The sequence below is a fragment of the Crocuta crocuta genome, unplaced genomic scaffold (assembly GCF_008692635.1).
Source record: "Crocuta crocuta isolate KB4526 unplaced genomic scaffold, BGI_CrCroc_1.0 scaffold21, whole genome shotgun sequence".
Classification (NCBI taxonomy): Eukaryota; Metazoa; Chordata; class Mammalia; order Carnivora; family Hyaenidae; genus Crocuta; species Crocuta crocuta.
The window spans coordinates 3,834,420-3,906,508 of record NW_027527938.1 but is presented as its reverse complement, the minus strand read 5'-3'; the positions used below and the strand labels follow the sequence as shown (position 1 = coordinate 3,906,508).

Here is a 72,089-nt window from a genome sequence, read left to right as displayed (position 1 = left end):
ACAAGAGATATTTATATTGCTTCATCAGTAGTGATGAAGTCCCTGGGTCAAAATTGAGATGTAGGGAAGTGACTATCTAAGATGGTGCCATAGGTCATTCCTGACTTTGTTCCCCGTCACAAGAAAAACAACCATTCAAGGAAAAGACATCACTGAGAATCCCAGCGTGCAAAGATGACCACAGAGACCAAGATTGTCCACATTAGAAGGGTAAGAGAAGCAGCCACACGTTGAATGCATTGCCCCTCCCCCAGGCAGCACTGTAGAGAGGTCTCCCCTAAACCTCTGGTTCCTCCAGTGGGAAAAGAGAACCCAGCGGGGGAAACCAGCACCTCCCCTAATGCATTTTAGTTTCTTTTTGGGAGCACCAACTCTGATCTTGAATGACGAGGGCTGTAGGGGAAATCTGTGTGGCTCAACCATTGGAATCTGGCTGTGATGGTGAAAGAGGGGAGGGGCTTGCAACAGCCAGAATGTGGATCTTGGTCAACCAGGTCCATACCTGCAGAATCCAAGTAATAATTCCCAACCAGCAGTTTTGCTCGTCTGCAGAACCAAGTTGGGGGAGCAGTATGAGCAGGGAACACAGTGGGTTCTGGGTTGTCCTTTGGTGTTTTGTTTTTTTCTCCTTAGGACATATCAGTCTCTAACATATTACCTATTATGTTAACTTATTTCATTGTCTAAATGACTAAAATAGAAACTCCAAAGGGTGCAGTAGCTATTGTGTCTTTTTTTTCTAACTGTATCCAGAGCACCTAAAACAGTTTCTAGAAAGAACTCAATATGCCTTGGGGGAATAAACAGGTAATTGAGTATTATGAAGATCTCTCTAGAAGTAGAACATATTGAAATTGCTTATCATATCATAAAGCCAAAGGCATTAAAAAGATTTTATAAGTCTCCTGAATATGAAACTTGTTTGCTTGCTGTTATTTTATAGAAATTTGAATGCGTAGAGGGTGTTAATTTGCAAATTCTATAGCTCTTTGTTTCTCTAAGTCACATTTCTGTCCTGAGCTTCTATCTGGCCAAAATGGTAGAAAATCCAATATCATTCATCACTGGGCCTCCTTCTTTGCCAGAGTTGTGTAATGTCCTGGAAATCTAATGAAATCCAGAAAATTTGGCAAGGGCCATTTGGTTCTTTCCCCTGGGATGATCACTGATAGACTTGTCTTTTGCTTTGGAGGCAGTCTGCTTGGCGGCACCTCTGCCAAGGTTTGACAGCAGAGTTTAGTTTAGAGCCTTGGTGTCTTGGATCTAGGCTCCCCCAGTCCTCCGGCACATGCCTTCTGTAGTTTTGCTAGCATCCATTGTTGCTGCAAGAGAGATGAGCCATGAGCTTCTAATTCTCACAAAACCTCCAAATATCTTCCCCCTTGAAATCCAGGGGACTAATTTCTCCCAAAGGCTGCTACCACCTTTCTCTCTCTTAAGAGTCCTATGTGATCTCTATTTAAAAGCCCTTACAGGGGCACGTGGGTGGCTAAGTCAGTTAAGCGTTCAACTTAGGCTCAGGTCATGATCTTGTGGTTCATGGGTTTGAGCCCTGCATTGGGCTCTGTGCTGACAGCTCAGAGCCTGAAGCCTGTTTCAGGTTCTGTGTCTCCCTCTCTCTCTGCCTCTTCCCCACTCATGCTCTGTTTCTCTCTGTCTCAATTAAAAAAATAATAAAAAATAAAAGCCCTTACAGAGGTAATGTTGGTCTCTCTCATGCAGGGTGGGAAAAAGAGATGCTGAGATATTTCTTTTTATTTTATTTTAACAATATTTTATATATTACNAGATTTTATATTAAATATATTTTTCTTTTATAGTAAAAATTTATATTAAAATATTTTGTGATAAATGACTTTATATTAAACAATATTTTCTATTATTAATTTGGAGTAGTTGCCCCGATTAAGGAGTCTGTGCCAGACTGGCACTTACTGTTTCCAACCTTAGTAGTCTCTTGCCTCAAGGGGGAACAAGTCAGCTGAATGAAGCAGCAAGCTAAGTAGTAAAACTTATGAATTACATAAAAACATATGTGTTAGATTCAGGATTATTCCATTCATTATATGATAATAAGTCAGCCAATCACAAGCAACATGGTGGCAGGTGGTTAGTGAGGGGGCAAGTTTGTCAAGATGCTTGGGTTATGGAACAAACTTTCAATGTTTCTACACTATAAGAAATCAGTTTCCTTTCAAGTTTTGAAAGATCTTTAATAAGATGCCGGCACCTTTCTTTGTCTTACAACTGAGTTGGTTTTAATGAAAACGAATAGTTTTAAAGATATTTAAGTTTTCTGTGCAGAGAAGGAATGCAACACATTTTCCAATGGAAGATGAGATCAAAGGCCAAACTGGACATTAGAGGCTTAGGGGAGTAGCGTTTCTATAGACTGTGATGGCATGTCTCATAACTGAACAGTTTGTTATGAAGTAGGTGATGATCTTGATGAAGCAATCAACGAAACGACATTTCCATAGGTTATTTTTAAAAGTGGAAAGTGAGAAATGGGGCATGTTTGTTTCAGGATATGGATATACAGCTATTATGTAAGCGATTACTATTATTCTATTCACCTTGGCTTTTTTTTTTCTGTCTTACATGGTTCCTGTCTATTTAATTTCTAAAAAGATTAGATAGTATAATTTTTAAAATGTGTCGTTTAGTATTTTTCTTTGCTAAAAGCAGTCCTCCTCTGGCATTCTTTTTTTTTTTTTTTGTAATTCCAACTTTTTCAATTCTGCCATATGCACCTAGATGATCCTTGATGTTGATAATGGTGGTGATGCCGATGATTATAGATGATTGTAATTTAAAAATCTGAACTCTGTGCCTCTTTTGTGCTCTTTCTGGAATACGAGATTGTACATTCAAGTGCACCATTTGACTATTGCTAAAAGTGACAAATTTTAGTCTTTTGAGATATTTTGGTATAATACTATAAAAACTTTTAAAATGGGAATTAGAAGAGATTCTACCAAAAACTCCAGTTAGGTTGCAAATTATTGCCCGAATGACCACTTTTTGTTTTTCTTATTCGCCAGCCCAAGGCCTGCAGTTAAAAAAAAAAAAAAAGTATGATTCATTTACTCATTTAATAAATCCTTATGAATCTATGAAGGTTTACACAGCCAACATCTGTGATTCACTAATCCTCACCCTCTTGAAAAAAGGAGCAGTTACTCTATTCTAATGATTAGTGCAGGTAAATGGTGCCAGATCCTAGCTTAATCGCCTGTATTAGAGCAGAAACTGATATTTAGAGGTATTGAAACAAGCCATAATTCTAACTCTGTGTTCCATCCTGTAGATTAGAGAAGAAAGTCAATCTCTTACATTTCGTCTTAGGTCAAACCTTGTCTCCCACCTTCCTCTAGTCACCTGCCTCCCTAATGTGAAATGCATCTCTCCAGATACTGCACTTTTTTAGGTTTAAAGGACTTCTGTTGAGTCTCCAGTAGGGAATGGCAGTATCCAAGCTTCAGAAATAGACAGATGAGGAGGATGAATGTCAGACTGAGGCTCCAGGTGAAAGTAATCTTGCCTTCTAGGCAGCATGTGACTTGTTTCCTACTAGACCCGTTGTGAAGCTCACTGGGACTGCTGAAAACACATTGTGGGCTCCTCCTGGAGGCTGTGGATAACTGGGACATGGTTGAATCATACTGAAAGCCGTAAGACGGAGGTGGTATAGCAAGCTCATTGGTTTGGCAGTCACTAAGCCTGGGATTGAGCCAGTAACACTTAGTAGCTGGAGATCCCCAGGAAGTCACTCTAACTGCTCTGAATTTTAATTTTTTTAATGTTTATTTATTTTTGAGAGAGACGGAGTGCAAGCAGGGAAAGGGGCAGAGAGAGGGAGACACAGAATCTGAAGCAGGCCCCCGGCTTCCAAGCTGTCAGCACAGAGCCTGACGCGCAGCTCAAATTCACGAACTGTGAGAGCATAACCTGAGCCAAAGTTGGACACTTAACCAACTAAGCCACCCAGGTGCTCTGTAACTTCTCTGAATTTTAGTTTCCTCAACCATATCATGGGAATAATGTTACTTCATACACAAGTTAGGAAGCTCACCTACAGTAATATGAGAAATGTTTTACTTAGTGTATACAAATATATTGCTTCCTAATAATAAGTATTCTACCTTCTACTCATGGGTTTATTTTACAATTTATTCCTAAGGCTGCTGCTTCAATCAGTACCTCTCAATGAGAAATGGCCTTTTTTGAACTTTGTATAATTTTTTTTAGGTTTTTCTTAACATTTAAAAAATCTTTTTGAGTCTCTTTTTTGGTTCCCCAGGGAAAATCATTTCAAATTTAATTTAAATGCTCTCCAATGCATCTGCCTTTCTTATGCTCAGGAATCTGCTTTTGCTGTGAGCTAGTCACTTGTGCATGCTATGCCAGGCTGCCCCAGTTTAGGCTTTACTCAGGCCTCTGCCTATGGCCTTGATCCTTACATGACCTCTGGTACCCCTTTGGGAATCTGCTCTCTCCTCCATCTTTCCACCTTGTCTTTGGATCATTTACCACCTTCAGTTGGTTAGAAAATACTATACTTTTCACTTTCTTCAGTCAATGAAGATGAGTAAGGTCTCCTAATAGAGGAGTATAGGTCTGGAGAGTTGTCAGAGACTTGCCCCACAGTCCCACCTCCCAGCTACCCCGGTCTCACTCCCGGACTGCTGCGGTTTTCCCTCGCGCCGATCGCACTGCGGAAGCTGGTCTGCCATGCCAGGCTCTTTCCTCACTTTCAGGATTATTCCTTCAGGGGCTCCACTGGGACCATCTTCAGTCCAGCTCTCTTGCCTCTAGTACAAACCAGATGCAGGTTGTCTTCTGTGAGCCTCTTGGGTGTTATGCAAATCAGACGTTGTGCTAGATACTGATGGGTATACCAATAAATTCCTTCCGTCCAGGTACCAGAACCTCACTTAAGATCCCCATTCACTATAAATAATTTCAGTGAAAATAACAGAATTGTTTGGGAAATAAACATTACATATAACTAGGTAGGCAGTATCAGAACATGTAGCTCCTCAAAAAAAAAAAAAAACCTTTAATATTACTACGAGTCCTGATGGATTGACCCTGTTATCATTATAAAATGTCATATTTTGTCCCTAACAACTTTTGTCCTGACATCTGTTTTTTCCCTTATATTAGCATTGTCACATCAGCCCTTTTTTGGTTACTGCTTTCATTTTACATCTTTTTCTATGCTTTTATTTTCTACCTTTTTGTGTCTTTGCATCTAAGGTATGTCTCATATAGACACAGAGCTGGGTCCTTTTTATTTTTTAATTTTTTAATTTTTAATTTTTTTAACATTTATTCATTTTTGAGAGACAGACAGATCATGAGTGGGGGAGGGGTAGCGACAGAGAGAGAGAGAGAGAGAGAGAGAGACAGACAGACAGACAGAGACAGAGAGGGAGACACAGAATCTGAAGCAGCCTCCAGGCGCTGAGCTGCCAGCACAGAGCCTGACGCAGGCTTTAACTCGTGGACCATAAGATGGTGACCTGAGCCAAAGTCGGACGCTTAACCGACTAAGCCGCCCGGGTGCCCCGAGTTGGATCCTTTTTAAAAAAGTTATCTGCCTTTTGACTAGAGTGTTTAATTCATTTATAATTAATGTATTTACTGATAAGATAGAATAGTAATATGTGTCCAATCAACATCTACTGTTCACTTAATTGAAAAAAAGAACCACTAATTTTACCTGCAGACCCAGCCAATGACAAAATAAAATATTCAACCCCCAAACAGTATGACCTTAGTAATTTCCTTTATTCCCCTTTAAACATTTGTAATTTTTATTCAGTCAGTCTGTCCAGTTGACATTTGGCTCTCATGCACCCTTTCCCAAATAAAGGCTTTCTCAGTATTTTCATCTGAATCTTCACTTGGCAGCTTCTTAAATAAAAATACCTTAAAAGGAAGCCTTTTATCAATTTAGATAGAAATGTATCTGCCATTTATACAGCATATTTTAAATATAGTGGAAAATCAAACATTGTTATTAAATATTAGCTAAATACTGTTTCCTGCTTAAGATTTTGAGCCTACAATTTACTATCTCTTTCTTAAAATATATTAGCAAGTATTAGTGATGTGATAAAGCTATCCCAGTGCTAAACTGAATTAGTGCTAAACTAACCAATAGAAATAAAATAGAATTAAAAAGGAGAAAGCTTCTACCCCAGTGATTCAGTGTTATTTAATGCAACCACTTGAAATTCCTTGTACGCAGTCCACATTTTGCAAAACATTTTATTGGTGAGAGTCGGTCAGTCACTGTTTACATGTTTAGATATACGCTTTCAACACAGAGAGTATTTGAGGCTTATCTCATTGAATGTAGCTGACCAACTGAGGGTGTAGAACTGAGTATAGCAGTGCTTCTAAATTGATGTTGGTACCGAAACAATCCAACAGACTACAATAGCAGGAAGACCTATGTATGGAAAAGAGCACTGGGCTCTTTCAGTTGTTATATGTTACTTCAGAGCAAAATAGAAACATTATTTGTGTGACTACACCAACTCTTTTTAGATACTATAATCACTCACTGAACAAAGTCACCCTTTTAGTCCTCACAGTGATGAATTCACAGAATGTTAGTGTTAGAAAGTTCAATGAAGACCTTAAACCTCCACTCCCCATTTTTCACAAGAGCAAGTTGAACCCAGATAGGTGAAGTTGATCTCCCTGGGCCTCAAAGCTAGTTCGTGGCACTAGAGCCCAGCCCCGTGCCTCTCCCTTTCCAGCAATTCCACCCCTGGTCGCACATTAGAATCACCCAAAGAGGTTAGCAAAAATAGTGACATCTGAAACTCACCCAGATCAATTCAGTCAGAATCTGTGAAGAGTGGAGGTAGGACACTGATTGTTTTGAAAAGTTCCCAGACTATTCCAATGTGAAGCCAAGACTAAGACCCATTTTATACCACTCTCTTGCAGAGTAAAAATATTTGCAAATATTAGCTAATGAATTAAAAAAATTTTTTTTCATGATTCATTTTCCTTTTGTTCATTAAGCATAGATGATGAAGCATCTATTGCTTTAGGGCAGGGCAGATAAAAACCAAAGACAGAAAAGTCAGTGTTTGGCTTTGATTTTCAAGGTAAACTTCAAAAAGAATATAGCAGAAAGGATAGTTTTAAAAGCTAGACTTTCAAAAGCAAGAACTAGGCACTTGAGAGAGAAAAGGTTTTCTGAATTCTAAAATCATTAAGAATCAGAAGTCAGATGTTGATGGACTCAAGCATGGAGTATAAGAAGTGAACCACAAAAGAGGAAGGATTAAGGATATGTTGAAAGAGTCATTTCCAACTATACAGAAAAGAGGGTAAAAACAATAACGATGACCACTTTTGGGGGAGTTGGGATGAAGATGTGGTGGAGGGGTCCTGGTGGAAGGCTCAGAGAGAACTGGGAGCAAATAAAAGGTACACATCTTAGGCTGATTACCTGGTATATTAGGGTTTTCCAGAGAAATAGAACCCAATAAGATGTGCATGTATATTTGTGTGTGTGTGTGTGTGTGTGTATGTGTGTGTGTGCGTGTATGTGTGTATGTATGTATATGTTTTTGCAAGGTGGCTGGCACACTTTGGTGATTTAGTGGCAAATACATTTCCCAGCAGGCCTTTATTGATCATACTAACTGGAAGGCTGCTGGGAGGTGGAGTCCATTTGGAACCTAATCTCACTCCTTAGCTGGTAGGCTGGCTCAGGTCCTTCTTATTCTCCAACTCTCCATGCAAATAAAACTGTTTTTCCTTGAAAAAAAAAAAAGAGTCTGGCAAGTCCAAACTCTGCAGTGAGCCAGAGAAGAGCCACGGTTGTAGTTTCAGTCTGAAAGGTCTCTGCTGGCAGAATTTGGGGAGGTGGATGGATAGAGGGGCGCATGGGGAGGTGAGGGAGGAGAGCGGACAGGGGTGGCCTTTTGTCCCATTTAAGCCTTCGAGATATTGAATGAGGCTCCCCTCATTATGGATAGCAATCTGCTTTACCCAAAATGTACTGATTTAAATGTTAATTTCATCTATAACAAAAACCTTCACAGAAACACACAGCATAATGTTTGACCAAATATCTGGGCATCATACCTCAGTCAAGTTAACACACACAGTCAACTATCACATCTTGTATACACTCAATTGTGCTTATATGTACCTCCCTCTGCCTCCTTTCTGCACTGTCCCATTCAAAATTCAAGAGAGAAGACTATCTGCTCCCAGAGCGATTTAAGGGTCCAAATGCAAAAGGAATCCAGGAGACAATTCAGTAGACCAGAGGGCCAGTCTGAGGATCCTCACATCCCAAAGCCTTACTTCCTGCTTGAATTACATCTTTAAAAAAGGATGAGGTATGGGCACCTGGGTGGCTCAGTCAGTTGAGCATCTGACTTCGGCTCAGGTCATGATCTCACGGTTGGTGAGCTCGAGCCCCATGTCGGGCTCTGTGCTCACAGCTCAGAGCCTGGAGCCTCCTTCAGATTCTGTGTCTCCATCTCTCTCTGCCTTTCCCCTGCTCGCTCTGTCTATCTCTGTCTCTCAAAAATAAATAAATGTAAAAAGAAATTTTAAAAAATAAAAATAAAAAAGGATGTGGTAGAAGTTGCATACTTGATAGTGTGGGACCTGAAAATGCTAGCACAAGGTCTTGAGTGTTGTGACTGCTAAATAAATGTTAGCTGCCCTAGAAATATGATAAAGTATTAGATTCATATCCAGTGATTCACCTGCTGTTACAACTCTTAAATCAGTACTAGATCACAGGTGCCCTTTTGTACAGATGAAGGAGCTGAGGAGTATTAAGTGTTAAGAAGAGGAGCGGTAGGAATGAACATAAACTTTCCCCAAAAGTTTAAAGGATTGGAACAACAATGCTTGATAAAACTCATTTGCTTTTTATAAATTTATTTCCTTTCATCAGTGGGCCATTTTCTGTTTATCCATAATAATTTACTGAGAGAAAAAGACACAAACCTTTTATAAAATGTGTTTTAGACAGATAATGGTTTTAAAAGCAGGAAAAATATATCTAGTCATTGAACAGGTATGTGCTTGGCAAAAGGGAAATAAATGAACCTTTTAAAACACAATTTTTCATCAAAATGAGCTTTACTTTTAAAAAATGATGGCAATACACCCTGTGGATACTTAATATAAATTCATTTGAAAGGCATCCTAGATCTTGTTACCCAGTGATCAATTGCTTTGTCTTTATTTTTATTTTAGAAAGCCAAAGAGAGAGACCATAATTCCTCTGGATAATACAGACCAATATTCAGCTATTTGCTTGAATTTCACAGCTCAGTGTGAGAATAAATATGCATTCATATTTGTTCCTTAGTTTAATCCTTACTTTTCACAACAAAGATTTGCTATGTTATTAGCTTTCTGTGTTATCTAATGTGCAGAGAGAATATCATTAACTCCAACCACATTGAGAACAGATTGAAAATTCGTATGAATAGGATCCGTAGAACTTAATCAAGATACAGTTTTAATTGGTTATAGCAGATTTTTAGTTGAAATTCAACTTAATGTTTAATAGGAAATCTATCAGTATATTTGTAGGTATGTATGCAAACACATACTCTTTACTATTGAAAATAAAGTGAGATTGGCATGCTATTAAAAATGGCACTTTGGCCATAGGACTCAAGAAGACCAGAATCCTTCCTCAGAAAAATATGTTCTATAATTTTCTGGAAGGAGATTAATGCAGAAAACAATGACTCGTTAAACAAAGTAACATTTAATTACAAATTAAGTCTCTGTCTCCAAAGCCATTGACAAAGTCTAGTAAATTGCACTGGGATCCAGTAGAACTTACACCCAAGCTAGATATAGGCATAGGCACCATCCTACTGAGCCCAGACTTGACATTTAGAAATGACCACTCCCATAAAACAAAAAGCTACACCTGCCAGCTCAAGAAAACATGGAAACAAGCAAGCAAAGAAGAGCGTTTGCTCCACTGCCCTAGCACTAAGTTGGCCTACACCACTTGACATGCATACCTACCAGGCCCAGGTGAAGTCTTCTGAGCAAGAGAGTGGGAGAAGCAAAGTGTGTAAGAGTGTGTGTGTGTGTGTGTGTGTGTGTGTGCGCACGCACACACGCGTGTATGTAAGGGGAGCTGTACGAGGGAGGAGGTGAGAGGTGAGTAGAGGAAAGGGAAGATGTGAGGAGAGAAAGTTGGTGCCCTTACCACTTTCTAAGTATGGAAGGAAGAAAATTAGGAAAAAGAAAATCAAAGCCTCCTTGAAAACTCCACCCATAGAAAACTCTTCATAGGGTGAGGTGGCTCAGTCAGTTAAGTGTCTGACTGCAGCTCAGGTCATGATCTCACAGTCTATGAGTTCGAGCTCCGTGTCGGGCTCTGTGCTGACGGCTCAGAGCCTGGAGCTTGCTTCGGATCCTGTGTCTCCCTCTCTCTCTGCCTCTCCCTCACTCATGCTCTGTCTCTGTCTCAGAAATAAACAAAATATTAAAAGAAAGAAAGAAAGAAAACTCCTCATAGTCCATAATCTAGATCCAAGAAGCTTAGCCCTCCCTCCTTGGGTGGAGGGACAGAGGGAACTGCTGGCTTGAGGTCTGATGGGTTAGGGGAAGGAGTGAGGGAATAGGCAGAAAAAGGGCCCAGAGCAACTCCAAAGCGAACCTCCATCTCATAGTGAAGTTCATGTCTCAGTGAAGTTTTGATTTCCACAAAATGTTTTCTTCAGCCCTATAACAGTATTTCTTTAGACTCATGAGATACAACTAAATTTTTTTTCCAGCATTAGAAATTTAACCTCAAGGAGGATATACTCAGATATCACTCATTCTCTCAATATTCACTGATGCTTAGATTTTAGTGGGTATAAAGAGGAATTAAGATGACTCCTGTCCTTGGGACACCTGGGTGGCTTAGTCGGTTAAGCGTCCGACTTTCGCTTAGGTCATGATCTTGCGGTTCATGAGTTCGAGCCCCGCGTCAGGCTCTGTGCTGACTGCCAGCTCAGAGCCTGGAGCCTGTTTCAATCTGTGACTCCCTCTCTCTCTGACCCTCCCCTGCTCATGCTGTCTCTCTCTCTCTCCTAGAAATAAATAAAAACATTTAAATTTAAAAAAAAAAAAGATGACTCCTGTCCTTGAAGGAGCTTGTATTTTAGACATTGTCAAAAATAACTAGAATATAAACTATAAAGTGGAAAGTACTTTAAAATATTCATAGTTCAAGGACACTGAGAGTTTGGAGAAAATAAAAGGTTTTTAACAATAGCAGGTTCCACTCCGAATTTTATAAAGTAATATAATAAGTTTTGGAGTGACCTTTTAGAAACTCCAAACAGAATTCATAGAATAATTCTTCTTTTGAAGAGGAAAAAAATTCAGATAAGCAAATATGCACCTGCATGATTCAAATATTGATGCATCTGCTCCCAAGCTCTATAACTAATTAGAAATTTGTTTCCTATCTGCAATTAGCCTTTTAAAAGATGGGCATCCATTAACACATTTTGGTAGTATAATGACAAGCAATTAGTGATAAATTGTTCTATTCTGGAAAGAAATAACAATTGAAAGTAGATGACCTTTATAGGAGTTGAAAAAAACCTTATTTTTTTTAACTTGCTAAGTTAATTTTTAAAATTTGGTACAAAGAATTCAATTTAGGAATCTTCCTTCTTGGGTGTACAGAACTTGAAGAAAATAAAGTCCTTTGTCTTGCTTTGGCTTTTTCTAATTACCTTTTCTCTACCCTTCCTCCATCCTCATCCCACAAATCCTGCATTTTCACTGTCATAGAAGAGAAAATATCAGGGTGCTTTCAAGTAATCTGAGAAAAAATCCCTACAAGATGGAATTAATTATACTTATCTGAGAGATTTAAACAATTGCTTGGAAGCTGCAGAAGGCAGATATCACTTTCATGTAATGAAGAACTTCCTATGGATTAGGATAGATCAAACATAATTTCCTCAAGTGTTTATAATTCCTCAATTTTATCAAATGTGAACTGAAAAAAATCCTTTGCTGGACATTGTAGAGTTGACACGGGTATTCACTGGAGGCTGGTGAGGAGGTGGACTCGCTGATGGATAAGACTTTTTCATCCACTGAATGAACTTCCCTCATTGAAATTATTTTCTTAACAAAGGAGATGCCTGCATCATGCCCTCTGTCAGAAAGTTGTCCTAGCTGCACAGTTGAATCCCTGCCACTGTTTTGACCTGAGCCAAGTTGGTAACCATGAACTCCACACACATGCCATTTAGCAGAAGAATGAAATTGAGACATAAAATTAGATGTGAGATGTTAAGTGGCATAGGCTCATTCCTTTTATGCCTATTGCCTCCAGTGTATTGGAGGAGAACTGACAGTTTCAGAAGGATGGATGTATCTGAAGTTTTAGAACAGGAACTTGATGTGGTTCTGTTGAGTTAAATAGAATATCGTTAGATGTCACCCATCTTTTGTGCCTATGCACAAAATGCCCACAAATGGAGCTCTATTGCTGATTTTAAAAATCCCCTATATTTCCCAACACAGTATTTCCCAAGATAGTATGTCTGCCAGTATGCTCAGGCCATGAGAAAAAATAACTTAGAGCCATAGATATTACAGAAGACACAGGGAAGTATTACACAGGTCAAATGAGCAGATTTATTTGAAATTATAGCAATAGCATTGTTGGACATGTCACGATGATGACTGCTAAAGATGCTGCCATACAGTGTGTGATACACTCAATTTTAGGTTTAATATTATTTGGTTTATTGACCTCCCTCCAGTCAATTCCCCTCTGGCATAGGTCAGCACCACTAACTTACGTCAACCCTCTCTGGTCACACTGTCCTTAAAACCTGTATGCATGCATCTAAAGACCAGAGCTACAGATTGCAACCCAACACAGGCCATCTCTTGGGAATAATGTGATGTATACCTTGAGACGCTTATCTACCAGTGAGGCTACCCATTCTTCCTCATAGCTACCCACCCAGCACCTAGGACCTCTTAAATTCCGCATATGAAACCCATGATTTTCTTTTTCTTTTTAAATTTTTTTAAAAAAATGTTTCTTTATTTTTGAGAGAGAGAGAGAGAGAGAGAGAGATGAGAGACAGTGGGGGAGGGGGAGAGAAGGACACACAGAATCTGAAGCAGGCTCCAGGCTCTAAGCTGTCAGCACAGAGCCCCACACGGGGCTTGAACACACAAACCATGAGATCATGACTTGAGCCGAAGTTGGGCTTAACCAATTGAGCCACCCACTTACCCCCAATCCGGTAATTTTCTTTGCCAGCCAGAATGTTTTTGCCTTCAGGTAATAAACAACTCAAATCTGCTTAAACAATAAGACAGTTTGTTCGCTATCATCCTTGATTGTTCATGCCTTCATTTTTTGGAACTCTTCTCACTACTGTTGCCCTAATTAAACTTTTTAATACATTTCACCTAAACTATTATAGTTGTGACCTACCTGGCCATTCCACTGCCCCATTCATGTTTTCCTGTAATAGACATTTATTCATTCCTTCAACATTTGAGTACCTACTATACTATTTTGGGGGCAAAACACATCAATGAATATTTAACTTGCATTCCTTAAATTTAAGGAGCTGTATTTGTTGGGAAAGTCTAGACTGTGGTATAACATCAAATGGAATCACAGAGTTGATAGCATGGGTCTACTATCTTGCTGTATACATCCTTGTAGGATGACTGTCGCTCTGTGCCAGATCAGATTCACTGCAGAACCTAGGCTAATGGAGCAGCCTCTATCTGGAAATTTGTCTGCTGGCATGGCACAAAAAATGAAAGTGTGACAAAGCACAAACTGATTCTCAAATTTCTGCCTGCAGTTGACCTACATCATATTCTTTTGTATTTCATTGGCCAAATCAAGCTGTTTGACACGTCTAACTTCAAGGAGTAGGGAAATAAACACTTCATCTAAGCCTACAAGACAATAGATACTGTTTAAGAGTAAAGCAGTCAATCACATGACTTTAACATTTAGAGGAGTCAGCGAACTACAGACTACTACATAATTTTGTAAATAAAGCTTTGCTAGTACACAACCACACTCATTCATTTACATATGGTCAATGGCTACGTTTGCACTACAACAGCAGAGTTGAGTGGTTAAGACTGAGACCATATGGTCAACTGAAATATTTATTCTCTAGTTCTTTAGAGAAGATGTTTTCCTATCCTGATTTAGAGAAACAGAAGGATACATGCATAAACATCTAAACTGCAATGTATCCACTTTCTTATTTCAGAATTACAGCCCTTTTTTGGGGGAGCAAGCGAAGTATACATTTAAATAAAAATCAAGTGGAGGCATTATTAAGAAAATGTGCCTTAAGACCAATACTTTTTAAGCACTTTGGGATGCAGGGGAAACATCCAATGGAAAAGATAAGGGAAGACTTTTGGAGGAAATTGTATTTGGAATAAGCCTTGAAAGGAAGGAGGGTTTTCTTAGGGGTAACTTCTGGTGAAAAATATTGCAGAGAGTAGGAAAGACTTGAACAAGGAAAATTTAAGGTATGTTCAAGGAATGATGCTTCTTTGGTTAAATTAAATGCGGGTATTTGTGATGGATTATTGGAGATGATGCTGTCTCTGGAAATACAAAATACCATCTAGAATTTTTAAATTAATACTATATTATTAGAAAATACAGCAAGCGTGTTGAAAGGTGTTGAATCTTGCCTTTGCCATGAAATAGTCATGTGACCTACCTTGGGTCACCTTAACCAAAGTATATAACCTCTCTGAGCCTCAGATAGCCCTACTAATGATGAGAATAGTTGGAACCTCACAGTTTTCTGAGGATTTAAATAATGGATGTACAATGTCTGTCTTATGCCTGAAACACAGCATATACTCAATAATTGTAGCTATTATTGTTTCTAATACTCTTTTTGAAAAATCTTTTAAAAGTTTGTTTATCTTGAGAGAGAGAGAGTGCGAGGGAGGGGCAGAGAGAGAGAGAGAGAGAGAGCGAGAGAGAGAGAGAGAGAGAATCCCAAGCAGGCTTCACAGTGGAGCCCAGTGTGAGATCATGAACTGAGCCTACACGAACTGAGTACGTGAACTGAGTCCAACACTTAACTGGATGAGCCACCCTGGGCTTCCTACTGTTACTCTTTTTAAACCATTGTCAATCTAGGTTTACTTTTGTAGCCAGGCCCATTCCTCACTAACATACACTTTCTGGTCTTTGTGGCCCTTTTTGTGCTTTGCTTCCTGATTGGTACAACCTGCTACTATCTGCTACCTGTGGATCTCTAACATCCATCTCAAAATATCTTTTCTCTGTAAAGTGACTTCTTTAAAACTCTATAAAGTTTTCTCCTCAAAGTGACGTCCTACAATTTTTTTTTTGGCTTCCCATAATTTAAAATTAAATCTCTTCCTCCCACAATATAAATAACATATTTCANTAAATTAATTAAAATTAATTAATTAATTAATTAATTAATTAATTAATTAAATTAAATTAACTAAAATTAAAATTAAAATTAAAATTAAATCTCTTCCTCCCACATATTTCATTGTGTCTTAGGTCTTATGTATGTGGGGTCTACTTTAGTCATCCATGAGATGCTTGGGAGAATGGACTGTACCTTGGTCTTGTTAGAATCTTTGTTATATAATTGGATAAGCAGCATACACCCATGGCAGGATGCTCTAGAAAACATTTTCCTTATTTCAGGCTAGGAAGCATCTAATTGATGAACTGTCTTGGGAAAGTTTTAGTTCTGCAACTAACTTGATCTTTATAAGTAAGGAAGGAAAACTATAAGGTCATGAGATGGTCTAGTTGTTGACGTTTCTCTAAATTTTGAAAGCAATTAAATTGAATTGTATTCCTTCTCTCTAACGTATAGGAAAGGCATTTTTAAAACCACATTTATGAACTTCTCCAAACGAAAAGCTTTACCATTACTGTTTATTTTCTAAATATCTCATGAATGGCCTAGGGCCTTCCTAAATTTCTGTTGTATCGAAATCACTAATGAATGACAGAATGTTTAAAGTGAAAAATCCAGTGCACGTGACTTAAAATCACACAGTTGTCCCTCTTCCTTTTGATAGGTCAGATATTTAAAGCAGTACTATCAGAGTAAGGGACTCATCACCCAATGCTGGATAGATGAGTCCCTGAAGCATGTGAAAAACTTAGAGCCCTTATTCATGTTGTTTTTATTCCATCACTTAACTATCTCTCTTTTCAATGTTTAAAATATACATATATACTTCTCTAGTATCTTATAAATAAGATTTCTAAATAAAAATTAGATTATATATGTATAATTTAAAAAGATTTTTAAATAAAAATTAATTATATATGTATGCTCAAAATTTATTTACTGACGAGGTATAAAATTTTAAAAAACCCTGGAAAATCACTAGTTTAAAAGAAAACAATATACAAATATATATGTAGAAAACAACAATATTTAGTTATGCATATTCTATATTTATTAGCTTTTATAGACAGTAGTGATTTCTTTCTATACAGATTGCATTAAGATGTAATACATAGTTTTGAAAAAACATTGCTTTCTGGTGGTGAAGAATCTTCTGGTAGCTTCAGGATTCCATCGAGCATTTTCAAGTTTGGCAAACAGGAGAATACTCTAAATCAGAAGTTGAAAAAAGAAAAAGTAACTGTGTTGAACAGAAGCATTGTATTTTACTTTCTTTATAAATAAGTGGACTTTGCCTATTGTTCCAAGAAAGATGAGTGTCTATCATTTTATTTTATTTTTTAAATCTTTGCAATAGAGTTCTAATAAAATACTATTCATGTGCATTGAGCTGATCACCTTGCTGTAGCTTGTCCTCTCAAGGAGCTACTATATAGTTCTGCCAATTCTAAATATAGATCAGAGAAGTACAGTCTGTTTTTACAAGAGAATTTAAGGCCCATTTCTAAAAAATTCTATAAAGGAAAAAAAATGAGAGAATTTAGCCAACTAACCATGAGAGAAAGAATGAGATAATGAGATATGTACACATTACCAAGTTAAAAGATTTTAAAAATGGAAAAAGTAAAGAAAGCGCATATTGTTCACTGCTAATTAAGGAAGAGTTCTCTCTGTGAGGTATAAGAAAAGGGGTGGGGAATAATCTTGTGCTGCATGATTTTCTCATGACAGAGAGCATTTTTGAAGCTTGTATTTTAAATTTATACCTTCCGGGTTCAGGAAGGTGTAATTTACCCCTTCGCGGTTCACCAGGGGGTCCTGCATGTCAGCCTTGTTAAACAGTAGTCAAATACCGAGCAGCATTATAAAGCAGTGTTTCCTTTCAAGTGGAGAGCTGCTCTAGATCTGGGAATTCTGTGGGCTCAGAACGGAGGAAATTTCCTGCACTGGGATTTGCCCAGGATGAAAGACATTGAAGCCTATTAGCAGAGATGCCATGTCAACAAAGGGTGGCATTGACCTCCTTGGGATGCTGTCATTGGCTTCATGATTTTCTTAGCACTCAATGCTTCCTGCACGTTATCTTACTTAATCCTGACACCAATTCTGGTAGGCTGGTTTTTATCCCCCACTTTAAATCACTTATCCAAGATCATACAGCCTGCAGGTGACAAAGCAAAGATAAAATCTAAATCTTCTGGCCCTAGTGTTTAGACTCAGCTGACAGGAGACTCTAACCAATACTTCTGATCAAAAAGTCAAACTGTGGTGAACTAAGATCACATTGTCTTCTGAAGAATAGGAGAAGAATTTTCCTGGGACACCCAGGAAATGGGGCTACCTTCTACCTACTGGGACTTACACTATGAGCTTTATCAGTAAGTTTTTTCTCTTTTGAACTGTGCTCTCTTCTTTTTGGAGGCTCTGAAACAAAGGAGGAAGGGAAAGATAGTCACAATCTAGGTGACAATGATCAAGAAAATTTTATACTTAAATTATTCTGATCATATTGTAAAGAGTCACCGAAGGTCTGGTCCAAATCTTGACACAGAGATACCCGGAGACAAAAATGAATGCTGTTATAATCCTCAAAGTGTGAATTTGGGGCTAGATGTAGCCCAAATTTGGATGAACTTGGTACTTCAGTTTAGTTTCTCAGCAGAAGTGGATACTTAAATCCTTTCCTCATACTTTACAATGTCTGCATCTTTATGTTGAAAGTAACCCTGGACTACTCAGATCAATACAGCCTGGCTTTTTATAGCTTGAATGCCAGTCTATATCCACCTTGGACTCAATCCAATAGAGTTAATGTTAGAAAAGAGAAGAACCTCATTATATCCCTCATTCTCACATAACTCTATACCACATCATAAATAGTGAAGACAGATTCATAGTGAGACCTCAGGGCATATCAGATTTCAGACAGTTAATCTTAATTCTATTGTAAGGCATCCTTTGAAGGGAGACAAGTGACTGAAATGGGATCAAAGTAAAACCCCACATAATAAATGAGCAAAACTAAAAGGTAATACTAATAAATTGTCTTTATGACTAGAAATGTGCCTTTTTTTGGAATGATGTTGAAATGTCCAGTTAAATCTCCTTGGACTGGAGGAAACATAATATTAAACTTCAAAATGTTATGACGGTTAAATATTAGCTCAATTTTAAAGCAACTGTGCTGCTAGTTTTCACTTATGTAAAAGCAATTCGAGAATTTATTATCTCAGAACACGAATTTTGCCTTTGGTCTACAGTCATGGGGGAGACAGTGGCAGTAATGAGATTTCTGTAGGAACAGCAGAGATTAGAATTTTTATTTTGACAATTTTTTGTTGTACTTCAGGGGTTGACGAGTCTAATGTTAGATAGGCCTCTGGAATATCATTGTCGTCATGGGAAAACAGCAGTTTCGGAAAGGAAGATAGTGAGAACTATGTCTTTTATAGAAGTTGAATGTGGATAAAGGAAGTAATCATAAACCAGGTATGGACCTAGAGGTGATCTAATCCTTTGTATGACAGATTCAAACTGAGACATGAGTTGACTTGTTATTTGGGGGCAAATACAGTTTCTAGAACTCAGTCTCTTATTATTTTAAGTTTTCTGCAAGTGCTGCTGGGAATTAGCTGGGGAGAAATAGGGGTGGGCATAGAATTTTCTGTACATTCCAAGGCATAGATTCCTTCATTATCGTTAGTACTGTTCCAGTAGTGACAAAGAACTAAGATGGTTTGTTCTTCACAGGTTTTCAAGGACTTTCAACCACTAGGGTAGATTGAATCAATTATTTCTTTGTATTCACTTAAGGGTACTCCCATGCCCCGAAGGGGTGAAAATAAAACCAGAGAATAAACAATTTATAAAATTATCACATGGGCCTCTATTGGATTCTATATGTAGAAATTTTTTAAAAGACATAATATCTTTTAAAGATTAGATAGAAAACGCATAGGATAATGAAAGTCTAAAATGAAGCATCTTTGCGTATATATATGTAAAGTCATATATCAAGAGAAGCTTAAACTTTTAAAGTAATCATAAACTAATGGAAAGAAGAGTGTATTAAAGATTTTTTTTAAAAGATCAGTTTAAAGTTCTTTAGATGAGCTCAGAAGCATGAAACGTTCAGCTCTTAGTAGATATGATAAATGTTTGCCAAGGGAATTTAAGCTAGAGGGGAACAACTGTTAAAAGTGTCACATTCAATAAAGAATGTAGATGACAAAGGTGTTTGGGGCCTTACCGTTTCCGGTAATTTTGGTGAAACTCACAAGGGTTCCTCTTGAGCACAAGGGATTCTAATGGAGTGCACTGCAAACTGGAGAGCCCAGTCAGAGACTCAATGTGGTTTTCAGCCAAGGATAAATGCCGTATCTGGGGTATCTTTGGCAATTGTTTGAAAGATGTGAGATGGTTTTGGTTCATATTTAAAACTCTGCATCTGGATATAAAATAGAAACACTTGTCATTTGTCTCCCAAAGAGGATGGTTAACGACCAAATCTAGTGTAGGACTAGCCTGCCTCACCTAGACCACAACCCCTCAAAGAAGTGACAATGACCTTTTCTGCAAGTGTGGCTCCTAAGAGAAGAAAAATATTTATATTAAAATATTCAGAGAAAATAAGTAGAATATATAAGACAGTACACTTGCTGAGTGCAGGAATCTGTTTTCTTTTCTAATGTAGACACTTAGTATTTGGCCTAACATTTGGTCCAAGGTGGATTCACAGTATGTCCCAAATGAAAGAGTGAATGGCTGCATATAATCTCAGTGATATAGTCGTGCACACAGACACATAATAACTTGTGAAGAGTATTGCCTCTAAGTACTGATTATAGCTGGTTTTTCTCTTCCCACTTTCCAGTACTGAAAATCTATATTGAAAAAAATAGTGCTTTCAATAATAAAAAAGACTTTTATATAAAAAGGAAATTTAATTAAATTAAATCCTTAGGAGAAGAAATGTGTGTTAGGCATTTAAGTTGAATATATTTTCCTGACATATAATGTTTCTCGGTATTTTTGCCTTAATTGTATAAGACCACGCAAATAGGAGAAATAATTCAAAAGCTGTCGCTGACACCTTGCCTTAAGGAAAAATTCCTTTATGTACAAATTGGGATTTAATACCATGAGAAAAGCACAGGGAACTTACTTATGGGCCCTGTACCCCATAAGGACACTTAGTAATAATTATGGAGTAATAATTATTGCTAATGGTAAAGATGGTGTGAAGCAGAGAGAGCACTTCCACAAAATGGTGATAGCAAAATTCAATGTGTATATTTGGAAAAAAAAATTTAAAAAGAAAAATTCAGTTTGAACCCCCCCACCCAGATTTCATAGTAATTTTTTCCACATCTATTCTTTTCATTTCCTTGTTTCCTTCCACTCCCTCTCCACATGGATATTTCACACAGTCCTTATCATGCATTTGATAATCTGGGGTTTTTACTCATTTCCAGGTTACACCTCATCTTTAGGAGTGCATTAGTACTATGACAGTTTGTAATTGAAAACCCAGCCCAAGCAGTTCCTGTCTCTCTGACCCTCTCTCTGTCCTCCTGTGAAATCTTTTCTTATCTGCTGGCCATTCCCTCATTTTATTTTTTTTTTAAAATTATTTATTAAAATACAAATTAGTTAAGATACAGTGTAGTATTGGTGTCAGGAGTAGAACCCACTGATTCTCACGAATAACGCCCAGTGCTCATCTCTACAAGTATGCTCCTTAATGCCCTTCACCACACACAAAAATAAATTCAAAATGGATGAAACACCTAAATGTGAGACAGGAAGCCATCAAAATCCTAGAGGAGAAAACAGGCAGCAACCTCTTTGACCTCGGCTGCAGCAACTTCTTACTAGACATGTCTCTGGAGGCAAAGGTAATAAAAGCAAAAATGAACTCCTGGGACCTCCCTTTCAACACACACCCCTCCCAGGGTCCTGGATTCACCCCCACAGATCCCCAGTTAGCAGGACGTTAGGGAAGCAGAACAGGAAACCCTGCGTGGTGTTTTCCTGGGGCAGAAGGAAGGAGGCTATGAATACACATGCATCAACTTTTTTCTCCTTTGACACGCTGAGTTGGCAGGTGTAAAATCTGAATTGCAATTACGTATTTTTATATATCCTATTTCTTTTTTTAATGTTTATTTTTGAGAGAAACAGGGTGCTTTGCAGGGGAGAGACAGAGAAAGAGGGAGACATAGAATCTGAAGCAGGCTCCAGGCTCTAAGCTGTCAGCACAGAGCCTGACACGGGCTCAAACTCATGAACTGTGAGATCATGACCTGGCCAAAGTCAGATGCTTAACTGACTGAGCCACCCAGAGGCCCCTTATATATCCTATTTCTAATGAAAGAAAAGCCAAAAGAATATATATCTAGAGAACACTAAACCTGGGTCAAGTCTTTTCTTTAGTTATTGTGGTTTCTCTCTCTTTTTTCACATAAGATAGCAAAGATTTGGAAGTTTATGGATCTGGATCCGGTCAAGTTCAAATACTCCAAGTATCTTCTGGTTCAGTATTCCTAAAGTATGCCATGTGATTATTAAAAAGACTTTTGGTTGTATGTGTATGCAAATACATATTAAAAATATAATTAATATATCACTATTATATCCCTAGAATAGAGTCTGGCAAAAAAAAAAAAAGGCAAAAAACTGAATAAATCAATATCCACTGCCTTTGAGTTTTTATTGATAGTAGTGATATTGTTTCTTTTGAGAATTTTTATTTATATACTTTAAAATTTGTTAGTTAAAAAGAACATAAGTAAAATCAAATGCTATGCAAATCTGTCTTAAGTTTCCAAGGGGCTTTAAACATGATTGAAGATAACCCAGGTACCTTGCATATTCTGAGACTTCTTCCATCTCCACCTGTTTCCCTCTCCTTTGTGGCTGTGATGGTCTTTTTTTTGTCCTGACTCAGTCTACCCTCAGGGATATATCTTAACCTGCCCTAGGATTTATGCTTCCTTCCTGTGGCTGCCTGATGTCCTTCATCTCCTACTTCTCTCCTTAAGACCTCTGTCTGCTCCTTGGATTGCTACCAAAGCTCTCACTACCTACCCTTTGTGCCTGGTGAAGCTGACAGCAGCTCTCTACAGTCTTGAGCAAAAAGGCAGATTATCTTTAACATCAGGAGTTCAGGATCCTTGGAAGACTGAAGAGTCTGCATATTTTTAAAAACTTTAGTTTGTTTCTGTCGCTATTCTGATTGGTTACCCTCACCCTTCCTTTAGACTATGATCTTGAAGCCAAGATTCTTGTCAACTATCTGTAGAGCCTTTCCTCATAGGTGCTCAACAAATCTGACTAAAAATTTCTATCCTACAACAATAGCATTTGTATAATGTAATTGCATCTCCTGTGTACAATATAAGGATTTTGGCAAGCTTTTTTGCCAATTTGATTCTATGATAGCAAATTTCTCCTCTAAAAATTGATGGTAATACTAACTTAGAAAAGAATATATTTAGGGGCACCTGGGTGGCTTAGTTGGTTAAGCAACCGACTTCGGCTCAGGTCATGATCTCATGGTTTGTGGGTTTGAGCCCATGTTGGGTTCTGTGCTGACAGCTCAGAGCCTGGAGTCTGCTTCAGATCCTGTGTCTCTCTCCCTTTTTAACCCTCCCCCACTCATGTCCTGTCTCCCTCTCTCTCTCTCTCTCACTCATAAATAAACATACATGGAAAAAAAAAGAATGGATTTTTTCCTGTAACATGTGACATTTTGATATATAAATTTCCATTTTTGCCTTGTCCAGGCATCATTTAGAGCTATCGCCTTTAAGACCTGACCACATGGCCTACAGTATGTGCAGACAATAGTCACATATGTCCACATAGCAAAGATTTGACTTTAACTTAGTAACTAGACATGCTAACGAGCAGGTACCTTGGCAATCTTATGGCACTTAAGTCCACCAGTGAATTATCCACTAACCAGAGGTTTTCAACTCGAATTAGTCTTCGGAGAATCCTGTTAAAATTTGCAGCTTGATAAGGGTCCCCCAAATCCTGAAATGAAAGGTTCAAGTTCTGAAGGGAAAAATAAATAAAAAGAAAAAGCAAGTTCTTTGTCAACTTTTAAAAATAGTTATTAATTAAAAATGCACTGTATATGTTATTTAAACCAGTAGTTTTCACCTTTTTGTGTGTGTCCCTTAAAACACCCACATATCCAAACACTCACAATTACCTTGCAGAGATTCATTCTCAAGGTAGGGGAGGTAAAGATTCTGACCTGATCCTGATTAGAATTACATCCAGGGTTGGAGGTGGGGAAGGGAGGATCCTGAAACTGAGTCTGAAATTCTCTTGATGTTAAAGAGTGGAAAGGATAAAACTGTTTTGGAATAACTGATTCAAATGATTTGTTATCATTTATCCTCTTTGGAAATACTCAGAAATCACATTTACAAAGATTTCAAAGTATGATACCATCATTCAAAAGGTGAAAGCTATGATTTTCTTTTAAAGTAGTTAGGAATACATACCTAACAATGACTTAGCATATTTCACAGATCATGGATACTTTGTGTTTGCTTTTAACATCAGTCAACATCGATTTAAAGAAAATTAAAACCACTTTTGGTGGTTTTACAAGACCATTGCTCTTGTACACTCTATTCCTAAAAGTCGACTTAACTTTTCTGTTCACACAATTTTACCATTAAGTTCTGTCAATAAAATTATTGAATAAAATGGCAATCCCCTTTTTAAAAAATTTGAAGCAAAATAATTTAATTTTAAAGAAATATAGGTATCTCTCTCTTTAAAAAGATCATTTTAAAGTCTTGATACTTTTAGGCATTAAACATTATAAACTTTGACACTTTAAGTTGCATTTTCCAAAAGTATAAAAAGCCTTAATTCCAAAATAAAACTTAAGAAATGATAACAGATTATATCTATCATCCTATATTGAATGATACCTCCTCAGAGAGGCTTTTATTGGGCCACTATGTCCCAATTAAGTTTTCTATGTTAGTTTCTTTAGCCATTCTCCTAGAGTACAGTTATCTCAAGGCCAATTAAATTTTCTATGATAATTTATTATAAAGTCTCCATAGGCCTTTTCAATATATCCATGGTTTAAATGGCAGCCATAAAGAATGAATGCATAGGGGTGCCTGGGTGGCTCAGTTGGTTAAGTGTCTGACTTCAGCTCAGGTCATGATCTCATGGTTTGTGAGTTCAAGCCCTGTATCAGGTCTATGCTGACAGCCTGGAGCCTGCTTCAGATTTTGTGTGTGTCTCTCTCTCCCCTCTCCTGCTTGCACTCTGTGTCTCAAAAATAAATAAACATAAAAAAAAATTTTTTTAAAGAATGAATGCATATATACCCTACAATGATTACCTCTAAAGATATTTCTGGGAGTGGAGGTCAAAGTTTCAGACGTATTCATTAAAGTTTTTAATAAATAGGCATATGGTTTAAATTTTTAAGGGTAGGATGTATCCATCCATTATATATGAAAACTTTACTTTTAAAAAGAAAAGAAAGCACTGTTCAGGGAAAAGTTTTCTATTTTTATATCTTCTACTACCAAGATATGTAACCTTTGGCAAATCAATTCTCTTTCTGGACTTCCCTCTCCTTTTTGAAAGGAAGGGGTTTAGACCAGACCCTCTTTGAAGCTCCTTCCCACCTCCTAATTGTATAATTCTAAAACAGAAATGGCCAATCTGTGAAACAAAAGAGGCATCAAGAGGCCCCACAGAGCAGGTTTTAAACTCCGTTTCCGGGAGCCTTCCTCAATTCTTCAGATACAATTTGGTCACTCTAAAAAACAAAAATATTGACATCCTGCTCTGTTGAGAAGTTGATTTACTCTTTCACTGCCACCAACACGTCCTTCCCATTTACACCTTTCCTGCCTAACATGACTTGATCCAGCTGGAATTAGAGGCTTGAAGAATCACGGCCCCATAGCCTTGTGGTGCCCAGGTTGACTGACTGCAGGCGCTGTTTTCAATGCTGGTGGCTCCATCAGTTGGGTCATTTTCAGCATCAGGGAATTACAGCTCCTATTTTTCACTGGCACAAAGCTCTGTTTGTTCTGGGATAGTTGTGTTCAGACCAGGCTGGCTCTCCAGCTGATCCAAGTTTTTGGCATAATGCATTGTTCAAGGGATTCCAGGTGACATCATAAACTCATTGGTAAGGAATGTTGTACAAGCCTTTGACATTTATTATTATCAAAAGGAACAATGTCATTCTTGAGTGTGTTAAACTTTTCAAAAATGTAGCAACATTAGGATAAGACACAGGTTAGAAAATAAGTAACACGTCATGATGACGAAGCGTTGAGCAAAGAGATACAGAAGCCCAAACACCACTAGTTTTAGAGAAAACTCCAAAGAAATGCTGAAAGCTTTGTTTTTAATGTTTGTTTATTTTTGAGGTAGAGAGAGACAGAGTGTGAGTGGGGGAGGGGCAGAGAGAGAGAGAGAGCGAGAACAGAGCATCTGAAGCAGACGCCAGGCTCTGAGCTGTCAGCACAGAGCCTGATGTGGGGCTGGAACCCACAAACTGCGAGCTCATGACCTGAGCTGAAGTCGGACGCTTAACCTCCTGAGCCACCCTGGTGCCCCTAGAAATGCTGGAAGTTTTGATATTTATGCTAGCAATTGCCCTTAAAATGGAGGGGGGCACAGGGGTCATAACAGAGTCAGTGGGGAAAAGAGACGTTCTCTGTCTTGTAAGCTCTCACCATGCACTCCTCCCAGTTTTCTTGTAGCCACGTTTCCCATTTGCTTTTTTCCAGGCCTCTTTTCCGAGCAGGCACAGCACACTCCTCCTGTCTGAAGAGCAACTCTTCTGTGGAGGGTCCTGGGCAAAAATCACAAGCTGAGATCTTGGAGTAGGTTTAGGGCAGCAGGGCTGACATCTTCCCTTGATATTTGTGGGATTTTTGTTTGTTTTTGTTTTTTGTGGTTTTGCTTTTTGGGTTTTCTTTTGGAGAGAGGTAAAAAAAAGGGGGAGGGGCAGAGAGAGAGAGGGGGAGAGAGAGAATCCCAAGCAGGCTCCTCACTGTCAGTGCAGAGCCTGATGCAGGGCTTGAACTCACAAGCCATAAGTCCATGGCCTTATAAACTGAAACCAAGAGATAAATTCATAACTCACTGAGCCATCCAGGCGCCCTTCACCTGACATTGGCCAGTTTTTTTAAACTCCCACTCGATATCAGGATTAAGTAAAACATGAGTTGGCACATATAGTCATATAGTGTGAGCAGTCAAAAAATGAGTTAACTTTTAACCCTACATAAGTTACTTCTAGTGCACATAAGAAAACCACCAGTAGAGGGACTTAAGTCTTCATATAATTTTCTCCCCCTTTTTTTTTTTACATNAAGTGTCTGTTCATGTCTTCTGCCCATTTCTTCACTGGGTTGTTTGTTTTTTGGGTGTGAAGTTTGGTGAGCATATAATTTTCTCTTTGGGGATATGAAGTCACTTGTGACTTTCCTTCTCTTTTGTCTCTCAATTCAGTTAGCCACTTGGTTCTATCACATTTCCCCTTGAGTCCTTTTCCTTTTCAACATTTAGACCCTCATATCCCCTCCCTGAACTATAACTACTTTCTTATGGATCTCCTCGTGTGCAGTCTTCTCTCCTATATAATAATATCAATCTCCTAATAAATGATAGACATGTCCATCTAGTCTTCCAAAAAACAGCTTTTTACCACACTCACATATTCAAAACATTTCAGAATTCTCTCACTGCCTACCAATTAGAGATGGAAAATCCTGGCTTGTCAAGCAAAGTTTTCAAGCAATCTTTTTTTTTTCATTAAAAATTTTTAACATTTATTCATTTTTGAGAGACAGAGAGAGACAAAGCATGAGTGGGGGGAGGGCAGAGAGAGAGGGAGACACAGAATCTGAAGCAGGCTCCAGACTCTGAGCTGTCAGCACAAAGCCCAACATAAGGCGTGAACCCACGAACTGTGAGATCATGACCTTAGCTGAAGTTAGATACTCAACCAACTGCGCCACACAGGAGCCCCAAAGTTTTCTACAATCTTATCTCAATCTCCATTTCCAAACTCATTTCCCACTATTTCCCAACCCTGTTGTCCTCCAAATCAGGTTTGCACAAAATTTCCATGATTAGAGAAAGGATATCCTGTTTCCAGTCTGAGATTGGGTGCTAGGTGATCGTGTGTCTCCAGATGACTAATTTTAATTTTCTGAGCTTCAGTTTTCCATGTCAGCAAAAATACAGGAAAGACTAGAATCAAGGGCCCAGCATGGATTGAATATGATGAGGTTATGTTTGATTGAAGTTCATACCACTTTATAAAAATAGTGATATCCAGTTCCATCAGAATGTATTTCTTTATTAGAAAGTATAACTCTATTGTGTTACTCAGGCAAGCTACAGTCTGTTATGATATTAACTGGGTCCCTGACAGCAATCCTAAGCTCAGTGATTTCAAATCCCTCCCACTCCACAATATGTTTCCATGAGTCCTACCTGGGACCATCCATTTTTTCCCCCATGCCATTTTCCCAGAATGCATGATTCTTATTTCACAAGTGAAAAGAAAGATACATACTCAAGAAAGAGGTTACTAAAGGCATCAGGAACAAACTTTGCTTTTGTGGCAATTTTGTCCAGATTTTGCTGGGAGATAATGAGTCCATTTGTGAAATTTATGGACAGCAGTAAGAGAGTCCAGTATTTCATTATTTTGACAAAAACATCACTTCTTTCACCAGGCCCAGGTGGGAAGCCTGAGTGCAACCTGACCTTTCAGGTATTTCTCTCATAATGAACTGTCATGTTGCCACCCAGGAAATCACATAACCCTGAAGTATCTCAACCAATTTACAAACAAAATATCCTTGTGTTAAATTTTCTTCTTCATTGAGTAGGCTGATTGGAATTAAGAGTCATAGAACTGGAAAAACTGGACAATCACCTAACTGGTCAGGCCTTGGGCTCTATTGTCTTTAATACACCCACCCCTGAACTTGGTAGCTTGCTCTGTGCAAGAGATACCCCCAGAGTTATTAAACCCTGCCCTATATCATTTGTTTGAGTTCTATTGATCTTCTGCTTTTTCAATTATTTTTTTAAACAGCTTTCAAAGATCTCTTTGAAGTTGGAAGCCAAAGGTCACTTCCACTGTGAGGAGTTCTATTAAATTGGATTCTTCCTTTTTAAAACTCAGACTTCGTTGGTAATTGAAGATATATCTTAGCAGTTGTGAACCACAGTCTGGAATACCTGACATCCCTGGAATGTTGGCTTTCACTTGCTATCTCTGAGCTCCTTCTTTGTCCCCTCACTGGATTTGTAACTTAGCAGCAGTGACTGAATTGACTTGCTGAGGGATTTTCAAATACAAGGCATCCATCATTTGAAAGAATTCTGCCAACAGTTGGTTCTTTTGCTTCATTTAATTGGGAGGAGTTAAGTCAGTCTTGATCTGGCCATCAAAGCTTTGGGAAATTGCTGTTTATCGCATGCAAGATAACCTTTCTTTTCTTAAGAACTCTTCCTGGATGTACAATCAGGGCAACTGAGATGAACTGAAGTAGTTTTGATGGTCTTGCAGGATCTAATCTAGAAGGAGGGTAATTGTTACTAGAATGCTTTAGAAAAGCACTTCTCTATCTCACATATGCACATACCAAACTTATACTAAATTAAGGACAATGAATAAGGGACATCTATTTTCTTCACGGTTTGAGGTAATGAGATTTTCCTGTTTTCAATCCTTTAGATCATGCTCCATTCCTTTTACAACTAGTCACTTGCAGGAGATTGGGTGTTGTTAATGGTCTATGGAAGGAAAATGTGCCTTATCTCTGCAGAGCCATGATTCCCCTGCATGAATGGCCACTGTGGTCCTTATGAGGGATTAGTTTTGTTGACTGATGACCTTAACACATGACCTGGTGCTTAAAACAGGGAAGGAGGGAGACCATAATGCTCTCTTTACACATACTCATTTTCAATTTACTCCTACATTTGATTCCCTTGTCATTCTCCAGTGTCTTCAGTTCAGCAGTTCTTTCTGAACCTCATCTCTCCGTCCATGCTCAGAATACAATTTCTTTTTGCCTCACTGTGGTATAATCATGAACCAGCACCACCACACACACACACACACACACACACACACACACACACACACGCATGCCAGCACCCTTACTGTATCAATCTTTTCACTGTATATTCAAATTTCTTCTCTCCAAACTTTCTGAGCTAGTGTTTTCACAGTATGGCCCTCTGGTCATCTGCAACAGAATTTCCTGATAATTTCACAAATACAGATTCCTAAGCCCCACTTGATACTAACCACATCAGATTATTTGAGAGTCGGACCTGGGCAAGTGCTTTTGCCACAGGCCTCCAGGTAATTTGTCCACAAACTAAAGTCTAAGGACCAGGTGAAGCTTGCCCACTTTGGACCCTGGTAATACCTCTCTTCCTTTTACTGATGGACTCCTTATTCACATGACACATATGGTCTCCACTTCCTTTAGTCTCCTTCCTTCCTAATTCCCTGTAATTTCTTGCTCTTCAAAAAGTATTGTGTCTCATGTCCCCACAGGACAACTTGAGTTTACCTCTAGTCATACCATCTATTAATATTTTAAAAATAGGAGTCAGTGCTTAGCTGCAAACAGAGTTGACAGAGTTAAAACATAAGAACATATTTTACTCAAAGTTTCAGAAAATGATGCTATTTTAGTCTACCTTTGTCAACTGAGTTTGAGTGAAAGAAGAAAGGCATTGTGCAGTAAAGTAATGCCATTGAGAGGGAAATAAGGAGGCAAATATATCTAAAGCAACTTCTTCTAAATCAGTATTGAAATTGTACAGTGTACAATATAACTGTAAGTCTGTAAATAGCCAAGATATTTGATGTGTTATAATGACTACTCACTGAAGCCAAAATTATGTCTAATATTATTTCATCAGCTTACAGGATAGGCAAAAGAAACATGAGAAATGCATGGTGCCTATTCTTATAAAATATAGAATCCACTGAAAGCTATAAAACTGTGGGGCACCTGGGAGGCTCAGTTGGTTAAGCATCAGACTTCAGCTCAGGTCATGATCTCACTATTTGTGAGTTCAAGTCCCACGTTGGGCTCTGTGCTGACAGCTTGGAGCCTGGAGCCTGCTTTGGATTCTGTATTTCCCTCTCTCTCTGCCCCACCCCTGCTTGTGTTCTGTGTATCTTTCTCTCTCAAAAATAAGTAAACATTAATTTTTTTTAAAAAAAGGAAGTTATAAAAATTAAACATTGTATATATAGGAGCTACAGATAACAATTCATACTGTCACACTAGGGCGCTTGTAAAATCTGACAGAATGAAAAGGAATAGCAAAACATTGGTTTATTCTACCAAACTTAACATGCTTAATGAAAATATAAAATTAAACTACATGGCTTATTTAGATTCCCATTTGATGTTTTAAAGACCAATGATAGAATTAAATCAGGTTATAGTGATTCATCAAAGTAACAATGTCATTCATGGTCATTAAATATTGTAAATAAACTAAAATCCCAACAAAGATCATTGGTTAAATATATTTAATAATATCCATATGATGGAAAGGTATGCAACCTTTAAAAAACATGTTTTGGGTAATATTTAGTAACACGGAAGAAATGTTTGCAATGATGAGATGAGTGAAAAAACTCAAGATACAATTTTTTTGTATGATTCTGTAAAGAAGTATGTGTATATACTCTTCAAAAAAAGACTAGAAATAAAAATCACAGTGGTTATTTGTGTATCATTGGATTACAAGTTTTTTCATCTTTCTATTTTTCCAGTGTTTAATACTGAACATTTATTATTTATATAACCATGTGAATGTGCTTTAACTATATTAATAATTCAGTGGTCTTGAAAAAGAAAATTTTTCTACCTCCCAGTCACATATTTGTTTCCCCAAGTAATGTTTTTAATCCACAAATAAAATCAACTCAGAGCACGTACACAAAGAACACATCCATTTGTTCTTTACCTTCTCTTACTCTTGGGCAACGCAGCTGACTTCCTCGAATGTCATGTTGTTCTACATTGTGCCAAGTGAGGAACTTAAAAGAGTCTGATGGAAGCTTAAAAATAAGAAGAGAAATAGTATCTGGCAATATGCTAGTCATTTACTTTTATATATAAAAGTAACAGATCATTGCCAAACATTGAGCCAAATTGAACTCCAAATATCTAATGGTGTCCTTATTGAAGTCATTTTAGTTCATTCTGAATTATGTATTCTACAAATTAGCGTCTCTAACACCTGCAACTGATTCACATTTGGTGGTAAATGACAACAGTAGTACATATGTCTACCCACTCATTAATCTGCTTTACACCACCTCTGATAAATCATTCTTGAATATTTATTGAATGTATATTAGGGGCTTCAGATAACAGTTCTTCTTGAAATCACATTAGTACACATAACATTTGTTAGGATGTAAAGGGAATAGTCAAGTATTGGTTTATTCTACCAAACTGAAAATGCTTAGTAAAAATATAAAATGAAATGATCTGGTTTATTTAGATTGAGAAATCTAATTCCATTTTCCATTTTATAACAGTGCTAATTGTTAGAGGCTCTTTATTATATGGGCCCCCAAGCCTCTCTAATTTGCTCCAGTTGTAAAAGTTCTGCCTGTTGAGGCCCCACAGAAGCCACACGTGTGACCACTATTTTAAGAGTTTGATAATGATTGTCATCTTCTTCCTAAGTCATACAATTATTACTCACAGGTCGTGGCTTACAAATTACTAACTATTCAGGAAGAACATATGATTCTCCTTGGGAAGAGTTCTAATTTATTGACAATGTTCTTAAAATGTGTAGCCAGTATTAAAGGAAATATTTCAGGTCTGGTCATCTTCCTTGTTCCAGACAGTATATTACTGACCAGAATATGGGCTATGATCATATTTGGGACAATTTTATATTGTTTACCATTATGGAGGTTGTAGTCTATCAAAATTCCCTGTATCTTAGATAGCATATGATAGTTTCAAGGTTAACACAAATGAAAGGGCATATGACATGAAAAGAGTGTTCTGTTAAATACACACACCATGCATTCATTCTTCCGTTAGCCAGTGTTGTACACACAAAAAAACCCAGAATATTTGATATAAAGAAATATCATTAGAGTATTTGGAACAACTGCTTTCATTTCACAGAGAAGCTTTTCACATGGCTTATGTTTTGCTTGAGCTGTAAATTTGTGTGACTAATACTAACATTAAAAAAAAAAAACATTTCTACCGCTGAATAAGTTTATGAGGCTCCGGATTGAATAAATTAAGGGTTTCCCTTGCTATAGGACTCCGCAAAGCCATTATATGCTAATATACACTGTGAGTCTACCCTCACAAAGTGTTACCCTGGACTTTTAAATCCTAGAAACTTTTATTCTTGAAGCATCACATGGGTCTCATGCATCTTGTGAAGAATTTGGAACATGCTGACTCAAAATAAATTGATAAGAGGTGGCTTTTTGATAATCATTTAGCTTTGATTTTTTATCTTCATTGCTTACTCACTGAATGACCATGGCTGTTCTAGTAAATAAATATCTCCATATCTTCATTTAAAAAGAGTAACAAAAGCTCTTTACCTTATTGAGAGCAAAAAGCTAAAAAGCTAATGAATGCTTGAACAATTCTTTGAGATGATCTGAGGATTTGCTAACAGGCTTTTAAGGAATTCACTCATTCTTTGGAAATATTATTTAAAAAACCAAGGAACACATTTTAGATTATTGAGGAATGTGATCCCTGGATTATTCTTGGTTGTTAAGTTCACATGTTTATGTGGCTTCTTTCCTAACTTCTAATGTGTTTTGGATTGTTTTTTCTTGCCTCTATCATAGAACAAAAATGTATTCAAAGTTAAATTCCCTGGAGTTGCCACACCCTGTTGCCTTTTTGTGCTATTTCCTGATGATCTTACTAGAAAGAAAAGACTCTAAGCTAAAGCTGTATTTGAGAAGAAAATTTCCATTTTCCAACTGACATCTAATTTTGTACAAAACCCTGTTTGCTTTTTTAAAGGAGCTTTGTGATTGATTTTGGGATTTCTGATATTATAGGAAAATAAGCTCTTACATGTTTTTGTTTATATTTACGTGAGGTTGTCAATGTGCTGCAGGTGTGTGACCATGGCTTCTTCCTAAAGGAATAGTGAGTGTTTATGTGTTATCTGTTTGTTCTTCTTTCTTAATTCTGATGGACCAAGTGATTAATCCATTGGTTCAATAAATATTTCCAAAGTTGGTTTGCTTCATTTCATTTCACTCGTTTATTCAAAGATATATACTGTACCCTCCTGTGTGTCAGGCACCGGGGATGTAAAGTTAAATCAAATACGACATTTGTGCTTGAAAACCTCATTTCCTATAATTGGAGAGGCAGCTATTTGTTAAGTAACTCATCTTGATCCAGTAGGCTAGGTGGAACAATTATAAATGAAGAAAAGGAGGGAAAATCACTTATGGTTCCACTGAGATGGCTGAGGGAAAAGTCTTAGAAGTGGTGAGTTTGGCAGGAAAACTTTTTATCTTGAGGACAAAGGACATTCCAGAAAGAATGGAGAAAAATCTTTAACTAGAGACAGAATTTGAACTCAGCAGAGGAAAGGAAGGGATGCCATTTCTGTTTTTGTGGTCACTGCCTTTTCTACTCATCTCCAGTTTGCCTTCCTTCCTCCACTCCAGCTTCTTTCCACTTCCCTTCTGAGTTGGGACTGAAAATATCAACATTTCATTCCTTCCCAATGATAAGGATAGATTTAAGTTTATACACTTATTTAAAAATGTTCAATTTAAGAGGCCAACTAATCTTTGACAAAACAGGAAAGAATATCCAATGGGAAAAAGACAGTCTCCTCAGCAAATGGTGCTGGAAGAGCTGGAAAGCAACATGCTGAAGAATGAACCTGGGCCACTTTCTTACACTAAACACAAAAATAAACTCAAAATGGATGAAAGACCTAAATGCAAGACAGGAAGCCATCAAAATCCTAGAGGAGAAAATAGGCAACAACCTCTTTCACCTCGCCCACAGCAACTTCTTACTCAACATGTCTCCAGAGGCAAGGGAAACAAAAGCAAAAATGAACTATTGGGACCTCGTCAAGATAAAAACCTTCTGCATGGTGAGGGAAACAATCAGCAAAACTAAAAGGCAGCTGATAGAATGGGAGAAGATATTTGCAAATGACATATTGGATAAAGGGTTATATCCAAAATATATAAAGAACTTATTAAACTCAATACCCAAAAAACAAATAGTCCAGTGAAGAAATAAGCAGAAGCACGAACAGATACTTTTCCAAAGAAAACATCCAGAAGGCTAACAGACATATGAACATCATATGCCATTAGCAGGGAAATACAAATCAAAGCCATGGTGAGATACTATCTCCCACTAGTCAGAATGGCCAAAATTAACAACTCAGGCAATGCCCGATATTGACAGGATGCAGTGAAAAAGGAACACTTTTGAACTGCTGGCACAGCCACTCTAGAAAACAGTATGGAGGTTCCTCAAAAAATTAAAACCAGAACTACTTTATGACCCAGATGTTGCACTACTAGATATTTATCCAAAGGATACTGGAGTGCTGATTTGAAGGAGCACATGCCCTCCAATGTTTATAGCAGTGCTATTGACCATAGCCAAAGTATGGAAAAAGCCCACATGTTCATCAGCTGATAAACTGATATAGAAGAAGTGGTGTGTGTGTGTGTGTGTGTGTGTACATCTATGCACACACAGTGGAATATTATTTGGCAAACAAAATTGTGGATGGAACTAGAATGTACTATGCTAAGTGAAATAAGTCAGCTGGAGGAAGACAAATATCCCATGATTTCATGCATATGTGAATTTAAGATACAAAACAGAGGAACATAAGGGAAGGGAAGCAAAAATAATATAAAAATAGAGAGGGAGACAAATCATTAGAGACTCTTAAATACAGAGAACAAACTGAGGGTTGCTGGAGGGGTGTTGCGTGGGGAGATGTATTAAGGAGGACACTTGTTGACTGAGCGCTAGGTGTTATATGTGAGTGATGAATCACTAAATTCTACTCCTGAAATCATTATTATACTATATGTTAACTAACTTGGATTTAAGTTTTAAAAGTTCAATGTAAGATAAAGTACATTTTATAAACTTTGCATTAGGTAAAGAGCACATTAAAAGTATTTACCAGGGATGCTATTCCAGAATCCGAATGTGGATGAAACCTTCTTTTCCTCGACAGAGCTGACCAAGTGTGTGACTCACTCAGATCGGAGCAGTACGATGAATCAGATGCACAAATCTGACTGCTTGTGTTTTGACCTGAGGAGCTGAGCCAAAGACAATGCTTAAAGTGTTTATGTGCCTTTTTTAAAGTCTTTAAATGTAAATTCCTTTGTATACAGTAGCCATAACCAGAAATTATAAGCGCCAATCTTTCCACTGAGGGGAAAATGAGACCCTAGACGTTTTTGTAGATCTCAGAAGGACTTTGATGTCTTGTCATAGTCTTAAGCACATTTCTTATGGCTGATAGTCACTTGCGGCAAATTCTCCCCAAAGAGAAGAAGGTCTGTGTAGACTGCATATCTTAGAAAAGAAAATCTAATGGTACACACAAGAGCACATACATCCTTATGTGAATAAGGAAGTCAGCCCTCATATTAAGACATCAATCCCAGTAGAGCTACAGTGACAGATCTATACAACAAGGACCCTTAAGCTCTCTTGGTTTCCCCATTAACCTGGCTTACATTTCCCCTGAAATTTCCCCCAAACCTCTTATACTTCTACATATCGGTGGCAAACAAATTAAAAAGTCAGGTCCTTTAATCAGTTTTACTCACTTTGAAATACTACACGATCGGAGAGGGGGCAAGATGGAGGAGAAGTGGGGAACTCCATACATTGCACTCGCTCCCATATCTCACACGGAGAAGGCCTGAAGTCATAGGAACCCTTACAGAATCCAGGAGTTTGGGAGGAAAGGGAGACCGAGTCTGCTGTGAAATGGTCCGCTCGACCATTTTGCTTAACAGTCCAGTGCTCTCTGTATCCCCACTTTTAAACCTCTGAGATATAAAACACCTTTTCTGCTCTCCTAGAGTAATTCTCTGGTTGACTATTCATTGGTTTTCCTACACTTTTCCCTATCTCTTCAGTAATAGTTGCAAGTTTCTCTTTCTGTAATTGGTGCTGTGCATTATTTTAAGCCAATTTGAAAGTAATATCCAAATATGCTTTTTCATGTTTAGTAAAACCAGATGTATCTTTCTTTCTGGCCTCTTTTTACTCTTGATAGATAATTTTTCAGGCTCCAGGGATCTTAAGAGACAACTCTCTATATTTTATAGCACAATTATGCCTTGGTAGCAATTTTGCTTACAAGAAACCACACATTTCTTGTATATGAGGTTGCCGTCATAAAGTACAATTTAATATATCTTTTATTTTCCATGTATTAGCTGAGCTAGTACACTAGAAAAGCATAGCAACGACATCATATTCCAAAAATAGCATCTCTGTCATTAAAAAAATAAAAGTACCTTGTTATCAAAGAGAAAATTATCCCTCCACCTGCAACTAAATAACAAATCAAGAATTTTGTCTTAATTGTGTGAAAAAGTCAGAAAATGTATGTCTCTCACAACTTTCCCACCTGAGCAATTCATTCATAGTTTGGACATTATTTATTGAAATTCCCAAAGTGTGTCTTGCTATTGAAACAAATGAACAGACATTAGAAGAGTAACAAGAAATTGTGAGAAATTTATTATTCCTGAGGCAGGTAAATCCTGCAATTGATAACTGGAGTTTTGGCCAACAACTAGGGAGAAAAATCTGGGAGAAAATGGAATAATAAATTGGGATGAACAGAAAGTTTAGCTGACTTTTTGGTTCACTTGTCTTTATTAAAATACTCTAGCTATTTTCTGCCAAAATGAAGTCAGAAAACCAGGAGAATGAACATGGTTGAATCTTTCCTCAGTGATTGTTGTCATGTTACTCTACCCTCCATTGATGGTTACACAGCAGTAATGAAAAATCTGGAGGTCATCTTCTCTCTTGTCTTTTAATCTGAAGTACCAGAAATGGTCATAGTTAAGTATACAATCTCTCCAAAGAAGCCACAGCGGAGGGAAAAGAAAGTTACATAATTAAAAGATCTGACAAGAGAGATCCAGTTGATTGGGGTTTTACTCTATCTTGGTCAGTGCGACAGATTAAGTACAATCATTTCAATGTGAGATTCAGTTTAAAAATAACTTAAAATCATCTCATTGTCTTAGTGTACATGAGATGATTTGGGGATTTAAACCACAAGTTCTCTTTATGCCAGTACCCTGATTACTACTACACATTTATTAATAATAGTAGGTAATTAGGGCTTGGTAACACAAACAAATAGACTGTTAATGTCCTTAAACACATTCTCTCTCTCTCTCCCTCTCTCTCTCTCTCTGTGTGTGTGTGTGTGTCTTTCTCTGTATCTCTCTCTCTCTTTCTCTCTCTTTCTGTCTCCTCCCCCGCCCTAGGAGAAACTGAAGTATGACCAAGAGTTTCAGCTAAGGGCAGGTTATATGAGAAGATTCTAACCAACAGATGACTAGTATGATTGTTTTTCAGCATGAAATCTTTCCTTAGGTTCCAAAGTCTAGTTTCTGTCTGTCACATTCTCATATCACTCCTAGGCACCACACCAGGGGACAGTGTCTGAAGGGCCGTGTGCTGGAATCTTGTGGTAGACACCATAGGGGCACTCTCAAAATCTTCTTTGTTCTGTTACTTCTGTCTGCAATTTCAAATAAAATTTTTCTTTGGTCTGCTTTTTTGGAAGAAATCTCAGCAACAAGATAACTTCTGAATCTTTGGTTTAAAAAAGAAAAAAAAAGGCGTCTTTTAGGTTATATAACTAACTCACACTTTCACTTCATCTGCAACTGTTTTTTTTTTTAATTTATTTACTTATTTTGAGGCAGAGAGAGCATGTAATGGGGGGGGGGAAGAGAGAGAGAGAGAGAGAGAGTAACCAAGCAGGCTCCACAAATGCAGAGCCAAACATGAGGCTGGATCTCACGAACTACGAGTTCTTGACCTGAGCCAAAGTCAGTGGCTTCATGGACTGAGCCACCCAGGCGCCCCCATCTGTGGTTGTTGAAATGTGTACATCACTGAAGTCAGTGCTGTGGGACCTGTAAATCCTAGGAATCTGAGGAACAGATACTGCAGGTACCTTAGCCAAGGCCCTTAGCATCTCTCATGGTCAGTTCCTTATCCTTAATGTTCAGAAGACGGCGTAGACTCTGACTGATACAGTTTTTTGCTGTTTTGTAACATCACTGCTATGATGACGACTACTACTATTACAAATATAATGGTTTTGTAATTAATGGTTATTAAGCACTTGCTATGAGCTGGGCACTGTACCAAGGGCTTTACATGAATTAACTCATGTATGCATCACAGTCACCAGATAAAGTGGTGATTGTTTTGATCAACATGATTATTTTGTTTGTATTATTATAACACAATAAACATTATTCCTTACAGATGAGGAAACTGAGGCACAGAGAGGTGGCGTAACTTGCCCAAGTCACGTTAAGAAATGACCAAGTGTTTTTAACCACCACGATTCAAATTAGCTTTACAGAAGCCACTGTGATTCTTTAAATAACTGTAAAGCTGTATCATTATTAGGGTGCAATTGTTATGAAGGAAAATCATTAATACTGATTTTCTTATTCCAATCGCTCCGCTTAACCACATGTAAATAATAGCACTAGTTAATAGAGCATGTAAATTTGAGCAGCTATTCTTTACTGGAAACAAAAGTTAAGCCTCGAGTAGTATAACCTGTGAGAACCCCATTCCAGATAACATCAAGCTGTTTTTAAAACCCTCTCCTATCTCCCCTCCACAAAATAAAACCAGACACATTCAGTTTAGTTGGTATATTGGTTTACTCATTTTTAATCTTTCTGCCTGCAGTGAACAAACAGTTATCATAAATTACAAATCTAAACCCTTATGAAAGAGAAATTAATTTTAGTGATGCTCCAATATAAAGCTGCCATGGAGAAGGTGCCATGGCTGAAACTGTACAGCATTTGTCAGCAGTGATTTATAGTGTCTTTAAAATAGGTGACGTTATCTGAATCGGCCATCTATTCTTAGTTTTTAAAAGTGTAGAATGGCCAACAAGGAGGAGTCAGGTGAGCTGAGACTGCTGGATAAAAGGCAACAATAATGTAACTTATCAATTCATGAGCGCCTTTCATCGGAAGATTGCAACGTCCTTTCACAGTCACGAATTTATAAGCCTCATAAATTGTCAGCTGCAGTGGGTGCTATCTGTTTAATTAAAATGTCAAGTTGGTGATTATGTAACTTTGTAAGGAGAGTGAAAGGGGACATGGCAGATGGCCTAATTTCTGAGGAGAAGCTGAACTCCTGAGTTGAAATAATACTCCTGAGGTATTATTGGGCACCCATCATACAGAAGGCCAGGGGACTGACTCCTTCAGACACCTGTGGCTCTCAAAATTGTATTTATACAATTTATAAGACTCAATTTCTAAATATCCCATTTATCATCACTGCTGCATCATGAGAACTTTGTGTTTAGGAAGGAAGGAAAGAAGCTTAGTCTTGTTTTTCAGTTATTTAGCCAAGGTCACTTTTCCCAAATCCCCAACCTCCCTCTCTCTCTCCCAAAAGTATTAAGTTAGGTTCTCAAATCTTGTGGGATCTTGCTTAAACCAGGTACTTTTGAAATAAGACCTAGAAGAGAATTGCCATGGACTCTGGAGCATTAATTTTGGATGAGAGGAGATATTATTCTAGTCTTTCTTATTTCTTTGACCTTTCTTTATTTTTATTATTTTTTTTAATCCAGACTCCATGTGCTTTCTGTGCCTGTATTTTATTCACTGGTAATATGACAATGATTGTGCATCTCTACTTAGTAGAGATGGTAATGACATAAAAAAATACTCTGAATGATGTTCTTCTAAAATCAGGAAGAAATCTGATATTATAATGTATTTGTTTCTGAAATGGCAAATTAGGTATACCAAGTTTTTAAATTTCTGATGGCTCTAAATGAAGTTCCTGAAACTAAACCCATTAATTGAGTAAATAGTAATATACCAATAAAATGTGTGTGGGGGAGGACTTTTCCCTTCCTTTCTTCTAGGTTCTTTGGTGTAATAATTAAGTTGACATAAGATAAATTAACAGGAGAAACAGATTCAATTTCATACATACGGGAGCCCATGAAGATATGAGCTTCAAAAATGTGACCAAATTAGGCAGCTTCATACCTTTCAGACTAAGAAATAATTTTTTTTGTAGGCTCCATGCCCAACATGGGGCTTGAACTCATAACATTAAGAGTTGTGTGCTGTACTGACTGAGCCAGCCTGGTGTTGCAGAAAAATAATAAAATTTTTGAAGAATTGACAAGTCAAAGAAGTTTGGGCTTGGGATAGTAAATATTTGTTTATACAGCCTTCTCAGTCCCAAATTCCCTGTCTCTGGTGATAACAATGCCTTCTACCCTCTCGGTGCAAGGCGGATACCTTCACATGGGACAGGGATTTACTTCCTGCTTTGGAGAGACAGAGGAGGATCAGAGTATCTTTCTAACACCAGCTATATCTTAACTAACTTCATTCAATGTAATCATTATGCCAAAGTAGCATATTTTGGGTGCCATATTCTTTTCCCTTTTGAGTATTGTTCCAAAAAACCCTATGCATTTTACAGGTATTCCAAAAGTATGTCAGTACCCACAACCTGGGATTTTAACAGATATGTCTTAAATTGTTGAGTCTAAATTCATGTAACAATATATTTTGAGAAAAGCACAACTAGAATTGTCATTTTTCTTCTTCTGTCTGAGTGAGTCAGATTTAAGTTTTATGTGAACTTGTGTTCGTTAAATTTTTCATTTTTTATTCATTTTTTTGAGAGTGCATGTACCAGCTCAAGTGGGGGAGGGGTAGAGTGAGAAGAAGGGAGAGAGTGAATATTAAGCAGGCCCCACACTCAGCTCAGCACAGAGCCTGAAGCAAGACTCCATCTCACAACCATGAGATCATGACCTGAGCTAAAATCAAGAGTTGGACATTTAACCTACTGAACCACCCAGGTGCACCTAAATTTTGCTTTTTTTATACAGGATGCACTTTCATCCTGTTCTTCAGCCCTGTGAACATTCTTATAAGCACACATAAGGCCCCAAATTAAGGAACAACAGAAGTAAAAGAACAAACACCTATCAAACTTCTCCAGGGGAAAAGCTTACAAACTTCAATAACCAGTAGTGGGTTCACTGACATTTATAGAAGCATAGATATATTTCAATGCCAGAGGCAATGAAGAGAGATTGCAATACCATGATGTTCCCTCTACGAGAGGATACTTAGAAATTTTTAGAACTTTATTGTAACCACCTATATAGCTGCTACTTACAAGGTTTTCAGTGCTTGAAGAATGTTTTACTATTCTATAAGCTGTTGCAGCAGAAAATTCAACCACATACAACACTACAAGAGAGAAGACTATAAACACTATAGGTTAATAAGTGATTAAAGTAGATCCTGTGAACAGGGATAAAACTATAAAATCCCAAATGAAACTGACTATATAAGAGGAAGGTAGTATGAATAAGACCCTTGTTTTGTGATGTGCAGAAATGTGATTGAACGAATACTAGCACTAAGGAAAAATTTTTTCTTGTTTTTTTCTTCTTTCTGTCCCTCCCATCATCCCTCCCTCTCTGCCTCGCTTCCTTGCTTCTTGCTTCCTTCAAAATTTAAAGATTAAAGTTTAACTTGTTTAACTTCTTCACCTTTTACACTGTCTCGAAAATAATCCTATACATATTTACTCATTTAAAAATAATAATGTTTATCACAAATATTGATACCAGGCTCACAAATAAATCTCCCCTGGTGTTGTGTATTAAAGATTATTAGCAAGTAAGGAAACTTAAAGTGCATAATTCCTCAGAGAATTTCTTACTCACTTAAAAACCATTATTTCACATGCCCTTTCTCCAAATTATGACAGTTTTTAACAGAAAATCAACATCAAGTCACTGTTTGAGATATACACAGCTTGCTAACAAAAGCAGCACTTTGGTGCGGGAACTGCTTCAGTCTCTAAACCCTGAACCTAAGCAAGATTCCTCTCTCAGCTACAGGCAGTAAATGGAACCTATCAATAAATTTCACACACTCATGTGAAACCACAATGTTTATAACTGAAAACTGAAGGTGCAAATGTCATTTTTTGAAAGATGAGAACAAAGTTACATATCAATATAAAGACAAATAAGTTCAAGAAACTTGCAAACCCCATAATTGTATATTTTCTAATAATTGGCATAGTTTGAAAAATATTTATGAAATAGCTATGAAATTTAAAAGTGAGGCGGGGCACCTGGGTGGCTCAGTCAGTTGAGCGTCTGGCTCTTGATTTCAGCTCAGGTCATGATCCCAGGATTGTGGGATTAAGCCTCACGTTGGCTCTGCACTGAGTGTAGAGCCTGCTTGGGATTCTCTCTCCCTCTGCCCCTTGCCCCTGTTTGCATGGTTTCTCTCTCCCTCTTTCTCTCTCTCCCTCTCTTTCTCTCTCTCTAAAAAACTTTTTTTTAATAGTAAATTTAAATAAAATTAAGAGTCAGGAAACAAGGATTGGGTTTTGGCCTCTTAATCTGATCTTTGGCTCTATTGAGCTGGTAAAAGTTCTGTTTCCTCCATTTAAACTTAATAGTTAATGGATATTAACTAATATTAACTAATAACTAATAGATGTTAACTAATAGCTATTTTCTATTTTCTCATCTATCTTTCTACTGAAATTCACACATGCTTTCCCAAAGAGCCCAGTGTACCTATAGACATACTGTTGTTAAAACAGGCTACCTCTCTCCACTGTAATGATCAAAGGAATTGCATTTGTAACCAGCTGCCTCGGTGGGTGTTAGGAGAGAGGGTGGCGGTAGAGTTTGCTTCTCTCTCACAGCAACCATCATCAGGAACACGGGTTGCATGACTTTATATTTTTAAATGAAATCTAATCCAGTAACACTATCTATGTTTGTTTTCTCTCAAGTAATGACTAAAGTTACTTTTAACATTTCGTTTTTCTTACCTTCCCGACATGTCTTGCTGGTGCATAAAGTTCCTCTGGCCTCATAAAGCTGTCTTTCCAAAGACCTTTTTCATTGTGTTCCCAGGAGGGGATATGAGAGCTGTCCACCAAGAATCTGCTGCCTCCTTTGGGGGTCTTCCATGTATTCTCTGTGACCAAGGAAACAAGCTGTTACCTAGCAACCTGGCCTTTTAGGAGGTATTGTTACCAATCTCTTAGAGCTCATCAAAGGAATTCTTGTGCTACTGGAGCAGCCTGACAGTGAGCATTGTTTCCAGGGAGTTGTCTACGCTGTGGTATAACTGAACCGTGACTCCGGGAACATAAATGTTAGCAGAGGGAACAAACCGCTATAGATCCCTGAAAAACTTTGCTGTCTTCACTTCCATTTTTTGCTGAATTGTTTGCATAGGGTTTGAGTTTAACCAAAGTGGTACTTATGCAACAGATCCCTCAGTATTTGGTTTCTAGTTTCTCTTCTGTAGTTTCAGAACTAGCAGAAGGAGCAAAAAGGAAGTTACCCAACTGCTGCTTGAAACTGGCTCAGATCAAATTTTGAAGACAGGGAATTCTGACTTGTTAAGCATGAAAAAGAATAGTTGACTTTTATTTCAAAGCAAATGTTTACAACTTTTCACAGAAAAAGCAGAGAATATTATATTGTACATTCATTTATTGATCCAACGAGGTTTTTAAAAATTATTTATTTTGAGAGAGAGAGAGAAAGTGAGTGAGGAGGGGAAGGGCAGAGAGAGAGGGAGACAGAGGATCCCAAGCAGGCTCTGAGCTGCCAGTGCAGAGCCTGACCTGGGGCTCCAACTCGAGAACTGTGAGAACTGTGACGTCATGACCTGAGCTAAAATCGAACCACCTGAGCCACCCAGGTGCCCCGTTCAACGAGTTTGTTTAGAGTGTCTACCATGTGTATCAGTAGCACTGTGAATTTTTAACTTCATGAGCTGATAAAATAAAAGTTCTCTCAACCTGCCACTGGTGTGTCTCCTCTTCCCAAAAGAGAAGAGTGTTAGCTATGTTTCTGAGGGCTGAGAATTTGTTGTTTGCCAAAAGCATAGTAACCACTTCCATCTTTCCTGCTTCAGAGAACAAGACATTTAGGAAATTATTTTGTTTAAAGCCTTGTTTGAAAACAAGACATTTGACAAACCACAAGAGACTCTTAATGATAGAGAACAAACAGCATTGGTGGAGGGAAGTGGGTGGGGGATGGGCTAGATGGGTGATGGGTATTAAGGAGGGTATTTGTTACGATGAGCACTGGGTGATGAATTACTGAATTCTACTTCGGAAATCAATATGGTATATATGTTAACTAACTAAAATATAAATAATAATAATCACAAAAATAAAATTTGTAGCACTCTCAAAAAACAAAGTAAAAAAGGATATTTGATATATCTTGGAAAAAACATCATGTTTACCTTTTTATTCCCTTTTTTCATGCATAGGTAAGCCATCCATAGACTGAAAACGTGTCCGTAATATTATGAATGCGTTTCATATGAAAAGAGTGAAAACATTCTTCCCCATATTAAGTTTCTGTTAGAACTTCAATTTTATGTATGAAATGCTTTAAGCTCAAACTTAACAATCTTCCAACTTAAAATATATAATTTAACATATTTCATAAAGATCCAGAAATTTGTTTCTATCCAAGCTAGTATAGTTTTTAAGACCCTATCAAATATCTGAAATATTACATCTCAGTTTTCTGCATTTTTTTTCAATGAGAGAGGTAGAGAGGCCAAATGTCAGGTGTTTCTTTTACTGTTGACTTTTCTAAGCCTCCTCAGAATTTCCCAAAGTCCAAATATTGTAGACCAATATTATCCAAAAATTAATTAATTAAGATAAATAAATCACAACTGGTCTTAATTTATCTTTTTAGCTTTATAGCGCACAACGCCTCGCCTGTTCCTCCACTGACTCAGGCAAAAGCTGTGTCATATCCCAGTAGTTTATTTCTGACTTTGTCAGAATCCCCAGATGCTTTCTCCTCCTCCATCTCCCAGATGATTCTCATACCTTCTCCTCTCTTTTCTAACTCATGATCTCCACCTCATTCTGATTCCCACCGGAACAATCGGAAAAGAGTTTCCAAAGGGTACCGTCATCCATTTATCCACCAGCTCACCTTTACCTGCCCCCTTTTCTCTGCTTTCTCTCACATTAACAGTTATGACTTATCTGTCTTCCTTCATGGATGAGATCCTATCCCTTCATCTCTACTCAAGGCCATTGATCCAGACATTCTCCTACATCACTAATTTGTCCCCTCTCCTGAATAATTCCCACAAAGATGTAAACATGCTGTAATTTCCCCCCATTGAAAACAGAAGCAAAACAAAACATTCTTTTGTCCACTTCTCCATTCAGTCTATCCTGTTGCTTTACATCCATCACAGCATGGGACAAAGTGTTGAAAGTGCTATGCTTGCTGCATTCAGTTCTCCTTCTGGTCTCTCTCGAGCTCATTCGAGTAATGTTTTCACTCCATGACTCCAATGAAACTACATTTAGCAAGGTCACTAATGACTTTCAAGTAGCTAACTTCAATGGTCAGCTCCTAGTCCTCATTTCGTTGATCCATCCACTGCATTTGACACATTGAGTTTCTCTCTCTTCTCTGAAGTGCTCTCTTCATTTGGCTTTGAGGACAACACACTCCACCAGTTTTCTTCTAGTTTATTATCTCTTTTGCTAAGCTCTACTCCTCCCCCCAATCTCTTGACATCCTCGTACCCAGAGCTCAGTCTTTAGACTTCTTTCTCTCTTAACTCACTCCATTAATGATCTTATCCAGTCTCATGGCTTGAAAAACCATCTAAATGCTAATGACTCTAAAATTTATAACTCTAACCTAGACCCCTCTCTCTGTCTTGAGTCTCAGACTCATATATTCATCTGCCTACTTGAAGTTCCTCTGGGATATTTTATAGTCATCTCAATCTTAGTAGTCAAAAATAAACTTCTGGATCTCCTGTTTAAATCAGCTCCTTTCATATCCTGCACTTATTTGTACCAAAAAATCATGGAATCATCCTCAACTATTCTCTTTTCCTTCACCATCACGTCTAATCCCAGAAGAAATCCTACAAGCTCTACCTTTAAAATATATCTTAGAATCTGATCACTGCTCACTCATTCCACAGCTTCTAACCTGGCATGAGGCCCCACATTTTTTTTAATGTTTATTTATTTTGGAGAGAGAGAAAGAGAAGGAGCAGGAGAGGGACAGAGAGAGAGGGAGACAGAGAGACAGAGGATCTTAAGGTGACCCTGCACTGACAGCAGCAATCCTGATGCAGGGCTTGAACTCACAAACTGTAAGAGGCTTTAACTCACGAAGTTTGAGATCATGACCTGAGCTGAAGTCAGACACTTAACTGACTCAGCAGCCCAGGTGCCCACGAGACCCCACATTTCTTAACAGTACCATTACAAGAGAACTTTTACTGGTTTTCTGCTTCAGGCCATACCTCCATGCATTCCATTTTCAAACACAGCACCCAGTTCATGTACAAGTCATTCCTTTGATCAAAACACTTCAATGGATACCCATCTCACAAAGTTAACATCCTTACAGTGAGCAAAATGCACTGATGTATCTGATTTTAAAAAAGAAAAAAGTAATATCTCAAAATGAAAGTACTTTTGAACAATCAAGGTTTAAAGTGATGAAAGTTCTTTGACAACTCTTAAGTTGTTTATATCAGTTAAGGACAGCTAAGTAGTTGGTATATACTGTTAGAAAAGTGACAGCACAGGGATGCCTGAATGGTTCAATCAGTTGAGCATCCAACTCTTGATCTCAGCTAAGGTCATGAGGCTCAAGTCATGATCTCATAGTTCATGAGATCAAGCCCCAAACTTGGCAGCTAAGAGCCTGCTTGGGATTTTCTCTCACCCTCTCTCTTTGCTCCTCCCCTGCTCTCTCTCTCTCTCAAATAAGTAAACATTTTTAAAATGTTAAAAAAATTAAAAAAAAAACAGCACAGTAGTTTTCCCATCTGTATTGTTTACTACTTAAATTTTTTCATGCCAAACACAGTCACGACATATCATAGGCATGAAATAAGTATTTGTTAAATGAATGAGGGAAAGTACAGGGTCTAAAGTCATCCTGCTGATATGGAAGACAGAGATAGTTCACAGCTGAGAAGTGGCCATTAAGGTGGAGAGTACATCACAGTGTAACTATGGGGAAATGTTTGTGTTTATATATATATATATAACATATATATGTATAACATATATATACATATATATAAATTATTACTTATATAACTTATATATAATAATATATATAATTTATATTATAATTATATAAATAATATATNCTAGAAAGATTTTTTTTAAAAAAGTGTATATTTTTAAATAATAGTATGAAGAATAGATGATGGGGAAACCAGGCAAGAATCTGAAAAAAAAAATTCCATGGCCTATTTGTAATGTATGGATGCAGCTCCACATTTCATTATTTGGGGGAAAAATAATCATATAAAAGGCTTAAGCTTTTGTTCATTCTTTATCCTGTGGGGTAAGCAGTTATGTGCTTGGTTTAACAGAATTTTGAGTACCTGGCCCAGGCCTGACACACATGTGTGTGTTCTCACCCACAAAGAAAATGGGGCAAACCAAGGATTTTAGCAGTATCCACTACAAAGCAGTCAAAGAGAGCCCTAAACTTAAACTGGAAGAAATTATTTTTAGGCAACACAATACAATTGATAGAAAATATGAGATTGCTCAAGTTCCTATCATTTTAGATCTTTTTTATTGAATCCTTGCTTAATATGGAATCTTCTAACACAGTTATATGAACATATACCTATATATTTGTATCTATATTATAAATATATAGATTTTATAAAGTATATATATATAAAATGCAGATTTTTTCTATCTAAAATTTAATTTATTTAAGAATAGCTCCTATTACAAAGCCGTATTGTAAAGTAGTTTCCAAATCAAGTATTTTATAAATATGCAAGCAAATTTCTTATTAATTAACTGACATTGAATTGACAATTTTAAAAAATTTTTCAACTAGCATAACTAAAAAACAACAAAAATACTATATACTTTCATCATCATTTCTAAAATGAAAAGATATATTATGTAACTCAAATAGGAGGAACAGTATTTTTAAATAAAGAATATTCCTTTAAATTAACAAAATGCCTCCTTATACAACTCTACTATGTTTCTTTTGTTTTTCTCCTTTGCCCTTGACTTAGCTGACACTAACTTGTGGATCCATCCCTGGGTCGGAGTCCCTCTCTGAAATCCATTTTAGAGAAGGAAATAGGCTGCTGGAGTGTGCACAACAGAGTAGAAATGTCCTATTTATTTAGCAGATTTATCATCCTGAAACTCATAGAAGGCCATAGGGCATGTCATACTAATATAACTCATGTGTTGTGGTATGATAACATCGTGTGTACACGAGGGATTTATATGAAGTATGAAGAAGGGCTTCTTGCTTTCAGATAAATAATGGGATGAGTTAACATCTCAACTCCGGAGAAAAATATGAGTACAGAATGGTTCTGATAAAAGGTGTAAGAGATCAAACTAAATTATATTTAGGGTGGCCCCAGATCTGATGTTAGAGCACTGCTGATTCTTGGAATATTAAAATTGTTCTCATATAGATATTGTCTTGTTGAGCCTAACGCAGTTAACTGATGAGTTCTAAAGATTTTTCTCTCTACAGTATAAATGGCAGCCAGCCAAATGCCAATGAAAATTCATATTTTTGAATTTTCATTTGCAAAAAAATATGATATGTGCCAAGAGTTCTAGTTCATTTTGCCTGTTAAAGTTATTCATGTTTCCTCACCATAATAAGTTGCTTCTTTAGGTGAAAGGAGATTAATAAATGTTCAGCATTTAATGAGGCCCCTGCATACTCTGTAACTTCTTTTATTGTACTCTAGTTTTTATCTCCAAACTTTGGTTAATATGCTAATGTTGGCATATATCACATCAACTTTCAAAAACAGCTTATTCCTAGAATTTTTAATATTTTTCTCACTTTCCTGTTTGAAGTCAATTAATCTATCATCAGTAAAATCACTGTTAAGTGCTTATTGACAATCCTTAGCAATAAGACTCCAATTCTGACTTTATTATATTGGACGCCTTTTAGACTGCTACCTTGCTTTATGTTTTAATGTGAGATATCTAGTCTGATTATCTAGAAATAACTAAAAGTATCAAGTAATTTTATTCAATCTGAAATAATTTTATTTTGTTACTTTAGTTTTAATTTTTAATGTTCATTTATTTTTGAGAGAGACAGAGCACGAGCAGGGGAGGAGTACAGAGAGAGGGAGACACAGAATCCGAAGCAGGCTCCAGGCTCTGAGCTGTCAGCAAAAAGCCTGATCTGGGGCTAAAACCCACAAACTGTGAGACCATGACCCTAAATGAAGTCAGCCACTCAACTGACTGAGCCACCAGGCGTCCAGACTCTGAAATCATTTTAATTAACTGAAACTACCATGTAGCCTGACAGCTCTGAGAGAAGTGATTAAAAAGAATTATTATGATAAATACCAAATAAATACCAAATAAAAATCAAATTTTGTATTTTTAAAATCATTCATTCTTGTTTTCATTTATGAACAGAATTCATTTTCCAATGGCAAAATATGATGGCATAACTCTGGTGAATGAGGCAAAACTGCTCAATGGTCATTGCTTATTAAATCATAGGAACAATCAGTTTTTATGAAGAACTTTCATCTAAACAAAGTATTTTTCAGATTGGTTAAAAATCCTATCATAGTTGATTAAAAGGCATATTTTAGTTCCTACTATGTATGTTAGACACTATGCTAGAGGTGACAGAAATACAAAGTAAACAAATCAGATTTTTTTTAAGGAAGAAACTTATATTGTGAAGGTAAAAGAAGTAGGAAATTATTCATTAGCAGGATAAGCGCTACAACAAAAGTAACTGTGGAAACTACAGAATCACTTAGGAGGGACACTTAATGCATTAGGATGGAAGAGTGTCTAAGAGAAAGGTTTCTGGAAGAATTGGCATCTAGGCTGACACTTGGAGTTAAGCAAGAGTCAGGGAGAAAAAAAAAGAGGAATGCTTCTGGAGAAAGGGACAGCATGAGCAGGCGGCTAGAGGTGAGAGAGTTTAGTGGTTTGAGCATCACAGGTAATTTAATGTGGCTAAAGTTTAAGTGGAAAAAAAGATTAACAAGTGAAAAAGATGAACTGAAGGCTCTGAACAGAACCAGCAAGCAGAAAATCAGTAAAAACATCATTGAACTTAACAACATCATCAATCAATTGGGTGTAATGGACATCTATCAACTACTTCATCTAACAATATAATAATTCTTCTTGAGCTCACATGGAACATTCACTGAAAATAGACCACATTCTGGACCATAAAACAGACATTAACATTTCTTAAAATGTGTATTTATTTATTTTGATAGAGAGAAAGAGAAGGAGAGCATGAGCAGGGAAGGAGCAGAGAGAGATGTAGAGAGAATCCCAAGCAGACTCCATGCTGTCAGTGCAGAGCACAATGTGGGGCTTGATCTCACATCCTGTGAGATCGTGACCTGAACCAAAATCAAGTCGGATGATTACCCAGCTGGGCCACCCAGGGGCCCCTGACTTTAACAAATGTAAAAAAAATGGAAGTTATACAGTATCTGCTCTCAGACCCCAGTAGAGTTAGATGAGAAATAAATAACAGAACGATAGCTGGAAAATTCTAAAATACTTGGAGATTAAACAACACAACTTTAAACTGTCCATGGGTTGAAAGAGAAATATCAAAAGAAATTTTAAAATGTTCTGAACTAAATGAAAAAGGAAGCACAACTTACTAAGATTTGTGGGATACAGCAAAAGCAGTGCTTATGGGGAAATTTGCAGCATTGAGTGCATATATTAAAAAAGAAGAAAGATCTAAAATCAATCATCTGAGCTTTTACCTTAAAGGAGTAGAAAAAGGAGTACAAAATAATCTAAAGTAAGCAGAAGAAAAGAAACAATAAAAATTAAAGTAAAAATCAGCAGCTCTTTCTGACCATGGGTCCTGTTCCTGTGCTTTAATAAATCACCTTATGCACAAAAAAAAAAAAAAAATTGAACAGACATCAATAAAATTGAAAACAGGAAATCAAGATAGCCAGTAAAGCCAATAGCTGGTTCTTTAAAGAAATCAACAAAATAAAAAATGTCTATCCAAGCTAGCGAAGAAAAAAAGAAGGAAACAAATTACTAATATCAGAAATTAAAAAGGACATCACCATAGATCCCATGGACGTTAACAGGATAATAAGGGAATACCATGAAAAACTTTATGTTCTCAAATTTGATAACCTAGATGAAATAGACCAAATCTTTGAAAAGACATAAAATACCAAATGTCAAACAAGAAGAAATAGACCATTTGCCCCTACATCAAAATCTATTATTAAAGGAACTTAATCAATAATTAATAATTATCCAAAACAGAAAGCACTAGGTCTAGGTGGTTTTCCCTGGTGAATTGTACCAAACATTTTAGGAAAAAAAATGTGCTAATTATCTACAGTCTCTTTCAGATGATAGGAGCAGGGAAAGTGCTTCCTAATTTATTCTGCGACACCAGTATTACCCTAATGCTACATCAGACAAAGAAATTACAAGAAAACTACAGACCAACATCTCTCACAAACATAGATGCAAAAGTTCTCAACAAAATTCTGTTGACCCTTAAGAAATGCAAGACCCGAGGTGCTGACTAGCCCCCATGCCCTGCCCAGTTGAAAATCCATGTATAACTTTTCATTCCCCAGAAATGTAACTACTAATAACTTACTATCGACCAGAAGCCTTGCTGACAACATAGACAACTGGTTAACACATATTTTGTATGTTCTATGTATGATATACTGTATTCTTATAATAAAGTAAAGGTAAAGCTAGAGAAAAATCATAATAGAAAAACATTTATAGTACTGTGCTATATTTACTGAAAAAAAATCATGTATAAGTGGACCTATAGAGTTCAAACCCATGTTGTTCAAGGGTCAACTGTATTAGCAAATCTAATCAAACAATGAAAATATATAAGAAGAATTATATACCACGACTGAGTGAAATTTATCCCAGATAGGAAAAGCCAGTTCAACATTCAAAAATCAATTAAGGTAATCCATCACATTTATAGGATAAAGGACAAAAATCACATAGTCAAATCAATAGATACAGAAAAAGCATTTAACAAAAATCCAACACCATTCATCATAAAAAGCTTTCTCAGTACACTAAGACAGGGAAGTATTTTTTCTGGCTATAACTTAAATCTTTAAGATCAGTTAAAATGGTATACTTTTATGGCAAGTTGTATGTCTAGGTTTTGTTTTTCAACTTAAGACATTAGATCTTTGGATTTTTTAGCAAACTAAATATACAGGTGATGCTTAGATCGATAGGTTTAGTCATGTTTCCTGAGGCATAGCTTATATACAACAACTTCATCTATTGTGTCTGTTTGGTTCTGTGAACTTTGAAAAACACATACAGTCGTGTAATCACTACCATACTCAAGAGGAAAACAGTTCTATTATTTCCAAAATTTCCTTTGTCTACCATTGCAGTTGATGTCTTCCCCCACCTCCACTGCTGGCAGCTACTAATTTGTCTCCCATCCCTACACTTTTCCATTTTCCATGAAAATGAATCATACAGCATATAGCCTTTTGAATCTGGATTCTTTCTTTCATTATAATGCAGTTGAGGTTTACTGATATTTCTGCATGAGCAGGACTTGTTCCTTTTCATTTCTGAGTAATAGTCTGCAAGCAAATGGACATTTAAGTGATTACAGTGACCCAGGGAGTGGATTATTTACTTCTTAGGTCAAAGTGCACCGTTAGGTTCAATAGATTCCATTGCCATGATTTTTGAAAATCGTCTCAATAATCTTCCCAAAGTTAAAATTTATGAGTCAGATTATGCATGTGTCCAAAACAAAAGACCACATGAAACTGAAGGTTAGAAAGAGGTGGTTTTTCAGACAAATAATTTGGATCAAGAAGGCTTGTGGGAGAGTGGCCAGCTATTAATCAGGGAGGAAGGTGTCAGGGAATGGATGGGACTATACAAGATTGGACTGAAGGTGGCTGGAGGAATCCACTCCATTATCAAGGTCTCCAGGGGAGGCCTGGTAGGTATTGTGGAAAATAAGGATCATACTCATATTCAAAGGATAATTAAAAAAAAAAAAAAAAAGCAGAGACATGATTCTCATCTAGATTTTAAAAGGAACATATGTCAAGTATTTTTAACTCATCAATGATGAAATTGGTAAGATGCTATAATCAGTTAAAAGGGAAATGATATATTTATAAATTGGGGATATTAAAATGAATATGCAAATAGAAGCTTCTTCCACAGTAAGCAAAAGAAGTCATTTGAACCTCTATGGAACAGAATTTGCATGTCATTCTATAGACAAGCACTATTCTGTTTTGTATGAGTTACTTACAATTTTACAGAGTGGCAAAATACTCTTCATCATGTTAGAATCAGATAACACAGAAAGGTGTGCTCTTGACAGGCCAGGCTAATTACTGCCCACTGGCCAAATCTGGTCCATAGTTACTTTTTATAGAGCCTGTAGCTAAAAATGGCTTTTCTATTTTTAAAGGGTTGTAAAAAGCACAGACACACACACACACAAACAAACAAACCAAAAACCAACAGCAGCAAAGAAGGATAAGCAGCAGAGATATATGTGGCCCTTACAGGAGAAGTTTTTTGTCATTTGTTGACACTTCCTCCCAGTGTAGAGGTCAACAAAAGATGCCACTAGGCCACTCCAGGTGACTGCCTGATTTTTGTAAGGTTTTATTGAAACACAGCCGTGTGCGTTTTTTACATACCGTCTATGCATGCTTTTGTGGTACAATGAGAGAATTAAGTAGTTGTGAGAGAGAGAAAACAGAACTATTGACTGTCTGGCCCTTGATAGGAAAAGCTTGACTATACCTCTCTATATAGTATGTAATTCTCCAGTGAAACACAAATTTATTCCTCCTGTGAAAGCTATTTTTTCCTGCTTCCATGATTTCCTCTGATTTTTTTCACTTGATTTTTCTCATTTTTTCCTTCCTGTCATCCATGATTCTTTCCCCAATCTTTCCCCCTCTTTAACTCTTTCTTTCTTCTTCTTTTTTTTTATATTTTATTTACTTCTGAGAGAGAGAGAGAGAGAGCAGCGAAGGGTCAGAGAGAGAGAGAGACACAGAATCTGAAATAGGCTCCAGGCTCTGAGCTGGCTGTCAGCACAGAGCCCAACGCGGGGCTCAAACCCATGAACTGTGAGATCATGACCTGAGCCGAAGTCGGACACTTAACCGACTGAGCCACCCAGGCACCCCAACTCTTTGTTTCCTCTTTAAATAGCTATCATATGAAACTAAAATACAATATTTAAGAATAACTTGTTGAATAAATGTTTATATTCCTTCTTGAGTCTAAAGAAAAACTGTATTGTCTTTAGTCTCACCATCTCCAATGCTTTAAGGGTCTAAGTTAATCAGAAATTACTTCTCACTGTGTTGTAAACAGGTGCCTATGGTTTGGTGGGGGGTGAGGGGCAAGAGGCAGGCACTTAGTTGCTGTCCCCACTCAGGGCAAAAGAAGGAACATTTGTTTACATTTCAGTCAGTGAGGACTGAGAAAGTGGCTTAGTATAACCTTCTTTGAACAGCTCTTAACTTCCACCAGCATGTAGACTCAGCTGTGTGAAGCTGGGAATCACTACTGAAAGTGTAACATCAGCATTTTAAAACATAATTGTATAAATGTAATAGGATATGTAGCATATTATGTCATAAATATAAAGTGTCAGCACATTTTTTAATGTTTTTATTTATTTACTTACTTATTTTGACAGAGTGAGAGAGATAGCATGAGCAGGGGAGGGTCAGAGAGAGAGGGAGACACAGAATCTGAAGCAGGCTCCAGGCTCTGAGCTGGCTGTCAGCACAGAGCCTGACATGGGGCTCGAACCCACGAACCGTGAGATTATGACCTGAGCCAAAGTCAAGCGCTTAACTGACTGAGCCACCCAGGTGCCCCTTCAGCACATTTTAAAACCAACAATTCCCAAGCAGTTTTACAAGGAAATGTTTTCTGTCGTTCTCCACTCCGCTGATTTTCCCTTGTCTCCCTAATTTCTTCCTCCCTTTTTATATTTTCTTTTTACCCCTGTGCCTGTCTTATGTTGTCATTTTTCTCCAAGACTGTCCTTTATCCTCTTCTCTTTCTATTCTATAGTCTCTGTCTGAGCTCTCTCATCTATTCCTTTTATTGTACCTACCAGCTGATGATTCCCAGTCTGGATCTCTAACTGAAATATAACTAAAGCTATGGCATGTATATATAACACATATTAAATTGCTATCTAGAATTCAGTGTTATTGGGTCAAACCCCACACAGCATCTCCCAATCCACCCCATATACTTTTATTTCTACATTCTTCTTCGTTAAGCATCGAGAAACAACCCATACTACTTTTGGCCTCAAAATGTCTTTAGTGACTGCCATTGCTTTGGCCTAGGCCCTCATCATCTCTCATCTAAACTGCTGTAGTCATCTCCTTGGTATCTTGACATGATATCTCTCCCTGTGGGATACTCCCAAAGAAAAGCTTCCTAAAATATTGCTGGTCAAAGTGTGATCCACAGACCGGTAAGCAGCCAGCATATCACCTGAGAACTTGGAAATGCAAGCCCTCACTGGACATACTGAATCAAAATTCAAAGTTAAGAACTTTAATCCCCAACTAATTTGTATAAGTTTTTGAGTATGAAAAGCATCGCTCTATATGATATCCCTCTCCTGAAACCATTTTGTGGCTCCCCATTGCTTATAGGTTGATGTCTAAGAGCTTTTAGTGTGGTATCCAGAGGTCTCTGTGACTTGGCAAATATCTACCTCAAAACCCCCTCTCTTATTGCTACCCTTATTTCTCTCTCACCCCCAGAGACATACCTAAATTATCATGCTTGCCTGTTTTGAACACTGAATATTTCCAAAGCACATGTGTCTTGTCCCATTCTGTTTCCCCTTTCTGTAGCTGTCTGCAGACCTGAATGCTTTGCCTAATTCTATCCTATTTGTCTTTCAAGATTATTTAGTCCACATTGCTCCGTTATTATTTTGTGCCTATCTTTGTTCTATCTTTGTATTGTAATTTTTTTGAAATAAGAATATATTGGTTCATTTCCCCACTCAACTGGGAGCCTCAGAAAGCAGGAAATAGGTCTTATTCATGAGTATATTCCTAAGTCTTAGCATAGTTCTTGAACCTAACTCAAAGAGAAATTACCATTTATAAAGGTATATAACTCAATATGGACTATTGATTCAGAAAGACATTGCCAACAGGTAGCATGAATATTGCTTTAGCTATGCTCATTTAGCTATGTCTTATAAGTTCTTCATCTACCTTGGGTTCTAATATCTACTTTTCAGCTCTTTGCATTTTTTCATAATAAAGCAGCAACTTCACTAGTATGTGTATTCTGAATTACAAATATAAAAGACATGAAAATTTACTAAGCATATATATTTACTGAGCATCTACTAGAATAGGGCTAGTCTTATTGAGATGTAACATTGTTTTTGTTGCACTTAAAGAGATCTAAGTGCTTGTTTTCCAAAAGTTACAGCTATTATATTTTATCACTTTTCATTCATGATAGATAAAAGTACGATGTCATATTTATCAACAAAGGCAATGAAATGTCATTTAGATGTTCATTGGACGATCAGTCATCTGCTGACAAAGCATAATTGAATTTTGAGTTTTGTCTGTGAGACTATTACAACTAAAAACAATTAAATATTTTGTCTTTGTACATTTTTAGCAGGGCAAATCAGAGTTGAAAGTGAAAGAACAAAAAAGATTAAAAAAATTCTTGCAATTTAAGCCTTAATCTCCTTCATGACCCAATAAAAACAGGTTTTACCCTTATTAGTTAAATAACTAGTAATATATTTTAAAATCTAAATGTAAGTATGTTGGCAGACTTTATCTAACTTTAAAATAACTTTATTCATTGCACAGATACTCACATCTTCTACGTTCTAGGCAGTCTTTCAAGCCTTGGAGACATAGCAGTTAATGGAAAACACTGTGCTTACAGAGTTTATATTATTTTTTTAATGTTTATTTTTGGGGGCAGGGGGAGTGAGAAAGGGGGAACAGAGGATCTGAAGCAGGCTCTGTGCTGACAGCAGAGTGCCTGATGTGGGGCTTGACCTCGGGAACTGCGAGATAATGACCTGAGCCAACGTTGGACACTCAACTGGCTGAGCCACCCAGGCGCCCGCAAGTTTATGTTCTAGCGGTGGGACAGACAGCAACAAGTGGCAAATGAGTAAGGCGTACTATTATAGACAGGTTCTCTGAGAAACATAAAGCAGGGCAATAGTACAGTGTATGCAACGTTGGGGTGCAGGGGAAGGATGCTATTTCGGTATAGTAACCAGGGAAGTCCTCTCTGAGAAGACAGTATTTAAACAGAGAATGGAAAAAGTGAGCAATTTATTTTTTTAATTTACTAGTATTTTATTAATTATGTCATAATTATGTCAACATGTTACATATTTTTATTAAAATTTTTTGTTTATTTATTTATGTTTATTTATCTTTGGCAGAAAGAGAGAGACTGAGCGTGAGCAGGGGGCGCTGCAGAGAGACAGGGAGACACAGAATCTGAAGCAGGTTCCAGGCTCCATGCTGTCAGCACAGAACCCTGCATGGGTATTGAACTCACAAACTGTGAGATCATAACCTGAGTTAATCATGACCTGAACTGAAATCAGACACTTAACAGACTGAGCCACCCAGGCACCTTGTTAATATGATTATATTAATAGATTTCCTTATGTTGAACCCCCCCTTATTTCACGGGGTTTGGGCATGCTTGAATACCATTACTAGAACACCTTTTTCTTCTGGCTTGCTTGTTACTTTTTACCCCCTCTTTCTTGGTCTCATTTTTTGGTTTCTTCTCTAATCTTTTAATGTTCAAGTTCTCCAAAGAAATCTTTGATTTCTTTCTACCCTTGAAATTATCAAAGTCTCATCTTTAACTACTATCTATATGCTAAAGACTTACATAATTATATCTCTGCTCCAACTCTTTCCTAAGCTCCAAGCATGTTTATCTAGTTGCCTATTTGATATCTCCTTTTGGATGTATGAATTCCTTTTAAATACAATATATCAGAACATTTCTTGATCTTTCTCCTTCAACATTGCTTACAATGTTGAAGGTTCATCTTAATAGTTTTTGGGAATAAAAACTATGGAGTTTTTATTGCCTCCTCTCCCTCCAACACATCAATTCCTTATGGCTATATTTTCAAAATATATCCAAATGCCAGCCACTTCTTACCACTTCCATACCTACCACACTGCTCTAAGCTACCCACTTGCCTGGAATACACAATATTCTCTGTTTTCCCTGATGCCACCCTTTCCCATTACAGTCTACTCTCAACATAGCCACTAGAGTGATTCTTCTACTATGTAGATCATCTATGTCTATTGCTTGGATCAAACCCTCCGGTATCCCTATTTCACTCAGAGTAAAAAGCTAATGCCTTCGTAAGGTTCCCTAGAGGATCTGGTGCCATTACTTCTTGGATACCATCCCTACTCCTCCATACCTCACTCTGTCCCCACTCCACTAGCCTCTTTGTTTTTCTTTGAACAAGGCAGACATACTCTGGCCTTGGGGCCTTTGCTCTGGCTGCATCCTGAAAAAGTGAGCAATGTAAAGGTTGAGTAGGGGAAGAGGTATCCCAGACAGGGGTAACAGCAAGTACAAGACTAAGATAAGACTGAGCTTAGGAAGTTTTCCACAAAAATAAAAGACAAAGCTTGTTGGAATATGCAGAATACCAGGCTGAATGTTGTAGGGCCATAGGTCAGGATAGGCATCTCAGATGACTTAATGAGTTTGGACTTTATTCAAAATGTGCTAAGAATCCATTTAGACAGCAAAAATTTGTGTAATAATTCCCATGTTAGAAAGATCACTCCAACTGCTGTATGGAAAAAGAACTATAGAGAAAAAAATGCAAAGAAAGGGGTTTGGCTAGGAGGCCATTACAGGAAATTAGTAGTTGTCTCTTAGATTTCTCCCTGCATAGGTGGGGAGAAGCAGTTGAAATGGAAGTATATTATAAAGGTGAAGCTGACAGGGTTTCTGTTTGCTTTAGATTGAAGGGGATTGAAGAATAATCAAAGCAGACTTCTCTTTTCTACATCAATGTAGAGAGGCCAGGCAAGCAGTGTCATAGGTATGACTGGAGCTCAGAGGACACAGCAGGGCTGGAAGTACAAATTTGGGAGTGATCTGCATCTAGATGATATTTAAAGTCCAGGGACTGGATGATAGCATCTAAGGAAGAAATGAATGCAAGAAGGCGTAAGGGTCACCCAAGTCGTACACTATCTAGAACCAGTGAGGAAGATTGAGAAATTGGAGCCAGTGATGTAGAAGGAAACCCAGGAAGCAGATCAGGCGTCATGAGTATGTGACCTGTGTAGCCACAGAAGGACCTGTGCTTGGATGCTCAGCTGCCACCAACTCTTCATAATTTTATCTTTCAGCTTGTTTTGTAAAGTGAAATCTGATGGGACAATGGAGTATGCAAGCTGAGGAGAGAAGATAGTGCAATATATATGTCCATCATTCCTTGACACCCAATTCACATTGACGATGCTGCATGGGCATAGTATTCCAAGGGCCCCACAGCTTGGGTGTTCAAGGAAGACTCAAGTACAAGTAAATATATTATGCCTGCAACAGAACTAGTGGTCGTGTTGCTGCTGGCAGTCACAAGATTTCTTGCTTCCTTTCAAACCAGAATATGCTTTTAGAGCAGAAAGAATAGGCAATAGTGACATAAGAATCATGAATAACCAAGGAATCCTATCTCCTCTTTTTTTGGTTATGTTACTTCCCTCTTAAGCACTTACATTGAAGACAATAACACAGAAGGGAAGGAAAGGATAGAAAAACACATAGATGCTTCTCCTTTCATTCCTTCCTTACCTATCTATAAGCCAGAGGTAGAGAATATTGATAGACTCTATGTGGATCAGAAAGCAAAATAAACAGTAGTGTTAGTTTTGTTCAATGCTTCCACTGTTCTGGGAGGAATTAAATATATATACATGTATGAGCTCGTGTGTAAATCATATGAGTTAAATGCTCTTATGTTTTCATTTAAATTTGGCATTGCAAAATATTAAGATGAATGGCCAAATTCATGCTGATAATTCTAAGTTTAAATTTTTTCTTTACTTATGAACAACATTGAAAGCAAAAAAATACCATGACAAGCTGAGAGACAGTGGAGGAAAGGAAAACCACCTTATGAATTAGTACCTTATAGATATTTCTTTCCCTTTTTAAACAAGGGAACCTATAACTTCATCTTTCTTTGGGCCCACAAATTATGTAGCTGGCTGTCAAAGAAGATGGCCCTGGAAGTAAAGAAAGTGCTTCCAGAAGGAGGAAGAGGTCTGTCAACACTGTCAAATGCTGCTGAGAACTGAGTAAGACAAGGACAGAAATTTGATGATTGCTTTTGGCATGGAGACTATCTAATTAAAGTGAATTCTGTCAGTTCAGATGGTGAAGTGTATGTATATAATAGTTTGAAAGTAGGAAAAATAAGCAGGGAGTGTTATACACTCATTTTTATCCGCGACGTTCCCATTTAAATATATTAGTTTTATTTGTTCTAATTGTATTTCAAGAATAGCATTTGCTCAGTGATAAATAGAATCATTCTAGAACTTATTTATCTTATTATAAATAATTATCAGTATAATTAAATTATATACCTTTCATATCTTCTACTGAAAATTTTCGTATCTTTTTCTCCCGTTTTTATTTTTCCCCTTTCCTTTGAAGATGCCTACATAAAAGGTAGTGAACTATTATTAGATCAAATTTGGCACTAAAATAGTTTTTTAAATAAATACCTGTATATTTCCTGCTTTGTTAGCGACATAAAAAAAGTAGATTGAACACAATGACAAAATTTTTACCTTCTCATCTTACAAATGTTTGTAAGTTGTTATTTCCATAAAAATAAATTTTCTGGTTCGTTATATCGTAGCTTAAGTCAGCCACTAGATGGCAGATGTTACCATAGGCAGCAACGTCTTTCATGAAACTTGGTTATAAGATTGTTCAGGGGCGCCTGGGTGGCTTAGTCGGTTAAGCGTCCGACTTTCACTTAGGTCATGATCTCGCGGTTCGTGGGTTTGAGCCCCGCGTCGGGCTCTGTGCTGACTGCCAGCTCGGAGCCTGGAGCCTGTTTCAGAGTCTGTGTCTCCCTCTCTCTCTGACCCTCCCCTGCTCACGCTGTCTCTCTCTCTCTCTCTCCTAGAAATAAATAAAAATATTTAAAAAAAATAAAAAAGATTGTTCAGAATTATGATTTGCAGAAACAGAAAATTCTATTGATCCATCCTCTCCATCCTCCCTGATCTTAAAGAACTCATTATGGGGGTTCTGATTTGTACGACAGTTTTCCTTACATAAAGATGGAAGGAAAAAGCTTTTCCCTCTACAGGTAATCCCCACTTTATGAAAGTTCATATTATATTGCTTCGCTTACATTAGTGCCAGTTATTGCTAACTGAAAGAAATCCAAAAATTTTCAATTATAGGGGAAAAAACATATTACAATACTCTTCATTATATACCACTTCAGCTTTTGAAGGGCTTCATAGGAATGCTCTACTTTTGGATAATGGGGAAAACATGTATAAGATGGATCGTTCTGAAAGCAATTTTGGAATCTTATCAACTCCATAAAATATAAAGTCGAATCACAAACCTGAGTAACAAATTGCATTTATATGATTATGAAGATGAATGGCAATGCACTGGAACATTTTCAAGCAAGGCCAAATGGATAACCTCATTGATCTTGTATCTTGTGTCTTACAAAGAAGGACATGACATAAAGATCACAAAGCAAATCTAATGTATTTACTGCTATGTTAAACTAATTGCATCACATTAAGAAAATCTTTTCTATAGTGTTTGTTCATTTGATCACTATGTTAGTTATTTATTCTGTATAGGCAGTTCTAATTGAAAAGTGTAGTAAAGAAGCAAGAAACCTGCACTAGTAGAATAATGTACACCAAAGTGTTTAATGTTGCCTCTCCAATATAAAACTTGAATTTCAGAATCTGCTAGAGATTGTAATTCTAACTAAATTCCTTTTGTGGAGTCCCATGCTATGCGTGTTCTGACTGAGGACTTGAAATCTATTTAAGCAATATAGCCTTATACAATGTGAATGTTTGTAAGTTTATGGTTTTCCTAAGTTAACATACTGACCTCACCTTATGATAAAAGGATTTCTTTTCTGATAGACAAGGTTGTGAATATTTCATTTTATTAAGATAGCTGTGGATATCCTGCAATATTTCACACCAGGTATCTTTTTTAATGTTTGTTTATTAGAGAGAGAGAGAGAGAGAGTGAGAGAGAGAGAGAGCATTAGTGGGGGAAGGGCACAGAGAGAGTGAGAGAGATAATCTCAAGTGGGCCTCACACTGTCAGCACAGACCCAGCATGGGGTTCAAACTCACGAACTGTGAGATTATGACCTGAGCTGAAGTCAGATGCTTAACCAACTGAGCCATCCAGGCGCCCCCATATATCTTTTTTATTGATTTGGGGGGAAGTGGTGGGTAGAATAGGAATTGATTAACATGAGGGAAAATTTTATAATTTAAAAATAAAGAATCAAGGTCGAAAATAAACCAAACTCCCTACTGGAACTCTCTAACACTCCTGAGTTTCTCTCCTTCCTTGTTTCCATGACCTGCTCTCTCATTGCTTTTCCTCCTCTGTTGGCCTGCCTCTGCTTAGTCTCTTCCCTGGGTTCCTCTTCTGCCTGCTTTTTAATTCTTTGCTCTCAGCTTTTTCTTACCACTCTTCACTGTTCTCTACACTCTGGAACACTTGATACATTCTCCATGTTTCAGCTACAATGAATACACTGGTTGCTCTCCAAATCTTAGGAGTCAGCATCGTCACACAGGGGGCATAGTCAGGCTCTGGAATTAGGCTGCCTGGGTTGAGATGCTGGTTTGACCACTTAACGTTTAAGGGATCTTGATAAATTACCCAAGTTCACTACTTTCTTAGTTTTCTATCCTGGAGTTTGAAGATGATAATAATCCTAATATCTTGTTGTTAAGTTAAAATGAAGCAATTCGTGCAATGTAACTAGCACGGTATTTGGCAAAAAAAAAAAAATAATAATAATAAGGACCTAATTAACATTTCATCTAGAGCTTTTTTTTAGAAAGTAGAGCCACTGGGGGCGCCTGGGTGGCTTAGTCGGTTAAGCGTCCGACTTTCGCTTAGGTCGTGATCTCGCGGTTCGTGGGTTCGAGCCCCGCGTCGGGCTCTGTGCTGACTGCCAGCTCAGAGCCTGGAGCCTGTTTCAGTCTGTGACTCCCTCTCTCTCTGACCCTCCCCTGCTCACGCTGTCTCTCTCTCTCTTAGAAATAAATAAAAATATTAAAAAAAAAAAAGAAAGAAAGAAAGTAGAGCCACTGGATATCTCCACTCAGATAACTTTCAGAAGCCTTAAAATTATTATGCAAATCTTACAAACCAATACCTTACCCATCCTCCAAATCAGTTCTCTTTCTTAAATTCCCTACTTAAGATTAACAGTGTTATCTAATTTTGGCTGTCACATTTATTCAATTCCTATATCCTGTTAACTCTACCTGGGTTTATTTCCTCTGGTTAATTTCTATTCATTTATTTTAAAAATTATTTTATTCATTCAGGAAATGCATTGTCAACTGTAATGGGATCTAAAGATGCACTTATGAACAAGACAAATAGTATAGAGTACAAGGGAAGGCTGATATGAAACAGAAATTACAAGTAATTCTTATTTTAGTTTGTCTTATCCGTAATTCCTCACCTAGATTTTTACAAATATCCTCCAACCTCTCCTCCTTATGCAATAGCTGTCAAAATTTTGCTAGAATTTTCTCTTTAAAACACAAATCTAAATCTTAAAATATTAGCCAAGATAATCCAACAGCACAATTTTTTAAAAATGGATATGACCTAGATGGTTTTATTTCAAGATTGTAAGGATTGTTCACTATTAGTTAATCCATTATTATAATGCATTATATTAATAAATTAAGAAGAAAAATCATGTGATTGTCTCTATACATTCCGTACATGTGCTAGAGAAAATGTAACATCCATTCATTTAAAAATACTTCTTTTTAAAAACTTGAAAACTTTCTTAGCATGTTATAATGCATTTATTTCATCCCCAAATCTGGGGAAACTTATCAGTCAATGTTTAATATTTAATGTTGTAGTATTTTTCCTCTAAAGTCAAGAAGAAAGGTACCTAGTATATCCATAGAATTTAGCATTATGTTGCAGATACTAACCAATGCAATTAGACATGAGAAAGCAATTACTAGAATGTGAACAGGAAATGAAGAGCTAAACTATATTTATTAAGAGATATAATTACATATCTGGAAATTCAAAAGAATCCATGGTAATCAATGAGAGAATTCTGTAAGGTAACCAATTATAAAATGACAACATAAATATCAATAGCATTTATATACATACATACACACACATATATATATATACACATATGTATAAACAAAAATGGAATGTATAATTGAAGATAGGACCACATTTATTACAGAAAATAGAGATAAGGGAAGAACATATCTTGACATAAACTTAATATTCAGTACTTATGAAGAAACAGAACTGCAATTGCTTCTGAAAGAACTAGATCCTAATGAATAGAAAGACATATCAACTCTGTGAGAGAAAGACAGAAGCCAACATCATAAAGCTGTCAATTCTTCTTAAGGGACAGGAGGAAAAGCCTTATCAGATTTTTAAAAAGTACTATGAAGCCTTTATAATTCAGTTTATATTAGCACATGAAGAGGCAGATGGTCTAATAGAAAAAAATAGAAAACCCATAAATAGAGGCATTTGTATAGGGACATTTAGTATACAGTATAGGTAGCACATCAAATCACTGGGTAAAAGATGAACTTTTAAATATGTTGTTGTTTTTGTGATTATTGGATAGCCATATGGAGAAAAATGAAATTGGATCCATTTCTTACACCATGAGCCAGGATAAATTCCCAACAGATCAGATATTTAAATCAAGGGAAAGAAAAAGAAAGATGTATGTATTTGAAAAAGCACTGTGAATTCCTAAATAAGACTCAAAATCTAGAAGCAATGAGAGAAAAGATTGATAAATTGCATTATACAAAAATAAAATTTTTTTCACAGTAAAAACAAACTGTAGGGAAAGTAAAAAGTACAAATCATGGCCTCAGAAAACATTTTTTATAAAATACACTATAGAAGGCATACTAATAAGACTAATAATACAAAGGTCTCCCTCACACATAAAGGGCTTCTAAAAATTAAGATAAAAAGGGCCAAGAAGTGATCCTCAGAAAATTCAAAGAAAAAGTCATTCAAATTTCTCTTAACTGTACGAACAGTTGCCCAACCTCACCACATAACAAAATGATACTTATTAGTGGGTGATGGATACACTGGTGCTCATTACATACATGTTATGTGCAAATCCGATCATGTCACTCATCTGGTTGAGCACTCTGAATGGCTTCTCATAGCCTGTAGGATGAAGTCCTAACTCCTTAGAATAGCATTTTAAGACTCAGAATCCAAGTTCTGCTTAAGTGTATAGCTTAATCCCTCAGGATTACATAGCTTCACAACACTATGCTGTGATCACGTCAACAGTTTTATTGTTCCCCAAACGAGGCATGTATTTTTTCACATCCATGCCCTTGCAATGTGCTATTTCCCCTGTCCATAGTGGCCTTCTCTGTGCTCTGCTTGACAAAATCCCGCCATTCTTCTGGATACACTGAAAGCTCAAGCTTGAACTTCCCTTTGGAGACTTTTGCTTGCTCCTCTGCATTCCTAGGCTTTCTGCAGGTGTCTGTTGAAGCCCTTCTGCAGTAACTGACTTATATGGTTGCCTCTGCTGTGAAGATAACACACTTTCTTGCCCCAGTCACCCAGTGCCTAGCATAGTACCTGGCCCCCAAAGGGTAACACACTGTTGAATAATATAATTATAATTTTTAGGCATTTGCCAAAGAGTCTTCAGAATTTCCTGTATAAATCGTCTTTGAGGACAGATATCAAGGAGAATAGAAGCTAGAAAATAGATGTCTTGCAGATTTTGTTTCTTAGCACCCTGAGTTTTGGCTATTGGGACTCTCTTAGTTAGATGACAAAGATTCAATTTGAACTAGCTCTGCAAATGGACTCCTAATATCAAACCTTAGAAAATAAATTTGGCCTCAGAGACTGTGTGTTTTTCTCCACCTCCGTCTGTCTGACTGTCTCTCTCTCAGACACACATACACACACTGAGGCATGCACACATGCATACACATATGCACACATACATACCTCTGCCTAATTCTGATTGTTGCCTTCATCATCTTCATCATGATCTCCATGAGGCAGGAACTAGTAGAAGATAGCTCTGGCCTTATAATCTTATAGTCTCATTACTAGCAAGAAACAAAACTATTTCCTGCCTCCAGTTAGAAAAATTCCATGAAAATACTCCAATTGGCCTGAGGCCCACATGTATCCCCAGACTAAAAAGCCTGAGGGTATGATTGACCCCAGTCTGGCACCATCCTGGGGGTGGCACAATGTGATTGGCAGGCCCCGTCAGGATTGTGCTTGGAATGTGAGAGGAGCAGCTCTTCAAGACAAAGATCCTGTCTGGGCATACAGAGGGATAACGCTCCACCATACATGTGAAGAAAAAAAACAAGATAAGATATTGGAAGGAATGTTATATAATTTTTATGATTAAAACTTTCTTATTCTTGATAAATAAATATTATAACTCAAATGCATGATAAAAATATATCAGATAAGGGGCGCCTGGGTGGCTTAGTCGGTTAAGCGTCCGACTTTCGCTTAGGTCATGATCTCGCGGCTCGTGGGTCCGAGCCCCGCGTCGGGCTATGTGCTGACTGCCAGCTCAGAGCCTGGAGCCTGTTTCAGTCTGTGACTCCCTCTCTCTCTGACCCTCCCCTGCTCACGCTGTCTCTCTCTCTCTCTCTCTCCTAGAAATAAAAAAAATATATATATGTATATATTTATACATATATATACATATATATATATATCAGATAAGGGGTGGCTGGGTGGCTCTGTTGCTTAAGCATCCGACTTCAACTCAGGTCATGATCTCACAGTTCATGAGTTCGAGCCCCACATCAGGCTCTTTGCTGACAGCTCAGAGCCTGGAGCCTGCTTCAGATTCTGTGTCTCCCTGTCTTCCTCTGCTCCTTCCTGACTTGTGTTCTTCCTTTCTCTAAAACAAATAAACATTTAAAAAAATTTAAAATATACATGTATGTAAAACAAAAGGAGTTGACCAAGAATCTTATTTGGACATTTTTGTATTTTCTTTTTTCTCCTTTCTAATTTTTGTGTTTATTTTTTTCTATTTATTTTGAGAGAGAGTCCACACACGCACGTGAGTGGCAGAGGAGCAGAGAAAGAAAGAGAATTCCAAGCAGGCTCTGCATAATCAGTGCAGACCCCAACACAGGACTTAAACCCACGAACTGGGAGACCATGACCTGAGCTGAAATCAAGAGTCGGGTACTTCACCAGCTGAGCAACCCAGGTGCCCCTCTATTTTTTTTTTTTTAAATTTTTTTTAAATCTTATTTTTATTTAAATAAGGACCCACCTAAAGAGTAAAATTCCAGAGACTAAACTTTCTAAGTCGGATATATTTTATTCCTTGTCAACCATATTCTCTTTGTTCTTTCTTTCACTGAGCCTTTTCCCTCACAAGCCAAGTATAATATTCCAAAAAAGAAAGAAATTGGAGAGGAAAAAAATTTCTTCTTTATGAATAAGTTATGAATAACTTACTCATAAATGAGTAAGCTTATGAGTAAGCTCAAAGCTGCTTTTAGAGTAGAAAAAAAATGGAGTGAGCAATTCTGTGATATTCACTCTTAACCAAAATTTCCAGCAGCACCTGGGGTGCTGTTCTAATGTCACAGTGTTCAGTATCAGAAAACTGGGCTGGTTGAGTGAGTTTACCACCAAACTCTAGGAATAACTCTGGGGACTGCAATTAGGAAGTGTTGCCATGAGATGTCACCATGCTGGCATGGTAGCCCTAACAGCTTTCTCGCATGCATTTGGTCCACATACATTTAAGTGCCCATTATGTACAAAGAACTGTCCAAGGAACAGTGGATGGACAAGAGAAAGTCCTTGAGAAGTTAGCCCTCCGTGGGAAGAGAAGTGTGCTGAAGTGCTGAGAAGGATTTTGAAATAAATAACGTTTCTTAGGCAAAGTAAATTCTTTAAAGATAGATATATTTATTTTGTTTATCTGTATTTTCTGCTGTGTTTCTCCCAATGAACATACATTTCAAGGATCCTAAAATGAAATGAAAAGTTAGTGCAAAATATAAAAGGGCACTCCTCACCTGGCATCAAATAGGTGCAAATCCCATTTGCCCCAGTCACCAGCTGTGTGAATTCGGGCAAGTTGATGAATCTCTCTAAGCTTTGGTTTCTTGGCCTGTAAAATGGGGCTAATAATTTTAGCTGTTCAATCAGGTTGAGAGTATTAAATAAGATAAAATGTAATCAAGTGGTTAACACTATGCCTGGGATGCAGAAGATGCACAAAACAGATTATTGATTGATTATTTTTGTTATTAATATGAAAGAATCTCATCTGAGGATGTACAAACATAAAATCTAGGAACAAGTGGTACCTAACCCAATGCATGTTTTCCCAATATTTCCTCAATTATGAATTCTCTCAACTCTTCCAACTTTACACTAAACACTCTCAGAAGGCACCCTCAGGTTCACTGTTGAAGAGTCTCCAGGGCTCAGCTGCTGTTGCCTCTTGTTTTATTTGTAGCAGAAGAACTGGCTAGAATTTCATCCCTGTTTCTTGAGAGCCTTAGAACTAAGTGAAACTTGCCATCACATGAGCCCAACCTTGGGAGTGCTGCAGTCCGCATGTTTTCCTCTGATTGAATCTCAAGAGGGGGACAAAATGGTAACATTTTCTCTTTGTTTCTACAACTTTAAATTTCAGAGGTATTCAGGCAGAGGTGGTGACTGGTGACAGCATCTTATTTGCCTCTTCTCTGTTCTCTCCACCCCACTCTTCTGCCCCCCAGTTCTGGATGGACTCTCAGTGTTTCTTCCACATAATGAGGAAGTTAGTGGCTGACCCTCCTACTCAGCTGTCTCTAAACTTTACTCACTGCCAAACTGGGCTTTCTTTTGAGAAGACCCACTCCATTTCTTTTTCTTGGTTAAAATCTATTTAAACAACAACAACAAAAACAAAAATGCATTTAGTGTTTTCTACCTTAGAGGTTCATGGTCAATTCAGTCAAACTCTTGAGTTAAGTTTATTTCATTCTGAAGTACCACTGTTGGTATTTATGTTAATGAACATTTAATGAGCACTTGCTATGTGTCAGGTAGGGCACAGGCATCGTTTATTAAATGCTTATTAGTCATTTATAATGAGTTGTCATAATTTTCTTTCCTGTTTTGTAGTTGAGGACACTATGGCTTAAAGTGGTGACTACTTGGACCAGGGCCACCCACCTAGTGAGTGATGGAGTCTGGAACATACTAATTAACTTGTGAAGCTTAACAGATTTTATGATCTACTCATATCAGACAGGAATAAGACCACTGAATTAAATATTTCTGTGTACTCAAGTCCATTCACAAAAGCATGAATTTGTCTCTAAAACCTATTTGCATTAGATGAACAACTTCTTTGTTAAAGTGGTTTATTAATGAACTAAAATATGGTATTCTTTAAGCATAATCTGTGTTACCTACTGTTCCCAGTTTGTGAGCTTCTCAGACCTCTATAGCATTTTAGCACTGAAAAGGTATTTAGAATCTGTCAACTTCAGTGTTTTTCCAACAATGCTTTGTAATGGTCCAGTCCCTTAAGGGACTGTCTTTGAGGAACAGGTGGGGTTATCTGGCACCTCTGGCATTGGCTGGCTGCATAATTACTTGATCCTCCATGTAATAATAATGTAGCGATTATTCTAAACTATTGACTGTAACTGGCTGGTAACAAATGTGTTGAAGCATCCACCAAACTGGTTGTCTAAATGCTTCAATTTTTAAACAGTCTTAGTGATGGTGTAACTTTGGTTATATGACTTGACAAAGGAAGGAAAAGGTGTCACTCTTCATGAGATTTATGTCCAGGATTTTCCAGCACCATGGATTTTCTCAGATACTCCTAATTTCAAATATTCAGTTCTATTTTTTACATAGTCCATTGAAATGTCTCCCAAATTGTAGTTTATAGCAAACTATTAACTGACTGAATTAGGTCAGTAAACATTATGAAATGAACTAGTCACAAAAGGTGATATAACACAAAAGATGTGGAATCACAAACCAGGGTGCTATCTGGCTGTGTAAAAATACATAATTATTCACGAGAATGCCTGAATGTCTAGCCTATATGAGGCACAACTCATTATGACTGTGGTACTTTTCCAGTCATAAAGTTTTGTACAAGAATGATAATAAAAAAACACTGTAATCGAGGTTGCAAAGAAAACCAAGGCAGTACAAGTTGTATGATGGCATAATCATTATGTCCATCATGGGCAATTACTTTGTCTATGGTCAGAAGAAATTTGAATTACATTAGAAAGGATGTAGTTAGAATTTAATGTATTATGCACCCAGTCAAAAATAGGTTTTCATTTATTTATTCAATGAATACATATACATATGAATAGATACCTACTAGAGGTAGTAGTTGGAGTATAAGTGGAAGGGACCGACTCCCTGGGGTCAGATCCTGGTTCTGTCACTTACTAACATTAGTTTCTATTCCTTAATTCACTCATCTGTAAAATGGAAAATATAATAGATCCCAGATCATAATGTGGGGATTGAGAGGCTTAAAACAGCACCTGGTACATTTAGTGGTACAAATACTGATTGAGTGCCTACACCAGGCACTCTTCTTCATTTCTGGGGCATCAAAGAAGTCAAAACAGAGAAAGCCCCTGTCTCAGTCTGTAATTACATTCCAGTGCAGGAGAGAGACAACCGGGAAGCATACATTATAAATAAATCTGAAAATGGAAGATTATGATAAAGTCCTAAGAAAACAACAAAATAATTTTTTGAAAAGGCTAGAACTCACAATATA

The 72,089-nt window shown here is 37.3% G+C and overlaps 1 protein-coding gene across 5 annotated transcripts; it reads right to left on the bottom strand.

The window, feature by feature from the left end:
* Positions 1–16,486: 16,486 nt before the first annotated feature.
* On the bottom strand, positions 16,487–43,822 carry LOC144221723 (uncharacterized). Of its 5 annotated transcripts, XM_077752242.1 has the most exons (8): positions 43,688–43,822; positions 35,715–35,856; positions 31,491–31,584; positions 26,198–26,316; positions 23,377–23,519; positions 19,708–19,905; positions 17,821–17,882; positions 16,602–16,667 (listed from the first exon to the last, which is right to left on the bottom strand). In XM_077752242.1, exons 1-7 carry the CDS (start codon positions 43,711–43,713, stop codon positions 17,834–17,836), a joined length of 771 nt encoding a protein of 256 aa, XP_077608368.1. In that variant the 5' UTR covers positions 43,714–43,822; the 3' UTR covers positions 16,602–16,667; positions 17,821–17,833. The 5 variants fall into 5 exon arrangements, with proteins under 5 accessions (XP_077608366.1, XP_077608367.1, XP_077608369.1 ...); XM_077752240.1 differs by lacking the exon at positions 17,821–17,882 and having other exon boundaries at positions 16,487–16,667; XM_077752241.1 differs by lacking the exon at positions 17,821–17,882 and having other exon boundaries at positions 16,487–16,667; positions 23,377–23,498.
* Positions 43,823–72,089: the final 28,267 nt, after the last annotated feature.

Coding starts and splice junctions, on each gene's coding strand:
- LOC144221723 (XM_077752240.1), bottom strand. CDS start 43,713: ATGCACCAGCAAGACATGTCGGGAAG. Junction 31,585..35,714: donor ATTCTGGAATAGCATCCCTG/GTAAATACTTTT, acceptor CTTATTTTTAAG/CTTCCATCAGACTCTTTTAA. Junction 23,520..26,197: donor AAAACTGGGAGGAGTGCATG/GTGAGAGCTTAC, acceptor TTTTCCCTTCAG/AACTTGAACCTTTCATTTCA.